We start from the raw sequence: 72,089 nt of genomic DNA, 5'->3' as shown, positions 1-72,089 counted from the left end.
TGTTCATTGAAAGGCAAGATCGCATCCTCCGATATATCCATTTGCTTGAAAGTCTTCCAATATAATATGTTGGCCGAACTTCCTTGATCTATTAAAACTTTACTCACTTTGTACCTGGCAATCATTGTTGTTATCACCATCGGGTCATCTTGCTCCAAGTCTGGTGCGTGAAAATCGTCATCCGAAAAAGTAATGGTGGGCATGGATCTTTTTGAGGTGTCTGTTCGGTGGGAGCTGTGTAAGTTTCTTAAGTGCCTCTTGCGGGCGGCTGACGTCGATCCACCGCCTGCAAACCCTCCAGAAATAGTGTTGATTACTCCTCGTACCGTTCGGTCCGCACTTCTGCTTCTACTCCGATCAGCTCTAGGGCGACTCCTTTTTCGGGATTCTGATTGAGATGGGAGCCGATCGGATCTGGTTGGCACTCTTCCTCTATGGACGAACTTCTGAAGGTGTCCGGCCTGGACCAAAGATTCCAACTTATTTTTCAAAGTAAGACAATCTTCAGTTGTGTGGCCCCGATTTTGATGATATCGGCAATATTTGGTTTCATCAGCTCCTCTAGGCGTAGGTATTTGTACCACCGCTAGCAGATCGGCCCTCAATGCCTCCTCCAAAACTCTCGCCCTTGGTGCGTTCAAGGGGGTATGGTGAATATACTATTGTACTTGGTTACGCTCTTTGCCTCTGTAGCCTCCTCTCCTGTCATTGCCACCGGACTGTAGTCCGGGTCTCATTCTGGCCGATCGGGGTATTGACTCTCGCTCCTCTCTCCCACGTTGATGGGCTCTTCCTTCTTCTATGCGAATGAAACTGGCCAATTTGTTTTGTAGTTCGTCCATGCTTTGAGGCTCTTCGGCGTGGAGATAGTCACAAAATGGACCAGGTTGCAATGCAGTGGTTAAAGCACTCACCACCAGTCGTTGATCGGCATTCCGTACTTGCCTAGCGGTACGATTGAACCGATCCATAAACATTTTGAGGGACTCGTCACGTCCTTGTCTCATTCTTACTAGGGCCGTGTAAGTCACTCCAGGCGTCTTACTCGCAGCGTACTGTTGGGTAAATAGCTGGCGTAACTCGGCGAAGTTGTCGATGGTTCCGGGTTGTAATGAATGGAACCAATCCAATGCTTCCTCTTTTAGCGAAAGAGAAAAAACTCTACACCATACCAGTTCATTGGACGAATATACTGCCATGGCATCTACGAAAGATCGTAAATGTTTAATAGGGTCAGAGGAGCCTCCATACTTCTCCATTGAGGGCAGTACTTTGTTCTCTGGTATGATTGCCTGCATTACCCTTCGCGTAAAAGGATGCAACCCCTCTGCCTGATCACCATATGGAGGATTTTGATCCTCGTTTCTCTGCCTCTCATCTCGACGATGAGGATCACCTCTCTCATTACCCCGACCTCTTCCTCGTCCTCCGTTTCTACTCCCGACTCTACTTACCGATCTTCCGTTATCTCTACCTCCACCTCGTCCATTGACTTCTGCAGCTTCCTCTCCATGCACAGGATTTTGTTGCTCCTGTCGCCTCTCACCTTGAGTAAGAGGTTGTTCCCCAGTGTCCGAATGATAGGTTTCTACATTGACAGAGCGGTCGGAATGACCTCCTACTCGGTTCGCTTGTTCCGCCCTTATTGTCGCGATTTCTGCCCTCATCTCCTGAATTTGCTGTTGCAAGTTCTGCAAGATCTCCAAAGGTACCTCTCCTGCCATTGTGGTCGTTTATAGGTCAATGAAGGTGAACTCGGCCCCACGGTGGGCGCCAAAATGTTTCGGATGGAAAGCCTGAGACCAAGTCACGACCTTCTGGAAACGACAGCAATGTACGCTCTCTCTCTCTATCTGGTAATGAATGAGGATCTTTGCTTCTCTTACCGACCGGCTACTACCTGCAGATTAGCACTCCGACGCTCAAGTTAGCAGAGTAATAGCTCGAATGTGAATACTTAACAAAAATCCAACCCTTTACCTGACATTTTACCTTCCTATTTATAGGCGTGTGTGCCTGGATATGGGCTGTAACTGCCCATGTGTAGTGGCCCATGATCCCTTGTATTTCGCTTGTTAGTATAACTGCTGGTAACTTCCTCCTAGTTATCAGCGAAACTACCCCTTACAGGTCCTAATATCCTGCCGAGATCCTCGCTTCACGTTTTGCTCCTTAGCATATTACTATTACGCTATCTTAATCATGATGTGTCCCGATTGGTACTTCGGCCTTCCCGATCTCCCCCTTATCTTACCCGAACGATCAACCTTCTTCGACCATAATGTCATCCATCCTTTCAGATTTTGCTTGACATATTTTCCTCCCGATCACATCACCGGTGCAACCGATCATATCACCGGTGTGACCGATGATATGTTAACATATTCCCATCACGTCCATACACAATTAGAATTCAAAAAAAATTAACAGGACAGGTAAAACTATGACTTTAATTAGGATGGATAACTATATATTTATCTTCGTTCCTATTCTTATAAACAGATTTTGGATAATAATTATACTTAAATACTCATAAAACAAGTTTGGATTAGTACTCAGATTCAAATTAAAATATTTCATATATATCATGGGACTTTCCAGTAAATACTTTGAGAAACTTTCACAATTTAAATAAAAATTCGCAGAAAACTCATTTCTTGCAAAATTAGTATAAAAATTAATAATAAAATCTTAAAAAATAAAGAAAATAAAAAATTACAATAATGACAGTTGTTTATCATTTAGTTAAAACTATGCTATACAACATCTTTCAAAATTTAAATAAAACTTATTTTTATCCAATAAACTTGAAAAAAAAAAAAAAACTTAGGGTTGGACAAAAGAAAAAAAAAAGTCTCTATCTCTTCCGAAAAAATCAGCGTCAATATTTGGGCTTAGCTACTAATTACACCTATATTGAGGCTTTAAGCCTTTTTAAATTTTGGATATAAAGCATTGGGGCCGTCAGCCTTATTAGAAAGAAAGGACAACAATAGTATATATATATATATATATTTTCACGTTTTACTAGCTTCTCTCTAATTATTTTTTATGTCTATTCTCAACAGTTTAACAATTTATTTATCAAATGTTTTGTTGTTACACCGTGTATTTAATTATATATTAAAACATTTATTTTAGTTATTAAATTATTGCTTTTAATTTAGGAAGTTTAATATCTACGAAAAAATGTTACAAGTTTATAATTAATTAAAAATATTATTTCTCAATGTATTGCTCCAGAAAATTTAAATTATTTTTCGAATTATATAAACATGAAAATTTATACCTATTTTAGTTCAATAGTGAAGGTGAATCCGGAAAAGGATATTTATAATTTCTTTATACTTATCTAGTAACATAAGTACATGTGTGTAATTATGCCAAAAAGAAAGTCTATAAAAATAGCTTATGATAATTTTGTGAACTATTTTCAACTTGTTTCGAATTGTTTTTCATAAAAACATGAAAATAGTAACTTGAAAACAAAAAATCAATCGTATTTTCTTATGCATTATAGATACAATTTATAGATATTATATTTTTAAATTTAATAAAACATAATCTGAATTTTTGTCCAATGGAATATTAGCTCACTTCAAGTGGATTTAGATATACATCACAAAAATTCTATATATTAACTTGACATTATTTAATGGACTCTCTTTTATATGTGTTATAATTGAAATATTGATTTAGATATTAACTTAATCAATAGTATCAATTTAATCAAATTATTATACTAATATAACGAATATATTGTGATTCAAAAAAGAAATATCAGATGGAGGTGGACAATATACAGCAAATGTCCTTTTATTATTTTTCTTTAGATACTCTGCAATCAAATGCTGCAAGTAGAGTCGTCAAAATGGGTCACAACCCGCGAGTCAACCCGGCTCGTCACGGGTTCGGGTCGGGTTGGGTTTAAAAAATACAATCCACTTATATACGGGTCAGATTTCAACCCGGCTCATTTAGACCCGGCTCATGCGGGTTGAACCCGTGGTGAGCCAGGTTGGCCCACCAACCCACCTACCTAATTTTATTTTTTTAATTTATTATTTTATTCATAAAATCCCAAAAAATAAAATATTTTCTTCACTCAGTATACCAAAAAAGTAACATCTGCTCTCACAAATCACTTTCACGGTACTTGCTCGCATTTGACGGTGCTCTCACCCTCACTTCACTAAAATTCTTCAAGGAGCAGGTAAAACACCCTTCCTTTTTTCTTCTCTTTTCTCCACATTTTTGTTTTCTCACTTCTCTTTCTTTGTTCTTTTTTTTCAAAAATCCTATAATGACAAAAATAGGGGTTTGTGAATTTGTTTTTTGTTCTAGGGGATTTGAAGACATGGAATGATTTTTTCATGTTCTGACATGCTTGTATCAGATTTTGTTCATTTTAATTAAATAATTTGAGTATACATTATTTGAACAAGCTCTTTTTTATATCTTTGAATTTTGGAAATTATGTTACAGATTAAAATATTATTTTTTTGTTGATGTTGTTGAGTACTGGTTCTTTTTTTTTTTTTTACTAATATTTTTTTATTGATTGTTGGAATTGTTCTGATATTAGGAAAATCTTTATTAGTGAATTTGGAGATAACAAGAACAAGGGTCAAGGGTTACAACAAGAACAAAAAATGATGAATACAAGAAACTTATTTGTATGTTTTATGTGTTTGTTTTTGAATGACATTTGGATTATATTGTACTTTTTATTATTATTTTGAATTGTCTTTAACATAATTTTTTGGGAGTGAAAATTGTTTAAATTTAAATTACAGAAAGTTTGTATTTTTTTATTTTAAAAAAAATGTAATTAAGTGGGCTAGTGAGCCAACCCGTTTACCCACCAACCCGTGGTGGGTCGGGCCGGGTTCAAGTTTTTCTGACTCGCTAATAAATGAGTCGGGTTGGGTTGGCTCACTAAGTGACCAACCCGTGGTGGGCCGGGCCAGGTCGAGCCGGGTTACCCGTTTTGACAGCTCTAGCTGCAAGATAAGGCCGTTGGTTAATTATCATTAAGATTTTGTTTATTTGAGTGGATTTTGAAAGAGAGTAATTGAGAGGATTTGAGAGAATTTGAAGATAAGTTTTGTTGTTATTTACTTGAATAGATTTGGAGGTAAGAGGTAGGTAAGTGTAAATTTGGAAGTAAAATTTGTGAGAATTAGTGTAGGAATTAATTTATATGACAGATTAAAAAAATTTACTTCTAAATTCACTCTGACTTACCTCCAAATCTATTCAAATAAACAACAACAAAATTTATCATCAAATCCTCTCAATTACTCTCCCTCAAATTCACTCAAGTGAACAAGACCTAACTAAAAAAGAGATAAAATATGATCAATGCAATGGTTAAAATTTCCTCAAAAGATATTATATGTGTTGTTCTTCAAACTATATAAAAATTAGGAATTAAGAAGGATAAAAGGGGTCAGACATATCAGCTCGCAAGCTGAGCGAAACCGTCAATTCAACTTAAAAAAGTAGGTCGAGAGAGAGTTTTTAACTGGGTCTCTCAAGCTTGATAGTTTAACATGCTAGTTCTATTAGTAAGTTGATTTAGTCCAGCAATTTGGTTTCATATTAACAAAGTTCATCGTCAACATGCTTTCATGTAAAATATAAAATATTTGAGTCAATTTCTATGATTTATTAGACTCTTCATGAAGGAAAAAAGATATCAAACTAGCTTGTCAGTCTGACAACATATCGAATCGAATTGTAAAGTTCAACTTATTTTCAATTAGCAAGTTAACCTGACCTTGTTCTTGTCACTCTTATATAAAATCAATTAGAAGTTAAATCACCAAAACATTTGTTGATGGAGGATCAATTAAAAGCACTTTAAATTAAAAAATTTAACAACATTATTTTAATTTTTCCTTTAAAGAAGCTAAAGTATTTGTCATTTTATTTTAGATTTAAACATGTAATTATTAAAAGAAAAATTACTTTTAGACTTGTATATTAAGATTTATTTAATTTTGGTTTAATTAATTTTTTAGTTTATGATAAATTTTCATATTTTTAGTCCTCTTAAATGTTTATCTTTTATTAAGTACAAAATTTTTAATATTTTTCAACTGAAATTATAAGAGATTTTTGTTATTTTTATTCAAAACATCTTGAAAATGAGACTTGTTATGTTTACTTATCGTTTTCGAATTATTATCTACATCTATAGCAATAGTTATTATCATGATCATTGATAGAGTGACGATGTAAGATTTTCGAAAATTGAGTATTAAATGTAGTAGACTGTTTTAAATAATAATACTTTATCATTTTAATTCAAAAGAATGAAAATTACAAATATAATTTTCTAGCAAGGAGTTTCATTATCTAAAAAGTTATACCTCTCTAAAACTCTTTTCCTTAAGATTCCTCTACCTTCTTTCTAGAAATTCAAATTCCCTACTTATTTATCTGATGATCAAAGAAAGGTTGAGGAATCCTTGAGTCGAGATCTTAAGTTCTAGTCGATCAATTTCAGCTAAAGAGTAAGTTGATTTCTATCCTTTCTTTTAAATTCGGTGGTTTGCATGTAGGTGTTTTCTCGATTAATCTGAGGTCTAAGTCTTCTCTAAGGCTCTTTGTTGATCAATGATATTGAGGATAGGTTCTGATCAAATTGTTGTGGTTTGTAAGAGCAAATAGAAATTTGAAAGTTGTAGGATAGGTTTTATAGTCGATAGTATTTGTCAAGTGTCAAACAGGTAACAAAAGCTAGTATTATTAAATTTTTTACTAATAGAAAATTTTCAAATAATGTTTGTATGATGGTATGATAGTTGATTTGTGAAATTTGGTATGTTTAGTTGCTTGTAAAAGTGGTATGTTGAACGAAAACTTATGAATACTTGTGTGTAGTTGGTTTGTTGATGTGAAAGTTGATTCTTAATGAATTTGAGAACGTTTGATTGGTTATTCTGAGTTGGTGATTTGTTGTAGAACCTTGCTTTGATAAGAAGATAGAAAAATAGTGTGTTTTTTGTCCAAAATGGGAGTTTTAACACGTCAAATTTTAAAAGAATGATCTTGGAAAAAAATTGAATCTTTGGGAACTATTTTTGGGTCAGTAAAGACTTAGTTGGTCTCTTACATTGCAAAAATTTGGTTTCTATAGATCTAAAACTATCGTATGAGTTTTTGGATAGTTGGTTTGGTTTAATGAACTCAATTCATGTTCAAATGAGCACATTGGTATTCAACATGAGTTATAAAAGTGTTTACCAATCAATTTCAGTGTTGAGAATACCAATTTGGTTATTTGAATAAGTCTAGGGTGCATCTAAGTCAAGTTTTAGAGTTGTCATTTAGCATAGCGCTGTAAAACCCAAGAGCTATTAAGTTCTAGGATGATGACCATCACTTTGGACGCTGAGCGGAGGAATTTGGTGTTGAGCGCCACTTTTTCACTACAGCCCTGAACCTCTTTTTCCTTTTAATTCACAGGGCGTTGTCACTCTTCTAGTTTTGTTAATTCATTTGAAGGTTGTCTGATGGCTATATTGTTTGAATTTGGTTGAAAGTGCATATATTTTGATATCTATTAATGCTTTTAGAATGGTATAATTATGCTATGAAAATGAAAGATATGTGTTGTGAGAAGAATCTCAATGAGAGATTCTATATTTGAGTAAGTTGTGGTGAATGCCTGACAATAATATTTCTAAAAGAAGGTATCCTAATATTCTACCAACCAAGATGAATAGGAAGGTGGAGAAAATGGTAGGAGATCTTTACCTTGGACTTTTTGAGTCTTAGGAGTGAAAGATACCATGATTGTACACCTTCATTGACATCTATGTCAAAACATCGTATCCAAATAATTGAGTCTTGAGTCAATTGTTGTATGATTATATGTTTTATAGAATGTTGTAATGTTAATTTAATATTTGATATATATAGTTGTGATATTTTAATTTCTTCACATACTAGCTTACACTGCTTGTTTTGTTTTTTTGTTCTATGTGTGTTTTTGTTTAAATCTTTTAATAATTATCACTATTTGGTGTGAGCAGAGGATACTATATGTAGGATATAGTTTGTCTTTGATGGAGTCGAAAGATATGATTGAGTGATGTGCGCGAGATGTCATGTTTTATATATATATATATATATATATATATATATATATTTTACTTTTGGAAAAGTTGAGTTATGTAAATATTTTGTGTTGATATAATTATTACTTATTTTATACATTATTCTTATCTTTATCAGAACATGTAATGTTTTATTTAATAGATTTATTCTATTAGATAGGTTGTTACATATCATAATAATATTTCATTATATCAATATTTTTTTGATGAAAACAACAAAATACCTGTAACTTTATATTAATTACAAATCATTTATTTTAATTCACGGTGATGAGTGAGCAAATGATATTACTTAGTTAATGAAAAAATTAAAACATTGATATAAAATTTTGAATACTTAATTAATCAAATTTATGATAAAAGTTAATTAGAATTTAAAATTTAGTTAAACAATGATTAATTTGACATGTATGATTTTAATCTTAATTATAGGTATGCAATTTTAAAAGTTTAATATCATTAAATTATTATTTTATAAAGGGTTAAATATGTTTTTGATCCCTTAATTTTCAGTGAAAATTGGAATTAGTCATTCTTCAAAACTTTGTCCTAATTTAGTCCTCCAACTCTAGAAATGTATGAATTTAGTCCTTTTAACCAAAATTTATTAACTTTATTTGATGTTTCAAATGCGTTTCTCAGTTTAAGATTGAAGCAAAAATGTATCAAATAGTGTAAACAATTCCAATGTTATCATGAAACGTGCTTGAAACATCAAATAAATCTAATAAAATTTAGTTAAAAGGACTAAATTCATACATTTCAATAGTTAGGAAATTAAATTAGACTAAAGTTTTGAGGAAAAACTAATTCCAATTTTAACTTAAAATTAAGAGATCAAAAACATATTTAACTCTTTTATAAATACCTGTTGAATGCTTAACTATTGAATCATAGGTTATAAAAGATAGGCTAATGATATTTGGAGAGCATTACAAAAGTTGAATCTGCTACTAAAAATCACAATTAAAATATTATATGCTTATGAAAAAATATAATTAAATATTATAGCAGGAACCATGATGTTATGTTATGTCTGATGCAAAAACAAAAAGAAAAACAAGTTTATGATATATTGATGATGGTAGGCTCAAACTTTATAGTAACCTACTTGACTCATTTAAGACAAAGCTTTGACCTGATTAGACATATTTCCATGGCTGTGCATTGGTGTGTGGGAGATGTAATGTAACAAACTATTTTTCCCAACAAAAAAATGGGTGAAAAAAGGGTTAGTGAGAAGCTGAGGTGTTGAATAATGAGACTGTGACTTAGGGTACAGCACTGCAGAATGTATGATGGAACACAGAAGGTAAAATCACAGTAATCAATTCAGTGAAGGACAGTGATTAATTGGTGGTGAAAGGGTTAATTCTGTGTCCTTCTTCTTCTACCTTTATCGGAAGAAGATACAAAACTTCAATTCAATTTCAAGCTATGAAAAGAGAGTTGAATCCATATTTCTTATTCTTCACATTTTTTGACAAATGTGTTAGCCTTGACCAATTTCTTAAAATGCCATAACTTCCTGCCTGGTGTGTGCTGCCTCGCATCGAAAACATAACCATTAACCATCCTTTTAAAATGCCACTGCTTTGGAAATACCATAAATGGAACAAATTTTCCTCATCCCTTTGCAAATCTATTACCATTAAACCATTCATCAATGACTTCTACTAACACACGTTTGAAAGACCAGTGACCAGTATCTGCAAAACATGCTCCTAAAACATGATCAAATCTTATTGTTTCTTTCTCATAAACAATCCACAGCTCTAACACGTTTTTCTGCACAAATAAATGCCCTAATAAAGAATATTTGGAAAAGGAATGTGTTGAAAATGCAAATGTGAATCCAAGTCCTACATTGGATAAAAATGAGAAAATAGAGCATTATATAAAGATGAAAAACTCATTAATCTATTGTGTTAAGGTTTTGGGTAGAGAGTGGTGTCAATTCTTTATATGATTAGACTCATATCTCATTAGTATTATGTCTTTCCGATTAACCTTATTAGTATTGTGTCTTCCCGATGAACTCCTTGTTGATAGACCCAACAGAAAGCACTATATATTCAAGGATTCAACTTGGCTTCGATTGTAGTATTAAGGAGGAATCCATTTTTTCATAAAAGTGCTTAACTTAAAGATGAAATGACTTAGGTATGCTAGCAGTGACAAATTTTAAACAGTCTGCACCAGTTCTTCGAATTTTGATGTTATGATTATATTCACAAACCTCGAACCATTTTCTGTAACCAATATTTCGAATGGATTAATGTGGTAGAAAAACTAAGAAGTGATGGGGGGGTTTTGTATAATTTTAATAAAAAAAAAGTGAGTTTTAAAATTAATTTAACTTTACAAAATCAATTAAAAAAAGTAAAGTTTATATCAATTTATATATTATAAATTGAGTCGACACGATATTTTCAAAAACTAATTAAAAATAACTTATGTTTTATCTCTTATCTTAAGTATTATAACTGAAATAACTTCTATTAGAACTTATAGTCTATTTTGTTTTGAACTTTTCTGATGCATATGACATTTTTCTAACCATGTTTTAGTCATTCATTACCAAACATGATGTTAGCAATTGATATAAATAGATGAAGAATTAAAAGTATAGTTTGCTATCAAAATTATATGTAAGTGTATGTCAAGCACTCGGATAACATGCCAACTTACTAGACTATCAATTTCATCGTTACATTATCATGTTGTCACATAAGTATAAAGGAAAAAAATAATAATGATTAAGATTACTAAAAAAATTTATTAGAGACTTAAAGAAAAAATTCCAAGAAAAAAGAGACTTTTTTAGTAGAGTTTATAGATGTTTGGATGACTACCTAGAAATTAGTGACAAAAAATTGTATGAAGTTTAAAAGGGAGAATGGTTTAATGAAAGACTGATAAAAATTTGAGAGGTTTTTGATGTAAGAAGAGTGAATTATAAAATCTGAAAGCTTAGTCCTAGTGAATTACTCTAAGAAGAGTGAATTATAAATCTAATATAATAATGGTTAAGATAAAAATAAGTTAGTGATATTATTGTGTGACTAAAATTTATAATGTTTATTTCTCACATCATCAAGTAGAAAAACCATCCATAGACGTCTAAGGGTTATAATTGACACTCGGAAAGAGAGAAAACTGAAAGAAGTATAATTATAATATATGATAGTGTAAAAATGTCTATGTCTCACATGTTTGACTTAGCCTGTTTAAACTTTCCCTTTTGTAAAAATAAGTACCATAGCTAACAAATGCAATTTCGATCTTTTATAACATTTTTAAATTTTTTTTTTCTGATATTTCTTTGACGTAGATTTATATATAAGTTAACCTAAAAGCTTTGTATGATGCTTAAAGTGGAGATGATGTTGATCAATACCATTCTTTTCGTATTCTTCTTTTTATCGTTTCTCTCTTTCTAAATGTCAAACATAAAGTAAAGTTTGTCAATCAGACCCACATCAGATTATCAAGATGCAAATAATTTATGATAAGTATTTAATAACTTTTTCTAAAATATGTTGTTTTCTTTTACATAATAAAAAAAAAAAGGAATTGTTGACTGCTGTCATCACTGTTTAAAAAATGTGGAGAAAAAATTACAGAAAATAAAAAATATTTTCATTAAATAAGACCTGACACGAATGGCACTGCTCAGTACCCATGTAAGCCAGCTTTGCTTTTAAGCTTTGTACGTTTGTTTTTAGTTCGCAGACTGTTAGAATTTTAGAATAGAGTGACTGCTATGCTCTCTCTCTCTTTCTTTCTCCAAAAAATTGACTTGAAAACAAAAGCCTTTTTCTTCCTTCACACAACACAACCACTCCTCTCTTGATCACTTTTCGATTTCTCTATAAAGAAAAACACGTCGATAATTACAAAACACAAAAACCCTACAAGGCACGTGAAGAACAAAACAAGGCATGTGGATGAGAATGAATGTATTCCGAGGTGGTTTTTGAAATCGAAAGAAAGGAACCAAATGTTTGAGGACAATGGAAAACGATATTGTTTTAAAATTGGGAAGGGGAAAGTAAAAAACCTAAACAATGTGTCGTGCCAAATGCCAATAAATAAGTACCTCAACAATGACACAGTTTGGTCATATTTAATTCAAAAAAGAAAAAAAAAAATTCTATTAATTAAATAAATAAATAAATAAAAGTGGACAGGCTGGGTTGTAGATGCAGGGATTTGACATTTACGTGTTGTTTCTTTCCCACTTTCGCTTTCTTTCGCTGTGTGAATCTGAATCTGATACACAACACAATATTCAAGGCTGTAAAAAGCGTTGAAATCTGGAGCCAGTATCGTCCTCTCCGTTTGTCACTCTGATGTGTACCTTACCACACTAATTTTCTATATTTCTATATATTTTAAATTAAATTTCTTTCACCAGCAGCAGCACTTCTTACGGGCACTCTCTCCCGTTATGGATAAAACGTCCCAATGCTTTCAATTCCATTGCTTTCAAACAAAACAACCCTTCCACCAAAATCTCATATTAAGTACAATAACATTTTATTCTTCGCATGTTTTCATGGTATTGAAGATGAAGTTGTAATTTATTATTACTGAAACGAAATTTACATTGACTAAATAAAAATTAAGAATCTTTTTTTCTGACAATGTTTATACTACCAATAAGTGCATGCACGATGGTTTTGGTTTCTTGTTTGTTGTCTTGTTGGATGGTGGGGGTGGGTGAGGTGTGGGGGGTACTACTATGCATTTTCCTACCTTACTTTGTATAAAGTAGATGCAATACCTCATTCATTTCACTAACTAATTTCGAATTAGGGTTACCATTGGATTCCGCCACCCTTCTCTTGTTCTTATATATATAACCTCAATATTCCAAATTTATTACTTTTTTTCTTTTGTCCATATTATTACTAGCAAACATATACCTCCACGTAATTTTAATTTTCAATTTTCATAACTCTGCTTTAATATCATTAGTCTTTTCCTCTTATCGTGTTATTTTTCAATGTTTGTATAGCTTAATCAGCAACAGTTAGTTAGGTTTAACTAAAGCCTTTTTTATTGGGAAATCATTCACATATGATCTGCATTGACTTTGGTTAGAGCTTGCCGGTCCCATAAATTAAATGACATTTTCCATTATGATTAAGATGTATTTGTCTACCAAGCACAACACGTGGTGTAATTGCAAATTAAATAAAAAAAAATCTAATTACCGAAACCTAATCAAAGGATAATTATGCATGGGGAGATGTACAGAAAAAGAGTGGAAAAATTACAGAAAAACCATAGTTGGAAGGTTTTTGAGAGTGACGAGAAAATGCATGTTGAAAGAGGTGAATGTTGGAAATTTGAAGCACGGAATAAGGAAAGTAAAGGAAAAGAAAACAGAAAGAAAACAGAAAGTAGAGCAGTGACATGTAAAATAGCCGACCAAGCTACAAAGAAGTGATGAAGCACAACTTTATGAATCACTTCACTTAGAAAACGACATTGTTTTGTGTTGACTTTGCATGTGAATCATCAAACCACGGACCTAACTCCCTCCCTTATATGAATTCTTTATTTATTTATTAAACCAAATTCATCTCATTTCTCTTATTGCTTTACCAAAATTATTTCAACCATCACACCACTTTGCTTAACTCAGTTTTTTTTTATTAGTATTACGACTGACAACTAATAAACGTTTCTGATTTTCAAAAATAATTTAAATAGAAACGTCTTGAAATAATTTTTGTATTTCTTTTTTCGAATTTTACTCAATTAAAAAAATTCATGTCATACATGAAGTAAGGAAACTTGCAAAAGTAACTATCTATAAATTACTTGATGTCAAAAGTAAATAGAAGAGATATCATTTTTACTTTGAGATATTCTTATTGTTAATAAAATAATAAATGAGTAAAATAAAGATATTTGTTATTCAAAAACATTTAAGTTGTTGTTTATATTAAAACATAAAAAAATGGAAAAAGTAATGTAAAACTACCTTTACTAAATTTATATGTTCGAGTATTACTAATAAAGGTTTATAAACTAATTATAAACAATTGATATGATACCATGTATACAATTTATGTACTCTATCATACAAGTCATAAGAAGAATATGTCAAACATTCGTTTGAAATATTTTTGGTTGAAGAGTATAGTTTATTATTTGATAAGTTCTAATTCGCATAACGTTTAACATTGATATCGTTAAGAAATTTATATTTGAATAATAAATTTGTTATAACTTTTTCTCAAAGATACTCTTCCATCTCAAAGTTCAATTGTTACTTTTAAAAAAAAATGCACTAGTAGTTACTCTTCCATCTCAAAGTTCAATTGTTTGAGTTTCAACATATACTTGTATAGTTGTTAACAAGTTTAATGAATTAAAGTATCAACATAATTATTTTAATTTATACATAATCTTAAAGATTTAAAAAATTAAAATATGTAAATTATAAAAATACTATCGTGCCAAATATTTTATTTCACACTTTTTTCCCTTATATTTTTATTTATCCTTTTTGAAGCACAAAATAATTGTATTTTTTGGAAAAACAAATAAACAAATCTCAACCACTTCAGTCCTACTGATATAGTTGTTATAATTACAATAAAGAATAATAGTATTCTTAATTTAGTTTTTATTTTTTTATTATATTAACTATTAAAAAATTCTATACCTTGCAATTGATTATATATTGATTATATAATTGTATTTTTATTATTTCTAACACCTTTTTAATTATAATAATAAAATTTATTAATATTTTTATTAATTTACTAATATTTTATATTAATTATAAAACTGCACATTCCTCAATATCTAAAAACAAGTAAGATTACAAATAATAACAATAACAAAAAATTAATTTAAAATATAAAAGAAATACATAAATTTATTAAAAACTGAAATCTTAAATAAGTCTAGAAGTGAAAAAAAAAAAAAAAAAGAACAAACCTTAAAATTAAGTTGGTTGTTTGAAAAATGTCATGTGATGATATGAAGTTATGTATATTTATTTATATATTTATAATTGATTAAACAATTAATTAATTAATTTAGGTTAAAAGTAAGGAAAACGGAAAAGTCGGCGAGGAATTGGGAAGGGGTAAAAGGGAAATGCAACGAAGTGGACCCCTTCTGTCGTCGGTAACCCTCGAATTCCTCGCCTCTCTCTGCTTCAAACTTACACGCCCTACGAGGACGACCCTACCCCTTTTTTATTTTATTTATCAGCTCTTTTATTTTTTATTTACTTTTTAAAATTAAAAATAATTATAATAAATAGGGTTTCCTATTATCGGGCATCTCTTAACCCAACCACCCTCTGACTCACTTGTTAGTTGCTACTCTTCTTTTAACCTTTTTCCTCTTCACTTCATTATTTCACCCATCATTTACATTCATAAATGTTACTCTTATGTATAACACCACTAAAAATAAGTATTTTCAGTAAAACACTCACAAAATAAGTATTTTCAATAAAGTAAACAATTATAATTATAATTTTTCATTTCAATTAAAAAATGACAATGGTCTTTAGAATATTTTATTGTGTTTTATGTATTTTTAAATAAAGTAGAACTGTGTTTGTATATAAGTAGACTATCAAATTTATGTAATTCTGAAGGGTGATTGACCTAAATAGTGAATCCACATTCTTGTATTGGTCTTTTTACTATAATTATAATCATAGTACTGATTTCAGTTATTTGTTTGTCGAAAATTAAATTTCTAAATGAGAAAAAATGATATTAAAAACTTCAATTTCACTAATCAAGTCTTTCTTTTGTTTACAGATTTGATCTTTTTAACTATACTGAATAATGTTGCATGTTTTATATATACATAGCCGAAGTTACAGATTTATTAAAATATACATTAAGGAAATTTAAAAGTATTTGAATATAAGAATCAGGTATAAATCTCTCTTTTAAAGAATTTTTTTTATGCTACATGTATAATTAATTATCCATCTTTTCTTTTTTATTTAAATTCAAATTTTCAAATTTTCTTTGTTTAGGCTCTCATTGATTAAAAATTACTTTAAATATATTTCAAAAGTAATTTTGATAAAAACCACAGTACTTTAACAATACATTAATATAAAAAAATTACACCATTAATAATAATAATAATTTAATGTTTTCCGTGTGGTTGTGTGTGACAAAAACAATTGACAAAGTCAAAAGAAAAGAGTTTTAATTTATGGGTGACTTTAACGTTGAAAAAAAAAACATCTTGCTACATTTATGAAATACATTTAACGGTTGATTGACCTAATAAAGAGAATTTATAACCCCTCTATCACTTTATACAAATCTCTCACTGGATGTTCATTCGCTGACTGAATTGGCACCTTGGTTTTCTCAAAATCCTACGGTCCACAATCAATGTCTGTGTCTGTGATTAGTATTTTAGTTTATATCTGAAAACATTGAATTGAATGCAAAGCTAGGATGTGAGGGTGCACGTAGATCCTCCTCTCTGGATGACACCATCATCCACATCACGCTCAATTTCACAAAATCAGATGGTCGGTCTCGGTTTTGTGCAAGGTCAGTGTAGTACTATAGGTACAGTCAATGGGTGTAGCAGGACATAACATAACATAGCACATCACGTGGCATATCCAACGGTGGATATAGATGACTTCACACAATAAAAATTGGAATTAATATTAGAAAGTAGTAATTTTGGAAATTAAGAAGGGTGCATGGGGTCGTGGTCATTTCTGGAAGTGAGAAGGCAGCTGGTAGGGTATACCTGCACCAATTCTTTGTCTTTTTTGACGTTGCCTTTCTTCTCCTCCTTTATTTTTACTCTTGTTATAACCCCTTCTCTTCCTTCTCATATCATTCTCATTCACCCATTCATCATCACAACCACACACTGTCTTCTTTCTCTTTCTCTCTCTCTCTCTCTCTCTCTCTCTTATACCCCCCTTGAAGATAGCCGAAACTCATGGGGGACACAGTGAGAAGAGAGTGAACCATGAAAACAAAAGCTTTTCTCTTTCTCTCTCTTTCTCTCCCTCTTAGCTGTTCAAGAAGAAGGGCCATTTTTGGGAAGCTTTGTCTTTTGAGGGGAATGTTGTCTGGCTCGAGGACCCTTCATCTTCATCTTGTGTATCTGCATCCCTCTCTTTGTAGAGTGCTATGCTTGTGCTCAAGGAATGTATAGTGTTGTCGGACCAGGCTTCATTCCCCCCAATTATATGCTTCCAATTTGATTTTCCGCCCAAAATCGACTGAGAGCTACAAATATGTGGATTTCCTTTCCTTCACAAACTGCTGTTTCTCAAATGGTATTATTTCGTGGAGATCGAGCCGTGGCGATATAGTCACATATAACATGTGTTTGTAGCATCTGCGTTGATGAAATGCTTTATAGGTTTGCTTGGTTTCTCCTCTATGTTTTTTTGGAACTGTGGATTAGTGTAAAAGTTTTGTTTTTTTCTTAAATATAGGTAGATCTTAGTCGTGGGGTTGGGTTCTTGGATGAATTAAAGATGGTGGTAGTTTGCAGATTGGTGTAATGATGAAGCATTTTGACCTGGTTTTCACTTGGCAAAAGGTTTTCATCATTACCTCCTTTTCGTTTCTTTCTTTTTCTCTGATCAAGTTATGATGGTGTTTTTGTTGTCAGGGCGTAACTACCTTTTTTTTCTTTCATCTTCATCATTAGCTAGATCTTCTCCCAATTATGTTTTCCAGTATCCGATCTGTCTGTCTCTGCCATGTTTTCTCAGATCTGGCCAACTTTGAAACTCAGTTAGACATTCTCCTCTTTTTCAAGTCCCTCCTCCCACCCTTCTTTTTCCATTTTTTTTCTTTCTCTCTCTACCTGATTCCTCTCTCACCCTCTCTTTAGGGTTTCATGGCCTATGTTCTGTCTCCAATCTCCATCACTTAGCTGGCCCTGGAGTCTTTGATGAAGAAGCAAATAGGTGACCCCTTTTACCAGTATTATTATGATTATTAGTCATTTCACCATTGTAAAACCGTGTGGTCAAATCGAGGCCTAATTTGGTTAAATGTGCCATGTGTTACTGGCATGCATATGATTCAAGAGCCTTGTAGACTCCGCCCACTCTCTTTATTGGAGTCTTCTGCTTCTGTCTATTAAACATTTATCAATCATGTGATTTTTTTTTTCATCTATGTTCGATACTAAGCTACAGATCCTTGAATCTTTTTCTTGTTATTGTGGGTAGCATTTACCTTCCTTCTATGGATTCTGTAATGTCACACGCTCAGATCTACACACTTTTCTCTGTTTGCTTTGTAATTAAAAATGAGTAGATCTGAGCACCACCAGTACAGAATAGAAGAAGCTTTTTGAAGTATGGCTGTATTTTCTTGTCTGTGCTGCTGAACCTTGTGAGTTTTTCAATGGGCAACTTTAAATTTTCCGTCTTTTTAATATATCTCATTTGATAGCTGAAACCCTAATTTCCTGCACAATCAAAGAAACAAACAATGTGCAAGATTGCTCCTTTTGTATCGGTCTAGTTTTGATGTTGGCAGAGAAGAAGCAAAGACAAAACGAACCTCCCATCATTAATAGTTACAGTTCTTCGTGGAAAAGGTAATTAATTTGTTTATTAAGGATAATGAATCTTGATCATGAGTATGATAAGCATTACAATTGTGCATTTTAGCCCTCCCTCTAATCACAGAAGCAGAAAAAGAAAGTGAATGCTTTGTTAGGAAGCAAAGATATATTATACAGGTCAGTGTTTGAGCAACTGTACATTGTCCCAGAAGGCATCATTGCAGTGTTACCGAGTAAGCTTTTGTTTTGTTATTATATGCTTAATAATTTGCAAAGATGGGAATCAATGATTATTTAATTACTAATAAAGGAATTTTATCGGGTCTCTTTTGTTTAACATTTTTTTTCCTGCCTTGTTTTCTTCATGTGCTCAGGGATTTGGAAGACACTACAGCATCATATTATATAAGCTTGATTCAGAATAGAAGACAAAAAGAGTCTGCACATAGCGAGGGGCATTGGGGAACACGAATGACATAATCACAGTGCTCAAAGCTCATACAGCACTACTTTTCTTTGTCACCATTGTTGTTCATATATTCATACTTGCACGCAAATGTGAACACTTTATTATTTTCAACGCAACTCATGTATCCAACCAAAGTCTCTTGCTAGAATTAATATCATTTGAATTTTCATTTTTGATTTGAAATTATGACCTCGTGAATTGTCATAAAATACAAAACACCATACTATGCTTGGAATATATTGTCCTTTTTTTTTTCAAAAATTCATTCGGGTAAAAGGCGTTCTTTTTGACTATGCATGATCTCACTCTGTACCTTTGTTTGTTTTTTGTGTGTACACACAGAATTGTGAAGCATAAAAAGTTGTGAGAAATTGAGCTTGATCTTAATGTTTAATGTTTTGGTGATTGTGATTAAAGGGATTGATTGCAATTCCACTTTATGTATATGTGAATGGTGTCTGATAAAGAATTGCTTTTGGGAAATTGGAACTTTTTGACCTTTTGGAAAGTAGCATAAAGTTGAAGCCCTGGGGGGTTTGCTTTGTGTTTTCCCATGCATGATATGGTTGAGAGGGAGAAAGAGAAAACTGGTTGCTGGGTCATGCTTGTTGAATTCCCATACAGCTAGCTTTTATGGTCACAGATAACTTTTCCACGAATAATTGGAGAGCGAATAAAATTATGTAAGCCCAAGAACTTTTTGGTGTGTTTGTACTATTTGGATAGGAAGTTGAGGACCTCGTAGTCTTTCCATGCATATATATATATATATATATATACACATAGATTAATTAGGTGTACTATCTAATGAAGGGATTGCCCCACAGGTGTAGGGTATAGCAGAATTAGACCCCTTTGACACACTCTAGTGGGATCCAGAGGCGACTTTCGATGTCCCTTTTTCTTCCCATTGGAGCCATTCATCCCTCTAACTTGGAAACAAACATGTGCCATTGCTACCTCCCTCAATGTGCTAACAACCATTTTTTAACTCCTTAGTGCTGCTGGTGTACTAATCAATCAATGCAAAATCGCTACAGAAATCTTATAGGATCACCATGATATGATACCATTGACATATATAACTTTGTCTTTTATAGTCAGACTCTTGTATTTCATTTGTCATCAATTCCTTAAATACTTCCGAATACCTCGAGAAATTAGTTATTAACTCTTTAGTTGATGATATTCTAGACAGAGAAAAAACAACCTCGATAGATTCAAATGCAGAAAGAAAACAAACGAGTCTTCTTTTCAACAATACTACCATGGTGTCCTGGACTTGCTAAGGGACCCAAAGTTAGCAGGCAATCCCTCATCAGAGATGCGGAATCACCTCTTTGCAGACAAACAACACTTATCGTTGTTTATTTATTTATTTATTTTGCAGAAGAATTCAAAATGTGGCATATATGTTAGGTTTTTTTGAGGTGAGACAGTGAATGTTTGAGTATTACAAGAGTTATATATATATAGTTCGATACTGTTTAGATAATTTAGAAAGTGGATGACACGTTAGTACTACGTGGATGAAGTCGTCGGTCTTTTTTGATTCAATTTAAATTCTGCCGATTTATGTTTTTCTCATTTCCTAAGCATGTGACCACACAGACCAAATCGTGTATGCTCTTATATTGGATTTTTTTTTTTACAATAAATTAAATGTAACATTCACTTTTCTTTTTTTTTCTCAATTTTTTCCTGGTTTTGATATGTTATTAATGCAATGTTGTTTATCTATTTTTTTGTAAAATGAATCCTAAATCTGATTTTTTTTTCCTACTGCCTAACTTTTTCTGTCATAAATACTTAATCTTGCTTTTAATTGTAATTATCACTTCTGTAAATTTTTCACACACGGGATTGAATTAAAAAATATAAATTAAATCAGTATTATTATTTTTTGTAGGTAAGAAGTACTTGTGAGTCGAAAAGTATAATATCCGCACTCAACTTGTTTAGAAGTGGATATTGAAATATCTGTCACCCGCTATCTGCGGATAATAACGATTTTATCCGTAGATAACAATGTTCGCAGATTTTTTTATTATTCTTTTTGGTAGTTATTTCCATTCAAAAGATTTTTACTTTTATTTAATTATTATTTTCAAATTTTTGAGACAATGCTAGCTATTTTTTTTTGTTATTTATATTTCTTGTAAATATTTTAATAAATAAAAAAATGGTTACATTTTCTATTTCTTTAAAAAGAACTTTAAGCCATAATTAAAAAGAGAAATACGAGTGCATTTTCACTTAAATTAAGTAAATTAAATGACTAAATTGAACTTATAAACAAATTTTTGCTATATCAAGTAGATTTAAATAATTTTTCTTTTTATAATATAATAGGTTACACAAACAAGTCATGTGAACCAACTAGCTAGCCTATTAAAAAATGTACAAGATAGACATATTATTATAAATCATTAACCTATTTAGGCTTATCCCACATAATTTGCAAGTCGTATAAGTTAATAATGGGACAAGAGGGACTAGTTTGAATAACTCTTAACAAAAAACTCTCTTTTATTCTTAAGAAAGTCAGAACTCCTTTAGTTTATTATTATGTTTTATTGTTCCTTCTATTCGTGTCTAAATCTCCAAGTCAACTCTCTTACCTGCATTTAGTATTTATTAATTATCCTAATTTTTAATATTTTAGTCAATAATTTACTTTTATGCTTCCTTGTTTAGGAAGTTTTTAGCATTGACACATTTAATTCATGTAGAGGTTCCATAGTATATTTGTCCGGTCAACTATTAGTCAAACAGTCAACCTATTAGACTGATGGTCTAAACACTATAGAGATCAATTAGTCGAGTTGAAGCATATTAACATAAAAAACCATCCTACTTAAATATTAAATCATGATTAACCATGTTTGGGATGCAATTAGACCAACTTTAATCAAAACTCCATCAGTGGTTTGAAGTAAGGAGGTGGGTTACACACTAAGTACATATTGCCCTTACAATCTGACCTTGGCACTGGAGACCCTTTGGTAGGTATTCCCCGACTGGTGTTTGACAAATATAAGAATAGCTTTTTAATCCCATGGTGACTATAAGGAACATGACAAACAATGTAGTTGTGAAAAAAGCGGACAACCAACCTAATCCGATAAAGATGATGAGAAACTTACAAAGATAAATGGAATAAATTCAAAAAAAGTGTGACAAAGAGTTGAGGACCCTTTATGACAAAAGTGTGGCTATGTGCCTGAAGCAAAGTGTTAGGAATATTGTGCCTCTTGCACTAACTCAACTTGTGCGACCAAGCTGCACCAAGAACCTTGTCGAATGGTCCATGAGCGCAACTAAGGAGATAGCAAGGATTATCTGTGTATCGCAACTATGAATACAGTTAGGATGTTTTTGTTCACACCAAGAATAATGGAGATGCTCTTTCCGAACAGGTGGACAATGCATGTTTTTTATAAGTACGATGGTTCTACCGATCTCGATGAATATCTTAGAATGTTCATGAATCAAATGGAACTATACACCTCGAGTGATCTTGTCGGGTGTAAAGCCTTCTCCATCTCGTTAAAGGGAGAGACTTTGGAATGGTTCTCCTTGTTGCCGCCAAACTCCATAGATAATTTTACCACATTAGTTCTAAGTTTAGGGTACAGTTTGCGGCCATCCAACCGCATCATCTCAAGTCCATTGCTTGGTGAATTTTATGTAGGAAAATGACGAGTCAATCTGAGTGTTCGTGTAAAGGCTTGAAAAGGCAGTAAGATAAATTCGTAATATTAACCATGAAATTGCTATGCATCATATGATTAACCTTTCGATCAAGACTATTTGTAGAGTATCTTTACATGAAGCCTAGAGAAAATGTGGATGAGCTGAGGTAGAGAACCACCCAATTCATGCAAGTGAAATAAATGTGCAATTTTAGAAAGCAAATCCGAATATAAGTCTCATCAAATGACAAAGGCTAATAAAAATATTACACGATAAAGGGAATAATATCTGATCCAAGAAATCGGCCAAAAGACCATAATTTCATTAAGATACTTTTTGTAACAATTTTGCGCTCAATAAATTTTAATATATTTACTTAGCTTATTTCAATTTTAGTGTCAATTATTATTTAATGAATAGAACAAAGATGTAAAACATTAAGATAAGATTATTGTTGCAATATTTAAATGTAGGTTTTTTAAAAGATTTTTCCTATACAAGCTAGCATGAACGCTTATGACCAATAATTGTATGGAAGAAACCAACAAAAGTATTATAACTTTTATACGGGATCAGTCAACAAAATTTACCTCCTACGAATCCAATACGACATGTCAAAATAAGCAAATTAACCTGCATTATCATCTCTATAAACTATAATTGTCGAATTAAAAATTAATTAGAAATCAATCCATTAAGTAGTATTTCAGTATATATATATATATATATATATATATATATATATTGCATATATTAAACATTTACTTTTTATATAATTAAAATTCATGATATTTGGAATTGAATAAAAAATATTGTAGATAGTGGGTTGATGATATTTTTATTGATAATATATTAATCCTCATGGGCTCTTCTATAAATCAGAACCTTATTGGTACTATTATATCTTCTATAATTTCACTTTTATGAATTATTTGAAAAATGCAAGACTCTCCATGGTTTGATAATATGATCATTTCCATAGGTTACATTTTTTTCTTGTATTTAAATTGAGATTCATTTATTTAGTCGTTTTTTATATTCTTGATAATTTTAATTTAGAATATTATTTTGGGGGCCTATTTCTTAGAGGGTTTTCAACTAACATTTGGTGTTGAATGTGCTTTACTTCAGAAATATTAGATATTATTTTTGCCTTGGAAAAGCTGAATGTCTCTATCGAAGGAATTTATAAATAGAGTACGAATCTGAAGTGGCTTTTCTTGTTTGTTTGCGATAAAAAGAAAATATATATTATATGTATGTTTCGGAGACAATGTAAAGAAGTTTTTTAATTACCATTAAATCATTAAATGTTAATTTCATAATGGAGATCGTGTTTGAATTACCAATGTAAAAAAAATTATGTCAACACAATATTTAGTATAATAAATAAATTAGTTGTTAGAAGAAAATCGTGGATTAGTCTGGTGTAGGCAAACCTAATTATAATTCTGAAAATTATTATAAATAGAAAGTTTAAAACCAAGTAAAAACATATTAAATATTTTACTTTAATGGGTGTTGCAAGTCTTTTAGCTACAACAATAAAATTAAAAGACAACACATATCATGCCTATAAAACTGTATTATGTAACCTTTACCTTGTTTTATTCTTTTTGTATCTTTAATAAACAATTTATTTACTAGATGCCAAACTTAACCCTTACCAATTTAAAAAAAATAAATAATTTTTTTCTACTGATATGGTGTAGAATATAATTTTATATTTTAGGACAATATAATGTTATATTGTTTAGAGCCGTCAAAATGGGTCATAATCTGTGAGCCAATCCGGCTCACCACGGGTTCAGACCGGGTTGGGTTTGAAAAAATTGAATTTTTTTTTATGCGAGTCAATTTTCAACTCGGCTCATTTAAACCTGGCTCATGCGGGTTGAACCCGTGGTGGACCGGGTTGGTCCGCCAACCCACCTACCTATTTTTTTTTAATTTATTATTTTATTTATGAAACTTATGGCATATAAGAAACTTATTTGTATGTTTTTTGTTTTTGTTTAAATTTGAATATAGAAAGTTTGTAATTTTTTTTATTTAAAAAAATTGTAATTAAATGGGCTAGTGAGCCAATCCGTTTACCCACCAACCCGTGGTGGATCGAGCTGGGTTGGGTTGGCTCACTAAGTGACCAACCCGTAGAGAACCGGGTCGGGTCGAATTGGATTACGCGTTTTGAGAGTTCTAATTGTTCATAAACCATTAAATTTAATCAAGTTAAAAAAAAAATCAACACATACATTCCATTGAATGAAACGTTACTTTTATTCACAGATAAGTAAAAAGGGAATAATGACCTAGAATTACAATGAAATTTAATCATCTGAAAACAATAATTGAATAAACAAAAATCCTCAAAGGTTTGTCGTTATAGTTAATTTATATTTATTTCTTATTAATTTGAACTTTTTTATTCTAAATGTAATCAACTCTCACTTCAATCTCTAATTTTCATTTTTCTTTGAATTTCAATGTTCAAACAATAAATCAATCTTTATAACGACTTTCTAACATGCCGATGTTATTATCAGAGAAAAAAAAATTAGCCTTAAACCCATTGTTAATCGTTACAATTTGGTGGATGTAAAAATTTCATCCTACTTTAATTGCATATTTAATTATTAATATTTTGAAATAAATTAATTCTTATTAATTATTAATATTTACTCAATTGCAAATATATAACGATTTAATGATAATATTGTAATATAAAATATTAATAATAAGATTTATAAAAACACTTTAACATATATTATTCTGATAAACATCTTGATATTAATAATATCTCTTGATCTTAAGATAATGGAAGTCTACAAAACACAACAACATTTATAAAGTTATTGAAAATGCTTAGGTTCATTTTTAATAGGTTTAATATTCAACTTTATCTCTAGTTTGATTGACAAATCTAAATTTAGTCTCACTTTAAAAAAGTGTTTGAAATTAGTCCTTACTTTTAATTTTTTGAGTCAAAATAATTCCTTCAGTTAAATTATGACAAACAACGTTAAATTTTTTTTCTCTCTCTTCTCATTTTCTGTGCATTATAGGTTTTTGTCAGCATTTGCAGTATTTAATGATTATTGTACTTTTCCCAATAAAATTTATTATCCTTAGTAATGAAGTTAGAAAAATTTAGTTATAAATAAAGATTATGCCCACTTGTTACGTCTATTACCAAATGGAATACTTTACCTTTCTTTATAAGTGATTCTCTATAAAAAAGTACTTTTATTTAATTATTATTTTTACAGTACATTTTTTTAAATTTTGAAAAATTGATTAAAAATAAATCTAAATATATATTTTTAATTCATGTAAAATAAGTGAGTTTATAATTTTTTTTAAAAGGTATTTATTTTTTAATTACTCTAAAATTAAAAATAAAAAATTTAATTTTTTAATGATTTTTTTGTTTTTGTTTAAATTTTATGATGTATATAACTAAATAAAAAATAAAATCTAAACAAAAAAAAAATCATTAAAAAATTAATTTTTTTATTTTTAATTTTAGAGTAATTAAGAAATAAATACCTTTTAAAAAAATTATAAACTCACCTATTTTAAGGAATTAAAAATATATGTTTAGATTTATTTTTAATCAACATTTTAAAATTTAAAAAAAATGTGTAAAAGTAATAACTAAATAAAGTACTTTTTTTTAAAGAGAATCACACTTATATAAAGAAAAGAAACGTAAAGGTATTCCATTTGATAGTAGACGTATGAGCATAATCTTTATTTATAACTATATTTTTCTGACTTCATTACTCAATGAAGGATATTAAATTTTATTGGGAAAAGTATAATAATCATTAAATACTGCAAATGCTGACAAAAACCTGCAAAATCACAGAAAATGAGAAGAGAGCAAAAAAAAATTTAGCGTCCTTTGTTATTATTTAACGGAAGGGACTATTTTTACTCAAAAATTTAAAAGTAAGGACCAATTTAAAACACTTTTCTAAAAAGGGACTAAATTGAGATTTGCCAACCAAACTAGGGACAAAGTTGAGTATTAAACCTTTTTAATAAAATTTAAAGTATATACATGTTTTGGTTCGATTTTAAAAATAATCAAAGTCTATATCTTTGTCAAAAAAATTAATTAAAAAATAACTAAAATTTAAACATTTATATATATTTTTTAATTTTACACTCGGGTTAACAATTTTGTCACTAAAGAAGTTGTTTTCTTTCCTTTTTCACTCCTCTCTTTTTCTTCTTTCTTTTTTTTTAGCACCTTCTACTCGGGTTAACTTATTGTCGAAAGTCACTGCCACTACTCAACATCGAGTGAATGGTGAGTGAGTTTTCTTTCTTTTCCATTTGATTTGTTTTTGCATTTTTTTTGAGTTTTGGCTTTCTCCTTCCCCTTCCACTCCTCCCTCCTTTCTTATTTCTTTTTTAGCAACTCTATCCAACGCTGTCAAACCAAAGTCATGATTGTTGCTTAACGTCGAACGAAAAGTGAGTGGATTTTTTTTCTTCCCCATTCGATATGTTTTCTTGTGGTTTTCATTGAGTTTATTTTTTTTTTGAGACTCCACAACAGCAAAGGTGACCCATGTGGTCCTTAACTTAGATTTCTAATTGCCCTAATTTTTTTCAAATTGGGATTATTGGTTGTCCTGGTATTTATAGATTGAGATTTTTGCAAATATAGATTTTTGTGGCGTAATCTAGGTTCCTAATGTAGAGATGAAGATGATGGATCTTGTGTCCTTTTTTCTTATGGAGATAGGAATATAATGGAGAAAATAAAGATTGACGAAGATGGGACAACAAAATAGTGAATGGAAGATGAGACTCAAAACAATGAAAAAAAATAGAAATTAAGAATAAAAACTTAATATAAAAGTTTAGGCTTCGATTCACAATTGAAGTAAAAAAACACATAACACATCTCTTTTTACTATGTCTAAATATGCTTCGGTTGTTAAATCATAATACATGTTTAAAATTTCTTAACAAAGAAAAATTACTTAACTGATGTCAAATCTATTTTTTATACTAATAACAATAGACTAAAATTACTTAGCAAAGAAAAAATTATAAAAAATCAAATTATATAGTTAAAATTTTGTAAGAACTAAAATCATGCGAAAATAAGATAGAACACCTTAAATTTAAGTCTTGCAAGTTCAGTTACCAAAGTAGTAAAGACTTTGTATATCAAATATACTAATTATTTGTATTGGATTTAAAAAGTTAGGAATAAAGCAAGTAATTTTATAATTAATAATAATATTAATCAACACATTTCGTTATAAAACAAGCCATTATCTATGAATGTTCTCCAACGTGCATGCTATTTATTTACTTCCAAATTTATATTGCGTGTGACTTTAACTTTTCAAGTTTTTGCCAAGTAATAAACTTTATCTATTTTTCTTAAAATTGAGCAATTTAAATCTTTCATTCAGATGTAATCTTCAGATCATTACAATGGTGATATGATAAAATATCTTAATCATACTTTTAGTTATTTAAATTAGATTGTGAGTGATTCCAATTTTTCAAAATTTTATTGTGTTTAATTGAATTTGTCTACTTTTTTAACTAAACAAATTTAGTTATCTCCTACAGATATTCAAATATTAGAGGCTTTGATAAATTTCATACATCAAATAATTTTAAAATTTGAAAAATAAGAGGTTAGGAAACTTAACAAAAATGTAAGGATTTATAAAAATGCGAAAATAATGTCTCAAAAAAGTTTTTTCTTTAATTTTAGCGAAAAATTGATTTTCTTTTATCAATATGTTTTAGTAAGATAAGTTTCAATAGAAAAGTTATGTTGGAATTCTTAATAAGATGGAGTAAAATAAAATAAACCCCAAATGTACTTCAAATAAAAAATGAATTTTTATGTATTATTAATTTAAAAGATCTGTCAATTAATTCATATATATGCTTTTAAATAACTACAATAAATGACAACAAACTTGTTAAAACCAGAAGCAGTGTCAAACATTATTCATACTATTGAAGATAGTAAAAAATAAAATCACATGACCGAAATAAAATTTTTTACACAAATTAAAAAAATAAAAATGTACAAAAAATTATATGAAAGCTTCTACCATTTAATTCATAAAAAATTTTGAATTTAATTGATGCAACTTTTTTTTCTTTTCTACAAGTTTTTGTGGGAAAATTTTCCAACTAAACTGTGACTTAAATTGTTTATGATAGATAGTGTATAAGCCCATGAACCCATATAAAAAGCACCCTGGGCTTTTTATAGAATAATTTGTTTATCTCAGATCCAATGCCATTGGGCCCCGAAATAAAGAATTGCTGTAAAGACAAAAAGAGGTCAAATTGTTCTTTTTCATTGTTATTCTGGGAATATTTTGCCTTTCTGAACTTCAAAGAGGTTGAGTCCATGAACCCAAAATTGTATAATTCATACTTTTATTCCGTTTAAAGATTCATCCTTTTATTAGTTAGGATTATTAGTTGTTAATTGCTTGATATGGAAATTTAATTTTTGCTTTAATCTTTATTTCGTAAATTTATTAAATGATGGACTAGGAAATATGTGTAATTTCTAATGACATGTAACTTTTATTGTCAATACCAAATTTTCTTATCTTGATTTTCATTTTATTTATTCCTCTACTTATTTTTATTCCTTCTTTTTATTTTTATTTTATTTTATCTTATCTTTCTTTTTATTTTTCGTTTCATAATTTTCATTTTTTGGGTTTCGTTTTATTTTTATTATTAGTTTTGTGCTAATATAATTAAGTTAGTTTTTCTTTAAAAAAAAATAAAAAAAAATAAAAAAAAAAGGAGCTTGAAGCGTGGTGGCGATGTGTGCATAACGACAAAGAGATAAGGTGGTCTGAGGAAACATGGCAGCAGAGACGTTTTTGGAATTTGACAGAGCAGAGAAAACGGTTACTGAGAAGTGGAGCAGGAAGCTGAGGCGAGAACCAAAAAAAGGGTCGAGAGAGCTTTGGCCAGGGGGAACGATAACAAAAGAGGGTGGCATTTTCAGCATTATTTTTTACGAAGAGAACACTAAGCAAAAAAAAAATTGCTCGCTGCATCAAGAATCAAGGAGCTGTGAGAGCAATATTTGGAACTGCGTCGGAGGAGAAGGAGACTCATCGGATACGCAAGGATGCGTTGGCAATCGAGTCTTCAAGAGGTAAGTAATGCCTCCTCGCACTCCATGTTTTTGTCCTTGAACATATTACTGTTGCATTGGTGTTATGACTGTTATAGAGAATTTTACCTACCATGTTGTGTATGATCATGTGACTTGAATCCTTCCCGTTCTCCATTCACTATCCCACACTGTCCCATGCTCTGTTTCCTCGCCTGTGTCCAATGGAGTTGACAACCAAGCAAAGAAAAACTAACCCAACCTCCTTGAGTCGTTTACGACGCCACCACCACCATCCCATATTCACTCTTTGATTTTCTTTTGCTGTTGGATGGCTTCCACATTTTCGCCATTTTTGTCACCCCTTGCTCCTAGCTTCCCTGCAACCCAGAAGAAAATATCCCATACCCTGTCCTTCTTCACCAAGCAAGAAAGAGAGAGCTAACTCCAATCAGTTTAGTTCACAATGATAAATACATCTCAATAGACATAGCATAAGCAGAGACTTGAGATACAGAACCCAGTTATCAAACTCTAACCAAAAGGCTAGAAATGGACAAAAGCAGAGTGTAGTTTATATGGCCCGATCACCCTCAACCTGCAAGGCGCTAAGTCACAGAGATAGGCACCAATCACCAAGAACCAAAACTAATTTCCAGCCCCAATCACCATTCTATTCTCCTCCAACCCAAACCTTACACTCCCAAGCTTCACCAATTCCTCCGTTCCCCACCTCTGTTCCTCACACAGGTCCAAATACACACACGCACCATACCATAACAGAAACCCAAGGTCGCCAAACACATGCACAGGAGCACAAGCACAAAATCTGGAACTTTAAACCACTGTTAAGCAACCCTGTCTCGTTGAGTAACCAAGTCGAAGTTGAGAGCTGAGGTAACGTGAAATGGCGAACGAAGAAGTGGAGGGTCGGAGAGGAAACCAATCCTCAAGGCTGCTACTGGTGGTCGACGGCGGCGGCAACGCCCATCTACTCTGACGGTAGCGGTTTCGAATTTAAAGAAGAAGGAGGGTTCGTGCTCGACGCTTTCGGTGAGGGTTGGCGTCGCCGGCGATGATGCGAGACGAACCTCGACGGTGGTGGCGCCGTGGATGTCGGAGGAGGCGCCAGCGCATTTGAGAAGAAACCCCAACCCTAGATCGAACAGAGAGAGAGGGGGAGGGAGAGAACGTCGTGGCCCGACGCTGCGGTTCTGGCAGCGTTTGCTGTCACCGGAAACTCCGTTGACGGAGTAGAGGGGACGGCGCGGTGGCTGGCCGGTTGGGGGTGGTGTGATTCGCGGCTGCCGGTGGAAGTAGAAACCCTAGGTTTGCTGGCAGAGTGGAGAGATGAGAGACTTTAGGTTTCTGAGTAGAAGCTAGAGTGTTGCAAATGAGAGCCTCCTAGAGAGTTTGGGGGGTGAGAAAACCCTAGGAAAATTCTGAAGAGGGGGATTGGGCTGGGGTCCATTTTAACTTTTCTATTTTATCATTTTTTTTTCTTTAGTTTTTTATGTTATTCCTTCTACACCCCCGTTTTACTATTTCGCACCGTACCAGTAGTCAATTGGGCCCATACGGGTCAAACAAAAAACATCTCTACCTTGCAGCCCCTATTCTACTTTCCTTCACCCCTTATCCTCCATCTTCACCTCTCTTTCCAATATGGGCTCAAGCCCAATTTATTATTAAAAATAAAATTTGTTTAGATATCCTATGGTTTTTATTTTAGTGGTTATTATTACTACTTTATTTTATTTACCTATTTTAAAGTATTTTTATAATACATAACAATAAAATAATTAAATATCAAAAATATTTTAAAGGTTTAAGTGTGTGTGCGATCATTCGCATCAGTCTCGTACTAAGACCTTTTTTCCTTTTATAAAATATCAAAAATATTTTAAAGGTTTAAGCATGTGTGCGATCATCCGCATTAGCCTCGCGCTAAGATCTTTTTCCCTTTTATAAAAATATCAAAAGCATTTAAAAAGTTTAGGTACGTGTGTGCTCACTCGCATCGTCCTCGTGCTGAGACTTTTCTTTCTTTTTTTTACATAAAAATGCCCAAAATACAAAACATTCACATTTTCAAACAACAAACAACTTTTCAGCTAGAACTACGTGACCCTGATTTCTCATTTTTAATGAGAATACGTAGGAGCAAGGTCAATCCTTGTCGGGCCCAAAAAACTAAAAAATATTTTTGTTTATTTAGAATTTTATTTTTGGGGATAGTTAAACATTTTGCAAACCACATCTTTATTTCCGTATTTAATTAAAGGTACTGCCTTCGGGCAGGCGTTGTAGGGTGCTAATACCTTCCCTACACGTAACTGACTCCCGAACCTAAAATCTGGTTTTCGTAGACCAAGTTTTATCATTTTATGGTTTTTCCCTAGTTTTCCAGAATAAACTATGGTGGAGATTCCAAAACTATTTTTCCAAAAGTTTCTTTTGGATCGTTGTCCCGTCGCGATTTTCGGTTGCGACAGATGGCGACTTCACTAGGGACTCGAGAGTTGGGCCATTTAATTAGATGCGCGAATTCGATGTGGTTTTGCTTTATGTTTTTCTTCCCCTTTTCTTTATCTATGTTCGAAATAATTGCAATAATTGTTGTATGTTGAACCCTAGGGTAGAAAACATGTTTATATCTGCCTGAGATTTTTCTGGTTGTTTTGCAGGTGAGGGTTTGGATGTGCATGGCGTTCTCCCTTCACACACACACTTTATGCATGTCATGAGTTGGGCCCTATACCCGGGTCTGAGTGTAGCCTGGAAAGAGAGGGGTTGTGTAGCGATGTCATTTGGGATATTCTTCTTGTTTGGCTATCGTGAGAACCCCAGCTAGAGTCTATTCTCTTCATTTGTCTCTCTACATCTAGTTGATTACTCGACTGTTGTGGAGATGCTGTGGAGAGGGCCATAACTCTAGTGACCATTGACCTTTAGGTTTAGGGAACTGTCCTTGTGAGATTGCATATACTTGACCCTGAATCCGAAGCAATGAACCTTTATTAGGGCACGAAGGGAGAAGTGTATATCCCTGTAATCCTCACGCTGTTTGTTCTCTTTGAAAATAATGACATTACATTTTCATACCATGTATGTATTTTGTTAGTCATGTTATATTATCATGCATCATGTTCATATATCGTTTAGTAACATGCTGGTTTTAAGGGAAATCACAGGTATTCATTTGATTGCACACGGGATGGACGTTGATACAAGATCTAGTGCCACACAGCATACTAACTCTGCCGTTTTAAGGAAGAAACCTAGCCTAAGGACCTTTGGTGGAAATTTGACTGGGCTGATAAACTTGGGTAAAAGACTCAAAACCATAAAAAGGGAGACTTTCAAGAAGAAATATGGAAATCTATTGAGCTTAATGGAAATGGAAGTACAGTTGCCCGCCATCACAGCTCTTGCCCAATATTATGACTCTCCACTAAGATGCTTCACTTTTCGAGATTTCCGCGCCGACCATAGAAGAGTTTGAACATATCTTGGGTTTACCATTAGAGGGTACCACGCCATATCAGCATTTGGAGCACCACGTTTCTATACCTACCATTGCCACCATCATGAAGTTACATCCCAAAGAGCTTGAAGATAGGATGGTGACGAGGCATCAAATGCGTGGGTTGACACAAGAATATCTAGAACAATATTAGCAACATCTGGCTGATAAGGAGGATTGGGAAACTTTCATGGACATGCTAGCTTTTACTGTGTACGACATTGTGTTATTCCCCAAAATTGAAGACTTCGTGGACCCTATTGCAATAGACGTCTTTGTGGCAAGAAAGATGAGGTCAGAGAATCCTATGACAGCGGTCCTTGCTGATGTTTATGGGACTATGAGTTTCTGCCACAAGAGGAAGGGAAAAAAAATTCTTTGTTGTCTGCCTGCGTTGTATGCATGGATGACTGCACGCATATTTGAAGGGACAATTGACGTTAGAAGTCCATCTGAAAACTTGTCCCACCAAGGGCTCGAGGGCAAAGGAGGTAATGAGTGGGCCCAATTCTTTGCTGGTTTAAGTGAAGGGAATATAAAGTGGTGTCTTCCCTAGCTTGGAATTAAACCGTCTATACAGCATTGTGGCAACTTTCCCAATGTGCCTCTCATAGGTTCCAGATACTGCATCAATTATAACCCTCTTTTAGTTCAAAGACAATTTGGTCATCCTATGAAAGGGGCACCTTCACCGGACTTTCTTTCCAATGTTTCACAGTTTGTTCTTGTTCTGCAATGTGGTCCTCCATTCGTCTTACTAAGGCCTGATGCTTTTCTTTGAACTTCATTGACCTTCATCGTTCTTCTTGCTCCTCAATATAACTCTCTATTTGTTGCATCATGGCTCGATGATCCTTTTCTGCCTCCGCTAGCTTCCAGCGTTCACGGTTCATATCGGCCTCAAACGAAGTAGCCATTTCTTTCATCTGGTGTCCCACCTTTTCTACCTGAACTTGTGCTTCTCTTAATCTTTTCAGAGCCTCCCGCTTATCTCTCTTGGCTTCTTCGTAGAGATGCTTCCATTGCTTTCCTTCTTCCAACGCCGCATTTTTCTTTTTCACCCTCATTGCTAGCTCTTTATTTGTGGTTGCGAGATCTTGCTTCAATCAGAACGTATAATCTCTTTCAACCCTTTGACTTCTAAGAACTTCTTCATAGGCGCGAGTTTTTTCCTCCTTATCATTCCTTACATCAACAAAATCATTACGCGCACTCTGCAGCTCTTTTTCCAATCTAACATTTCTTTCCCTCAACCTTTCCATCTCTGCCTTTAATTGTTTCATCTATTCACTCTCTTGGTTTTGAGAAGGTCCTTCATTAGCAGGTTGGTCGCTGATGGGTCTGAAAGGGAGTTTAACTTCTTTTACCCTTTCTAGGATCCATGTAAGATAAGTAACTTTGTTGTCCACCACTCCCAACCTTTGATCCTTTTCTGCCCTCACAACACTCTCCCAAGCGCTTCTAACCTTTCTCAACATTTCAATGAAATGCCCATCTTCATAGTAAATGAATAGGGCGACAAGATAGTCCGGTGAAGATGCCCAGTTCATAGGATGACCAAATTGTCTTTGAACTAAAAGAGGGTTATAATTGATGCAGTATCGGGAACCTATGAGAGGCACATTGGGAAACCTGCCACAATGCTGTATAGACGGTTTAATTCCAAGCTAGGGAAGACGCCACTTTATATTCCCTTCGCTCAAACCAGCAAAGAATTGGGCCCACTCATTACCTCCTTTGCCCTCGAGCCCTTGGTGGGACAAGTTTTCAGATGGACTTCTAACGTTAACTGTCCCTTTAAATACGAGTGCAGTCATCCATGCATGCAACGCAGGCAGGCAACAAAGAATTTTCTTTCCCTTCCTCTCGTGACAGAAACTCATAGTCCCATAAACATCAGAAAGGACCGCTGTCACAGGATTTTCTGACCTCATCTTTCTTGCCACAAAGACGTCTATTGCAATAGGGTCCACAAAGTCTTCAATTTTGGGGAATAACACAATGCCGTACACAGTAAGAGCTAGCACATCCATGAAAGTTTCCCAGTCCTCCTTATCAGCCAGATGTTGCAAATATTGTTCTAGATATTCTTCTGTCAACCCACGCATTTGATGCCTCGTCACCATCCTATCTTCAAGCTCTTTGGGATGTAACTTCATGATGGTGGCAATGGTAGGTATAGAAGCGTGGTGCTCCAAATGCTGATATGGCATGGTACCCTCTAATGGTAAACCCAAGATATGTTCAAACTCTTCTATGGTCGGCGTCAACTGGAAATCTCGAAAAGTGAAACATCTTAGTGGAGAGTCATAATATTGGGCAAGAGTTGTGATGGCGGGCAACTGTACTTCCATTTCCATTAAGCTCAATAGATTTCCATATTTCTTCTTGAAAGTCTCCCTTTTTATGGTTGAGTCTTTTACCCAAGTTTATCAGCCCAGTCAAATTTCCACCAAAGGTCCTTAGGCTAGGTTTCATCCTTAAAACGACAGAGTTAATATGCTGTGTGGCACCGGATCTTGTATCAACGTCCATCCCGTGTGCAATCAAATGAATACCTGTGATTTCCCTTAAAACCAGCATGTTACTAAATGAGATATGAACATGATGCATGATAATATAACATGACTAACAAAATACATGCATGGTATGAAAATGTAATGTCATTATTTTCAAAGAGAACAAACAGCGTGAGGATTACAGGGATACACACTTCTCCCTTCGTGCCCTAATAAAGGTTCATTGCTTCGGATTCAGGGTCAAGTATATGCAATCTCACAAGGATAGTTCCCTAAACATAAAGGTCAATGATCACTAGAGCTATGACACTCTCCACAGCATCTCCACAACAGTCGAGTAATCAACTAGATGTAGAGAGACAAATGAAGAGACAGACTCTAGCTAGGGTTCTCACTATAGCCAAACAGGGAAGAAAAAGGGAAGAAAAACATAAAGCAAAACCACATTGAATTCGCGCATCTAATTAAATAGTCTGACTCTCGAGTCCCCAGCGGAGTCGCCATGTGTCGCAACCGGAATCGCGAAGGGACGATGATAAAAAAAAAAAAGAAATGAGCTTTGGAGTCGTCATCTGTCGCAACCGGAATCGCGACGGGACGACGATCCAAAAAAAAAGAAATGAGTTTTGAAATGAGCTTTGGAATCGCCACCATAGTTTATTCTGGAAAACTATGGAAAAAACCATAAAAGATAAGGCAAGGTCTATAAAACCAACTTCTGGTTTCGGAAGTCGGTTACATGTGGGGAAGGTGTTAGCAGCCCATAACGCCTGCCCTAAGGCAGTACCTTTAATTAAATACGCGAATTTGATGTGATTTGCAAAATGTTTAATTTCCCCTAAAAAAATAAAACTCTAAAGAAAACGAAATATTTTTTTTGTGTTTTTTGTTGTTTCTTTTCTGGGTGCAGATTGAAGAGTCTATGAAGTTGTGATGTTGAGGGATTTTATTGGGTTGGCTCTGTTCTCGCAGAAAGATGACCATAGGGGTATGAGTGAAGATTGATGAGGATAATGGGCTAGTATGCGAAGCGTATTTTTTGGTTTAGTCTCTTCTGTTTTCTTTCTTTAAAAATGCAGGACCTATGAGTATGGTGTAACAAGAATAGCGAAAATGGAGATGCTTAATAGTAGAACGATTTTGATGGCGAAGAGAAATCAAGGAGTGGATATGGGATGGTGGTGATGTTGGGTAAGGGTGGTCATTGAGAATGAAGAGTGAGGGGGGTCATACACGGGCAGATCAATAACCGTAAGTAAATATAACACACAGTTCATAATACAACAAATCATAATACAGCCAACATTACATGTGATAGTATGAGCGAGGGAGCGGGTTGCTTACCTCTCGCGGCCCTTATATGCTATTGCTTGTATCTCCAGTGGCAGTTGCGACAGACAGAGTGAAGTTGATGCCGGCATTAGAATCTCCAGAAAACCTCATCCACTAGCCCTCGATGAAGCAAAGTTTCTCTCATCCCTCTGAAACCGAGTCTTCCTTTTTCTTTTTTTCAATGATCTCCAATCCCCTCCGGTTTTAGTCTTTTTTCTTTGCTTTTCATCAGCCTCCCCTAGCAACGTTTTTTCTGTCCCTTTTTGAACGGAATGTCCTAACCAAATTCCCCATCCTTTTTCTCTGCAGAAAACAAATTTTGGCCTGCCAAAGACCCCAAACCGCGCTCTATCCTGGCCTCTCCAGACTACCTTGTCTCCTTGTCGTTATGCACACGGCCTTTTTCAAACCAAATTGTTTCTTTTTTTTTTTTAATAAAAGACAAAACATTTCATGCCTTTTCTTTTCTTTCCTTTTTTTTTCGCTTTCTTTCTTTTTTTTCTTTTCTTTTTTTATCTTTTTCTTTTTTTCTTTTTTTTCTTTTTTTTTCGTTTTCTTTTTTTTTCTTTTCTTTTTTCCTTTTTTAATTAAATCCAATAATAAAAAAAAACTAAATCAAATACTAAATAGTAAAACAAAAATTAAAAATAATAAAACAAATAAAATTAAATTAAAATAAGACAAAAATAAAAACTAATTCTATTATAGTCATCTGGACGAAATTGAGTGTTGACATTTATTATTATGTTAACAGAGTTAAGTTTGTGCACATGTGAGAGGTTAATGTGTTTAATGTTTAAGACGTGGCATGGTGAGAGTTGAATACATAAAATTTAGCAACTTTTTAAATTTTATTAATATGGATTTTTAAGATGGAATTTATGATTCAGAAGAAGAGGAAGAAGAAGCTACATGTGGCAAAGAAGATGAAAGTAAATTTGTCATTAAATGGGTAGAGGAAAACCAAAAGAAGCTCATGGATCTAGGAAATTTAGAGCTGGATATAAATTTAGAGATGAAAGTAAATCTGCCATTAAATGCCATTAAATCTGTCATTCAAAATCTTATTGCCAGCCTATTGCTACAACCAGGCATAATCCATTTGATTTTCCTGATGAATCCTTTGTTGCCATGGGATTACCACTCATTCCTGCATCTACTCCTTCTATTCTACAACCTAGACGAAACCCTTTTGATATTCCTTATGACTCAAATGAAGAGAAACCTGATCTTAAGGGGGACAATTTTCAACAAGAGTTTACAGTGTTTCGTCAAAAAGATAAAAAAGATTCCCTTTTTCGGAGGCATGAAAGTTTCAGCGTAAGACCTTCAAAAAGATTCCTTTTTTCATGAACAATTTAGTGTAGGGGAAACGTCTCACGAAACAACCGGGGGATGGCCTAGTGCACTAGACGGACCATAGGCATGGGGTTCCTCCCACGACGTCATCACCTCTCAATGGACCCCTCCGTCGCCGACGTGGCCGTCGAGAGGCTTTCGGGCTACGACACTGTGACGAACATCATCAACGGAGGCCTGGAGTGCGATAAAGGACAGGATAGCAGGATGGAGGACCACTCGGGTTCTTCAAAAGATACTGTGATCTGCTTGGAGTTAGTTATGGCAACAACCTTGACTGCTACTCCCAGACCCCATTCAGAAATTCACTACTTAATCTCCATTCCTTCGTCTGATCTACAACCACCTCTCAGATTTTTAATCCCAAATTGAATTTCATTGAACCCTAAGTCCCTTTTCAGAAATCCCTAATATTATATTATTACATTCTACCAAATTCCACGCATAAAGGCATAAACCATGTCACGTTTCAACTCTCACCATGCTAACTTAAAGAAATTAACACGTCTTTCTCTCACCTGTGCAAAAACTTAACCATGTTAACTACATTTAAGGATAAGAGCTCAATTGATTCAAATTAGCATTTATAAGGACTCAATTGAAGATTAAGGAGATCAAAATGAAAAAAGTCTAGATAAATGGGGACAACTAAAGGGTTTAAACCTAAAAATAAATCACAAATCAGGTCATTCTTTTAAAACTCAACATACACTATTTTCTTTTATCTTCTTAGCTTATGTCATTATATTTTATTATTTTAATTTTATCCATTAATGGTGGCGTGATAACATAAGGAATACGCATATTATCTCAATCTTAATTAATTTTAAAAATATTCTTATGTCTATTTAGGCACAACTCCTAATTATGTATGACAAAAAAATTCGCAGCTATGGATATCTGCGGATAAAATCGGCGACGGATAATTGATATCCATGGATATTTATTATCTGCACTCTGCAGGTAGCGGATATTTTAATACCCAATTATAAATGGTCGGGTATTACACTATCTGTACCCACGAATATTTGTTTCTCACAAAAAAAAAGAAAAAAAAAATTATTTATATTTTATTAAGTTAAATTTAATTAAAATTAACATTAATTTATATTTTATAAGATTAAATTTAATTAAAGTTGAATTTTAATTTTAATTTAATTTAGTATGTTATATTATATATATATATATATATATATATATATATTATAATTATATTTAAATTTTATGTTAATAATTTATTAAAATATATATTTTTTAAATATTTGCAGGTATATGAAGAAATTCTCAAGTATTCGTGAGTTTTAAAATACTCGCGGATATTTTTTAAGAGAATATCTGTAAAGTAGTGGGTGAATTTTTTTTAGATCGAATTGCAAGAAAGCACTATCCTTATTCGACCTTACCCGTTGTCATCCTACTCCTAATGTTATAATTTAAGATAATTTCAAAAATATAATTTTCAGCTTACAAAATCTATAATATTAAATTAATTTAACTACCACCAACATTTTTAATTAGTATGAAATTAACTATAAATTAATTTTTTTCTAAATTAATTATTTACTTAATTTTTTGCGTTCAAATGATACCTTATCCCCAGCAATATAATAAATTAAATATTATTTATAAACTTATCTATATTAACTTTGGAAACGATTTATGTAATATAGTTCTTTTATCATTTTGGTTTACGAAATTAATGGCCATATTTTTTATTTTTAAATATAGAATTGGTTTAAAGATGTATTTAGTCTTTCAAATTTAGGTACTATTTCTCTATTTACTCAATTAAGTGTTTTATTTATTTAATCTTTTGGAGTTGTGAAATGTCATTTTTAATATATTGGGTTTGACTAATTACAAAGATTAATTATACGACAAATTGTCACGTTTGACACATGAATCTAATTGAGTGACTTAATTTTTTTTTTTAATGTTTGAATGTAATTTTATTTATTCAAATTAGGTGCATAATTTATTTCTGTCCACTCATTAAAGTTTTTTTTTTTTTTTTATTTCTTAAACCTTTTATTTTATGGAGTGTTATTTGTATTTCAGTCTCTAAAAGGTAGTTTATTCTGTCAATAATTTATTCAACATTTGCTACATAAATTTATTTAGGTGTCAATGTTATCTTAAACTATTTATTAAATTTTTATATCTACGATATTATTAAGACAGCATTTTAGTTATCTTAAACAAATGAGTTTGTTCTAAAAATGAAAAAAGATGACTAATAATCGTTTATTATTGTAAACTTTGTTCTTTGGTTCATCTCCTACTAAATCTCTCTTTTATTTATGATTTTTACTAAAAAGTGATAATCCATTCGATTTAGACTAAAATAATTTCACTTGGGTTATTATTAATTAGTATTACTATTTTTTCTCTCCAATAGCATAACGATGATAATAAACACAAAATTATCGAAACAATGTTTGACTCTAATTAAGGAATTTCGATTAATAGTGTCATGAAAAATATATTCAGTGGTTTATTTAATGCTAAAATAATAAAGTCAAATTAGAATGTGAGAAACATGGTATAGTATTGGAAGATTAATGAATTTGGATTTATAATTTGAATATTATGAGTATCCTTTTTATGACATGGTCATTGTTTATTTTGTTATGTCAATTTTGGCTGGTTTTATAATGGGAAATGACGTTAAAGAACATTAATACACAATATTCAAGCCAACCCTAATTTTCAAACATTAAAAGATACGAAATATCTATATCTATTTTATATGGATGCCCATGTGAAAATTTTCACGATACAATTATTCCAAGTTCAAACTTTCTACCCATCTAATATTGCTAACATAGGTAACTACCCCATACAATAATATATCTGACAACTAGTCAGAAAAAAGTCAAAAAAAGTACTCAAGGTTAGTATACCATTTATGCTTACTGGATAACTTAATTGACTTGTATATTATTAAATTGGATATTTATTCTTATGATAATTTTTGTTGGCTTACTTAATAATTTAGGTTTTTTATTCTTTTTATTCTTATATTAAGTTTTGATATTTGTTAAATAATAATTTAAAAGACATAATTTATATTTTGTAATGTCTTCCAACGTCAAAGATTAAAGGGCATTCAAAGCTACAACTTGTAAGAAGTGATAAAGAATCAACTATTAATGTAAATTATGTAAAAATGTTAGCCATAACTTTGCTACTTGCCCTTCTATGGAGAATACTGCGGGGAATGAATGTTTTAAGTCTATTATTCACCTATGCTATTAAACATAACTCCTTAAAATTTATAATGTGATATTTTTCAAATTCAACGTTTTAAATTATAATATTTTGAATAATTTAAACATTTTTATTATTTTCTAAAATTGTCATGAAAAAGAGATCCACTGTTATTATACTATCTTACAACTTATTTCACATCATGTGAGGTGTGTTTCACCTCATTTTTGTTAAGTTGTGTATATTTTTATAATTATAACTGTTTGATATGATATTTCTAAATATTATTAGATTAATATAAACATAATAATTAAAATTTTAAATTATTAATATTTATATTTTTAAAGTACACTATATATATATATATATATATATATATATATTAATATAAACATATACCTCATTTTTATATTTTTAAATTGACGGTATTGATATTATATCGTTTAGTACACTATTGTATTGAATTTAATTTGCTTCCATAACAAAAGATAATTAATCTATTTCTCATTGATTTAAGATATAATTACACATATAATTTGTTAAAATTTATTAGAAATCATGTTAATTAAACCCATCTAAAAAATAAGAGGAGAAACCAAAAGAGAGAGTTAAAAATGAAAGACAAAAATTAAAACGAATATTCTTTAATAATTAGCTACTCTCTTATATGATAAATACATACAATGAAGGTAAAAAAAAAAAAGATTCAATAATAATTAAAATATAGCAATAAAACGAACTAAAAAAAGGTTTCATAAAATATTGATTTTAGGTATAATAATGAGATTTAAAAGTAAGGACTTATCGTAGGTTAGGTCCCTCTCTCTCTCTCTCTCCCACTTGTAAAGAAATAAGAGTTGAAAGTCCTACTCATTCATATTTACCATTAAATAACCGACTTAATTAATTTTTCAATGGATTCCTCCACTTCACCTCATCGTTTTCTATCAATGCTGACGTTTTTTGCCGCCATATCAGCCAATAATCCACCATTTTCTGACATTGCTACACTTAAAGTTCATTACTGTTCGTCTGCTTGCAAATAAAACCTTCCTTCAACATTCATAGTTTTCCACGAAAAACTTTTGCAGAAAACCTCTGTTGTCTTGTGATGTGTGAGAGTGGAGAAAGCAACTTGGGAGAAGTTGCAATGAGCAATCTTCCATGCCTCCATCAGCCGCAGAGAAAGAAGGTGGTGATTAAAGATATTCCAAAAGGGTTTTTGCCGATCAAAGTAGGGCAAGGTGAAGAGCAAGAGAAAATCGTGATGCCTGTGATGTACCTCAACCACCCTTTGTTTTCTCAGCTACTCAAAGAGGCAGAAGAAGAGTATGGTTTTGATCAGCCAGGAACCATAATCATCCCTTGCCATCTCAAGGACTTTAGGTACGTTCAAGACCTCATTCACAAGGACATATCCAACCAACACCAACACCAACACCATGTCATTAGATGTTTTACGTCTGAGTAACACTATAGTAATATATTTTTACATTTATTTAATACATATTGTAGAGTAAAATAATAGTAAAAATAAATTATAACAACTTTCTTTTTTTCATGTTATGTTACCAAAATGTAACGTGGAAAGAAAATCGATAATTTGTTTTTTTTTTTTTGTCATCTTAAGGTTTCTTGTATGGATGAACTTCATGAAAATATATGGTTAAAACAATTACTACTTACTAGTTATTTATAATATATTTAAAATCGAAGTCCTAGTATGATGAACAATTTGACTGTATAGTTTATATCAATTTGCTTGTTGTTATTGCTATTCTTTTAAATTGTCTTATGGACCCAGAATGCAGCTGTCTGTATCTTTCTTTTGGCAGAAGTAATTGAAAAAATAACAAAAAAATGCTTCCATTCGTACATGGCGTTAATCATTAAAGCAAATGGCTCCTATTATTAAAGATTAGATGTGAACCATTAACGTTCGCATATTTTAATTTTTGAAAAATAAGTGAAAATGAACCTATAAAGATGTTGATGGAACTCTAAAAATTTGTACAACGGAATTTTAATTACACACCGTTAATTTTCCTTCTAGTTGTACAAATTGTATAGTTGGTGTTTCAGTTGTAAGACCCAAAATCGAACTCAACCTTCACTCCTCGCCAAAATGCTTTCATATGTCTCTTCAAAGGGTTTTCCACCACTTGTACCGATCGGTAGAGACCTGCACGTTAGCATTCCGATGTTCAAATTAGCAAAGTTACCACGATGTTAATATCAAAAGTGATTAGATTCAGATCCCAATACCTGGCTATGATTTATGTATTTATAGGCATAATGAGCATTAACTATCTGTAACCGCTGATCCTCAATCCTACAAGATTCGCCCTCTAGTTGTAACTGCTGCTGACATGTCTGCATAACTCGCCGGATCCTTCGGACTTACCTTGATCTGCCTTCACACTTCTTTTCAGATCACCCGACCAGGTTGCCACCCATGTCAATCGACCCCTACTCTTCACAGATCGACCCACATTATATCTATCACTAGCTCATCTCACTTTCCCCTTGACCCATAGGATCCTTATTCCCCACACAAGCAAACCGACCACCCCCATATTCTACATTGACAACATGTATCAATTATTGTTCATTATAAATTAATTATATTGTTAACATTTGAATATTACTATAGTATTACCTCAATTCAAAACTGGTGTAGGAGAAAATGAATCATATGAGCACCATTTTTCCAAAATTATACTTAATACTAATCTTGTTGAATCATTCAATAGCATCCTTGTATATTTTTAGAATTTTATTGTATTGTTTCTATTTTTCTATCTTTAAAATATATTGATGTACACTCCTTTTAATATCTGTAAATATATTTTAAATAAATTATTATATTAAAATTAATGTATGTTAAAAATTAGAGTTGTCAAAATGGATCACAATTTGCATATCAACCTTGTTCATTACGTGTTTGGATCGGGTCAGGTTTAAAAAAATTGTATTTTCTTTTCGGCTCATTTAAATTTGGCTCATCCGAGTTGAACCCGTAGTGGGGCGGATTGACCCACTAACCCACTTACCTAATTTTATTTTATTAAAATTTAATTTTAATTTTATAAAAAAATATTTATTATTTTTTTTCTTGAAAAATTATTTAATTTTCCTATTTTCAAAACTAATTAAACATCCCATGTTAGTAGCGAAATTTGAGAGTAAAATTTGTTTAGATTTGAATTATAGAAAGTTTGTAATTTTTTTTGTTTAAAAAAAATTGTAACTAAATGAACCAGTGAGTCAACCCATTTACTCATCAACCTGTGGTGGGTCGGATCGGGTTTAGAATTTTCTATCTCACTAATAAATTAACCGAGTTAGATTGACTCACTAAGTAATCAATCCATGGTGAGCCGAACTGAATCGGACTGGGTAACCCGTTTTAGTAACTCTATTGATAATACAACATAAAGACATTATATAAAAAAAAACAAGAAACAATATAAACTCGTATTTTTGTTTTTCTTTTGTTATTCAATGTTGTTAAATTTTATTAAATTACAAATGGTATCAAATTAAAATTTGGCATAAATGTTTATGCTTTGCAAATTCATTATTGACACGGGCTAATAACTATAAATTAGTATGATAATCGTATAGCTCTTTTTATTAAACGAATAACAATTTTTCCATAATTTCATAATTGTTTTTTAAATATTTGCACCAAATATATATGGATACACCTTTTATATATCATGAAAATTAACTAGACCTTAAATAGCTAGGCTTAACTTGGTTTCCAAATGGTAGTTGATATAGACCAAACAAATTAGGTTAAGTTACACTTTTGATGTATCATGATACTTAAATAGGTCATAATATAGACTATTGGTGGACAACTTTGACCTACTCTAACACTATGCATAAGAGTAACATTTTTCTTCCACTTTATCTATTCTTGAGCATTGTTTTTTTCCCATATATAATTTTTAATCAATTGAAATCATCACCATGACATTGACAATCGAATTTATTCAAAATAAGACTGCATGTCTCACTTATTGTTAGTGATATGTTATATCACATTCATATTCTTTTTATCAATTTAAATATATTTAATTTTATTTCATTTTTCACATTTATTAATTACTTTATTTTATTTCGTACGCTAAATAAATATTTTATTTTGAAAAGACACTTCTTCATTTAATGTCAAAATGGTCATAACTGCTTGAATATATTTATGAAGATATTTATGTTGTGTGCCCACTTTATAGTTTATCACAGTTCAATTCTTAATTTTACACGAAAATAAAGTCCACTATGTAATGATGATTTTTAGGACGGATTACAAAATTATTTTAAAAATACATAAGAAAACTAAATGATGTCCCTCTATTTTTTTTTTTCAAAATTTCAAATAGATTTTTTTCTTTTTTACATATCAATTAGATTTTTATTTTTATTAATTTGATGCAAATAAGTTTTTTCTGTCAATTTTATCTATTGGCGTCCGTCCTGGTAACACTAACACGTGTCAAAAAAAAACGTTTGTAATATAAATTTTATAAATTTTAAAATTAAAGAATAAAATTAATATATTGGGAAAATTAAGAAAAGATGCTGAAATTGAAAAAAAAAAGAAAGGGTAAAGATGGAAAAGGAAAAGGTTATTCTTTTGCTGAAACATTGAATTGGGAAAGCAAAATGAAAATTAGGGCAAATTTCTGAAATAGGGCTCGTGATTTAGTGTTGGTGTTTTGGGGAAACAATGGATGCGCGAGTGTTTTAGGAATCGAAAACACACTTTTTTCGAGTGAATGCGCGAGTGTTGGTGGGTGAATTACCAGTGCATGTGTGTTTGGAAAAGGTTGAAGCACGAGGTGTGAGACCGTCTGTAGTTGGAAGCGCAACGCTGAAGCACGTGTTGAGTGGAGGTTAATCTGAACGAAAGTTAGCTTTTGTGGTTTATTGTCTTACATTTTATAGTTGGGAAAGTATAATATTCAATTGTGGCCCCCCATGGTTTGGTTGGCATTCTCGATTGTGTTTTGGTGGTCCCGTATGTATGTTTACAGTTATTTGAGTCTTTGTGAGTGACTTTTGTTATTGTTTTAATATATTCTTTTTTGTCGTGATATTGTTTTGTGCGTGTAGATTTATTTATACAGTGTTGTGCGTAATGAGCGACTTTTTTTACTGTGTTTTCCACCATGGGGGGAAGTTCATTGCTGATGGGACTTTGAAGTATGAAGGGGAGACGAAAGAAGCTTTTCAATAACAAAGGAAGAAAGAAGCTTTTCAATAATTGTTGTCTTTTCTCCATCGTAAAACACATTTTTCTTTCACTTAGGCATTTTGTCAAACACCTTGTGTACTGCTCACCTCCTTCCAGTAAGCCAAGTAAACGGTTAGGGGGAAGCACAAAAAACCACTTACCCACATAAAAGCTTAATTAAATACATCATCACAATAATACCACTTAATCATCACAGGTACAAAATATCATTTCATTAATTCAAGATAGTGAAATACATTGTTATTCCCGTTTTCATCACAAACTAACTTTAACATCACCTACTGTATCCTATGAAAACGAAAATGCATAATACATTATGGATTTTTCATCCATATTGAAATTACAACAAATCGCCCCTATGAACAGCTTCATCAGTTTTTCCACAACCTTAATAGAATTTTTCAAATCAATCACCATATTCGCTACACCACCCATTTCTTCTGCCTTTGACAAACAGTCATGACTTTCTTCCCCCTTCAGATTTGAATAGTTCTTTTCATTACCATCGTGACAACACCATTTGAAGAAATTGCAACCACCGTTTTCATGCCCGTTCTGAAAAAAAAAAATTCAAACCCAATGAATACGACTTTGAGGTAACACAAACAACAACAAGATCAACGTTCTATTACCTTTTGTACTTGGGGCACCCCCAAAATTGTTTTCCTCTGTTCTTAACAGTTCAAGTTGTTCTGACCACTGTTTTCTCAACACACAGACACAGGGGTGACACACCATGAAGAAAGACATTGCGGTCTCTATTCTGTCAGCCATTGCAAGTTGAAGAACAAGTTGAATGTGAATTCTTCATTTCATTCTCCATTGCGCATCCACTCGAACAACAACATCTAAATGAGAAACGAGCCCTATTTTAGAAATTTGCCCCAATTTTGATTTTGCTTTCCCAATTCAATGTTTCAGCAAAAGAATAACCTTTTCCTTTTCCATCTTTACCCTTTCTTTTTTTAATTTCAACATCTTTTCTTAATTCCCCCAATATATTAATTTAATTCTTTAATTTTAAAATTTAAAAAATCTATATCACACACATTTTTTTTGACACGTGTCAGTGTCACCAGGCCACGTCACACACTGACTGACGCTGTAAGATGAAATTGACGGAAAGGACTTATTTGCATAAAATTAACAAAAATAAAAACCTAATTGAGACGCTAAAAAAGAAAGGGATCTATTTGAAATTTTAGATAAAAATAGGGACCTATTGAGACATTAAACCAAAACTAAACATAAAAAGTCTATACTTTTATGCCTTAGGAACCGAGGCAGTATGCCTACCTCCCTCGGTTGGGACCTGGACCGAGGTAGTAGGTGTTTTTTTTTTATTTCTTTTTTCTTCTTTTGTCAGCCTTTATGTCTCGGTTGTGGACTAAACCGATGTTATAGGGGGGTTTTCTGCCTTGGTTATGGTCACAATCAAGGCATATTCCCCTGTTTTTTTTAAAACATGTCTATTTCTTTAACATTCCCAACTGCAAAAACAAACTTGCATATAATTTTACAGCCAGAACAACCAAGAACAATCAAGAAGCATATATTTTGAATAAAAATTATATTAGAACATAAATATACATTCAATGTAATTATAAATCAAATTCTTAGAAGCATAAATCAATCCAATGTAATCATAAATCATATTTGAAGCATAAATAAATCTAATGTACAAAGTTAAACAACTTAGAGCTTACTATATCCTAATATCTACTGCATATTATTATATGATTGAATTACATATTTAGCCAGTGTTTTCCTCGAGTTTAAGTGACTTCTCTGAAATTGGAGTAGTCATATTGCATCTCTGCATAAAACACAATGATTTCAATTACTGTATATGAAATCTAAACTATAGAGAAAATAAAATTCAAACCTAAATATTACCGTTTGTCATCCACTGGTGTAATGTGCATGAATAGTGGTTATCATCCAATACATGACGAAGTAACCACACTCGTATGACCCGGTTTGTCTATTACACTAGAATATATCATCATAATTGTAAAATGTTAAGTAACATCATTGGAATGGTATAATGTAACAAAGTATGGACTAAAATACCAAACCTTAAGGTTCACCCATCCAAGCTTTTTAGCTGTAGCAGTAGATCTCCCAAACAACATCATATGCAACATCAGTCTAATCATTAAATGATAATGAAATTGCTAGTCCTATAACCAATATATCAATGTCGCAACAATAATTATAAAACACATATTCATATTAATCACCAAATAATAATAAAATTCATAATCCTATCACCAATATATCAATCTCACAATAGTAATTGTCAAATACATATTCATCTTAATCACCAAATAACAAGAAAATCGATAGTTCAATCACCAAAATATCAATATCACAATAGTTATCAAACACATATTATCAAACATAGAAAAAAACCTGTCCAATGAACTAACCGGCAACGAAGTGGAGAGCAATGCACGAAAGACATGGAGGCTATAAAAAAAATTATATACAAGATATTAAGGTCAAAACTATAAACAATAATGGTTGATTAAACCACCAAAAGAAGTAAATATCACTATAGGTATAACCACTAAATTATCTAAGCATTCAGGACATCTCTACCCAACGCCTACTCTATGGTCATCTCATCACCCTCTACTCACATTCACCGGATGATCATAGCAAAGACACCAAAGAACAAGAGAATACCAATAAAACACAAAGAAAGGGTAAGCTAGTAATACAAAACAGTCTATAAGACAATTAAATATTTCACACATGGAGCATACTTTGCATAAAACAATACACGCATCTCAAACATGTCAAGACCTAGACTAGATTATTTGAATTTAGTATGAATGTCGAGCTATGATGGATTATGCTCTTGTGTGGTGGCTCTACTCCTTTGCAAAGTCATTGTCAATGGGTTTCATCCTAGCACACTCACAAGGTTAGTTTGTACCGCGTCTTAGGCCATACTGGAAGCACTAAACTAAGACATTTTGTTACTCTCACCACATGTATCAATCTTCTCTAAATGAGAATGGATGATCATTAGAGTTTCAGGATAACCCCAAGACCGAGCTCCCTACATTCATACTAACAATACTTGAAATCACCAATGAGAAGTTCCTCCTTGAAACTCTTTTCACCACTTTTCATTCACATATATAAAACCTCATATAGAAATGCAAGAAAACACATGAATTCACTGAATATCCATCACATAACCATAAATAATCCATCAAGAAATCACAAAAAAAAAAAAAGCCTAAAACTACCTAGATCAAGACTTGAGAGCTAGCACTCAGGCCCCAAGAACTAGTGCTGAACATCGTATCTGTTATTTTATGGCACTCAATGTCTAAAAGGAGGTGCTTAATGCTGGAGCCACTGGAACCTGACGCTCAACACCCAAAAAGGGGCGCCCAGGCGCCATGCCAAAACTTTATACACTTCTAACTTAACCTTGGACACTTCCTACACACGTTTAATTGATCCTAGGACCTTCTACGTACTGTGAAACATTGTAAAATACATTTCTAACTTATATTAGCCATCCCAAACCAAATTAACTACTTTAAACCACACATACTCAATTTTATACCTTCCACATCAAATTTCTACAAACTAACAACTTGAATAAGTCTTAATAGACTCAATAACCCACCCCAACACCTTAAATTCATTACAGCTTCTGCACTTTAGATTTTCTTTACTTAGAACCTCTAAAGCTGACCAAAACATGATAGAAGGTAACAAAATGACCAAATATCAATTCCACCTCAAATCTTCCTTAACTCAACACTTAAACAAGTCCTAAATGACTTAAGAAATGACCTTAAACTTTTGACTTTCTCATCTCACCATTGTCTCAAAATCTCAACTATCAAAATCCTAAAAATGGATTTAAAACACTTCTAAAACCACCACATTGTCTCATACTCCTATCCTTATCAGATTTTTATCAACTCAATGTGTCAACAAGTCTCAAATGACATATGAATAGACATGAAACATCATATTCCTCAATCCAAACACTACCGAACAAACTTGCCTATTAAAACCTCCATTTTTAACTACAAAACCCATAGTTTTGATAACTCATTACTCCATAAACTTTGCATCCAATTTCAAACATCAAAACAATTGTATAACCTACATTTCATGACAGCAATAACATTTGATTCACCTCAGAAATCGATACTCCAATAACCAAACATACCTAATTTAGATGAACTAACACTAGTACAATTATTGAAAATGTCACTCAAACAGATCAATATACATACAAGCACCAAACTTACATAACAAACATAAATTAAAGCTAGACATCTAGCTTCTCTTACCTTACACCGAAGTTATAAAGCTCTAAGAACACACGCCCTATGCTTCTCGCATAGGGAACTCTAGAAACACCTATGAATCACTAAGTTGTGATAGAAAAGAGTTCGTAGGACCACAGATTGATAAAGAATCAAGAAAGAAACACAAATGATACATGCGAAAGGGGTTTCCTAAGCATGATCATAAACTATGATTAAAGGAAAAAGGGATAGAAATTTACTTGCTCTAAACCAAATTTTGATCGGTAGATAATGGAAATTACTTAGTCGTGATCTCCTAAAAACTTTATGACCATCAAACAAATGATCGAGAAGTCAGATATCTTAGAGAGAAGTGAGAGAAAACTAAGAGGAAGAGTTTTAGAATGATGGTTTGTGCTTTAAGTAATAAGACAAGTTTAAGAAATTCTATTTATATTATTAAATCATTTTAACTTTAAAACACTTGGTCTCATTATTTTAAAATACTTATCAACTCTAATACTCTATTTTTTAATTTCTTTACAGCGTGTATATAAATAACATTTAAATTATTTGACGATAATATTTTCTTATAACATTTTGCTTACTAGATGTTATTTATATCTTAAACTTGAGTTAAATATTTTAAATATAATATAATATTAATAGTAAATATATGAAAAAGTGATAATTATAACAAAAAAAAGTAATTATAAGAATTCACGAGTAAAGAAAAAAGTAGCAAGTGTTTATAACTATTTAAACACTAAATATATAGATATCCAACATAATATTTTTATCAAATATATTATAAAAATTTATAAGAAAATGCCAATAATACATGTCTTTTTTTCCTTTTTATATTTATCATTAGTTAAATAGATTACTATATCAAATACTTCTAATTTAATTAAATAACATCAAGTTTTAAGATTTTAATTTATAACTAGCTTTCATCTTTCAACAAGGTCTTCAACTTTTTGTTCATATTTATCAAAATTGCTTCTTGCTATTTATGAAATGTTTAAATAGACAATTCTAACAATATATCATTTTTAATATATCTTTGTTGGTGATTAATATTTATTAAAATTATAAAATTTAAACTATTATCGCTTTCGTTTCATAAATTTACAATAATAAAAATATTACAAAATTGTTACCCGTTTGTATATAATACATTGATTTCAAATAAAATTGAATAAATATAATTTTTTCATTAAATCTAAACTAAAATTATTTTTAATAACGTATTTGTTACTCCCAAGATATAAATAAAAAATTACAAATATTATTAGGCGAAACTCACCCTACTCATTGGAAGGTATGCCTGTTTTTTCGGTTACTTCAACTTTTCCTACTTTGGATCCCTCTTTCTTCCTTTCTCTCCCAATCATTTTTCTTATGTCTTCCTTCCAATTATAGTGCATAATTAATAATTTGAATAGGCCATCAAATCAAAATCAAAATGGAAAAGAAAATGATAACTTTTACTATGTAAAGATCTATAACAGTAAATGATACAATTCATAAATTCTATTAATAATTACGTGTGTGATTTCTATTTTTTAATAAAGTTATGCACTGAATATAAGTTTTTCCTTTGGAAAAAATAATTTATATAATGCTATTTTTCTCTTTTTTTCCTTCCTCTCTAATTCAAAAAAAAAAAAACAACAAGAACATTTATGATAATTATTATTTGAGCAGTAGTACAATAATACGTATAAACGTCAGTTACATTCATATGACACCAATACAACAGATGAAGATAAAATTGGAAAAAGTTGAATTTAATAAACGTTCTTCTTTTGCTTTTTGTTATCAAATCTATTTAAGTTTTCTTTGAAGCTTTTCTTTTTTTACTTTTTGTTATCAAATTTATTTAGGTTTTCTTTGTCAAGCATTCTTTTCCATCTATGTCCTTATTTCTGCTTCTTGATATTTCAATTGATGCTTCAACGAATGCTTTCATCTTTGGTGCCGCGCGTCTCATATGAATGTCAAAAACTTTCGCCGTATCAAATATTCTTTTCGTTATTATTTCTCTGCCCCTGGGAATGGAATTGAGAACAGTGTTGTAGCCCATGGTTGAAAATGAAAACGGAACTCAAGATTTGGGCCACAAGGCATAAGATTGCTAAAGAAAATGACTTTTTTGTCAGTGGCCTAAGATCTTTTCTTATTTATAACTAGGTCCCCCAAATAAAAAATAAAAGAAAAACTGGTATAATTTTCGCCTACGGTTTCTACCTAGCTACACAGTCCAATGCTATGTCTTTTTGCGTTATTCATTTGGGTCACAAGCTCAACTCTACTTTCACTTTCGTGTACATGTCGTAGTTTCGTTCAAGCTAAATTAAATTTATTCATTGTCATACTTTATGTTCTTTTGCTTTGATAACAATATAAAATTTTAATAAATTTTGACATTATATTGAAAATTAGATTAAAATTAACTTATAAACTGAAGAATATCATATTCATATAATATTAATCATCCTTATATATCTTAATTATGTGATTAAATGAAATTTTTTTGATAGATTGTATTAAAATAGTTACGGTTAATATCTTCCAAAAAAAAGGAGAGTGAATTAATTTTTCAATAATTTGAATTTTTAAATCTTTAAAACTTGTTTCAAAATATTTTTATTTAATTAACATGTGTGGTAATGTTTAGTTTTTGAAATCTTTATAATTATCAAGATATTAAAATATAATAAAAGAAAAAGTAAGAAACATTCAGTTTTATACTAATTCGATTTTTTAAGAATTTATACCTAATTTTTAGCAATCCGAGTTAGAATTTCACTAAAATATCAGGAGTTGAGATTATAAAATTTGTTTATGTAAAACCTACACACTCGATATACAAGAACATGAAATATATTTTAAGATTTTCAACTGAGATATTGCTCCACACAATACTCTAATGTATCACTTATAGTAAAGGAAATATAGAATAACAAATAAAAATATGAAATAATGCAAATATATGATGTGAAAATATTACATCACAATCTTAGGCGAAGCAAGAAAATATTAGAATCAATCCAATCCTCTTTAAATATTGATGAAAACTTAAAAAATCGATGTAAGCCTTTTTTATCTTCTTATACATGCTTGTTTCACTCTTCTCTTCCAATTTTTGTTTTAGGTTGAAGACAGGACAATCAAGTTTGATGTGCCCAGTTTTACCAAATTCAGAATATGTTGAGATAACAAATTATTCTTGCTTCTTGGAGGGTCTCCTGTTTCTTGCATAAATATTGTCAAATTTATTCTTATATTTTAGAAATTTTGAAAATTGCTTTACCATAAGATTTAATGTTTCATTATCTAAAAGTTTTCATCATCTGGATCATTTGTAGATTCAACCTTTTTTGTAGCAGATTTTATAGTAGCCTTTGCAACCGTCTTCAAGGCTATGATATGTCGTTTTTTTCTCCTTCCTCTTTCTCTTTGATTCTTTTCCCTTGTAATTCATGTTCTCTTAATTTCCCAAAGATAATGACCATATTCAGGGTTGTTAAATCTTTTTATTCAGATTTTATTGTAACATTGGACTTCCATGTTCTGTTTAGGCTCATTAGGATCTTGATGTTGTGTTCTTCTTTATCAAATGTCTTACCTAGTGCTAATAGGTGATTTACTATATGAGTTCTAAACATTACAAATGTTTTCTCTAGCCTTCATCCTAAATATTTCATAATCGATTAATAACATGAATGAATTGTTTTCTCTTTTAAAAAAATATATTCTCATTCCAGAAACATGAACTTTCATACTTTAGAGTTCATATTGTGAGATAGAGGCTTTCTTGAGCTCTTAAACAAAGCATTATTGGATTTTCTAAAATTCATCAAGAAGCTATCAAGATGAATTTGATTCTAGATATTCTTGCTTAGATTAATGAAATAGGCCCAATAACAAAGAGGCCCAAAAGCCTTTTCTTTAGAAAACCGAAAAGTAAAACACGTGGACAGAGAAAGTTTTCCAGAAACAACCAAAACGCGTCTNATGCAAATGATGGTAGAGAGAGGCTCTGAAGGGCGACTCCGTGAAGCTAGAGAGAGAAGCCACCGTAGATGAACCGGAAGGCTGCTGTTGCAAGAGACGTAAGAGAGAAAGAGATAAATCGTGATGTGAGAAGCACGAAGAGGTAAGAAACTCCAACTTTCATTATTGAGTAATGATTTTACAGTAGGTGTTTTCTTATATTCTGAATGTACTGAAAACAAAACAACCAACTAAAGGAAGGGAAAAATCTAACCTTTTAAAGGTTAGGCTCAAGGGTACGGGAAAACTAAAAACTACTTATAACAGAAAACAAACTACTCATAACAGAAAACAAACTCTAATAGCCTCCCTTTAAGCTGGATTGTGTATATTTACCAATCCAAGCTTAGGAACAATAAACTGAAAACGAACACGGTGAGGGAATTTAGTAAAAATTTCTGCAAGTTGTTCGTTAGAACGAATAGGCAAAAGGTGAAGGAGATTCGCTTGAATCTTCTCACGAAAGACGTGACAATCGAGTTCAATGTGGTTAGTTCTTTCATGGTAGCTTTGATTGTGAGCAATATGTATGGCAGACTTATTGTCGCAGTAGAGAGCAGCAGTGGTAGTGGTCTCAATATTGAGATCTTGTAAGGAAATCCATTGGATTTCACAAACAGTAGCAGCTAGTGCTCGATACTCTGCTTCGGTGGACGACCTGGAAACATTACTTTGCTTTTTAGTTTTCCATGACACAAGAGAAGATCCAAGAAAAATGCAAAATTCAGTGGTAGATCTTCTCGTATTAGGACAAGTAGCCCAATCTGAGTCACTGAAAGCTTTGATCTGGATATTAGAATCAGTAGCAAAAAAGATGCCTTGTGAAGGACTGGACTTAATATATCTAAGCATATGCTGCAAAGCCCGATAGTGATATTCAGTAGGAGAGTGAACAAACTGACTAAGTAAATTAACAGAGAAACATAGGTCAGGTCTAGTATTAGTAAGGTAAAGAAGCTTCCCTATTAACCTCCGGTAGGGCTTAGGATCTTCCAAGTAATTTTCATTTTTTTATAAAGAGTTGGTGTCACTCAAAAAAGGAGTTGTGCAAGGTTTGGATCATAGCATTCCCGTGTCTTCAAGGATGTCTAAAGCAAATTTTCGTTGGCATAGATGTATTCCTTTCTTTGATCTAGCAACTTCAAGCCCCAGAAAATACTTTAGCTCTCCTAGACTTTTAATCTGAAAGGCATGATGAAGAAGAGCCTTGATATGATCAATCTCTTTGATAGAATTTCCTGCCAAAATAATGTCATCTACATACACAAGGAGGGATGTAAAACTTGTAGGAGTATTCTTAATAAAAAGAAAGTGGTCAGATTTGGATTGAGTATAGTTAACAGAAATTAAAAAAGAAGAAAGTTTATCAAACCATTGTCTGCTGGCTTGTTTGAGCCCATATAGGGATTTGGTTAACCTACAAACCTGACCTTCCTGAATATCCAGCCCTGGTGGTGGTTCCATGTACACTTCTTCATTTAAGTCCCCATGAAGAAAGGCATTATCTATATCAAGTTGATGTAGATGCCAATTCTTGGCAGCAGCAGTTGCCAGAATTATTCTGACAGTAGTAAGCTTAGCAACAGGTGAAAAGGTGTCTAAAAAATCTATACCTTCTTGCTGTGTATATCCTTTGGCCACAAGCCGAGCTTTGTATCTTTTTATGCTGCCATCTGCTTTATATTTTATTTTGTAAACCCACCTGCATCCAATGGAGTTTTTACCTGGAGGTAGTTGAGTTAATGTCCAAGTTCCATTGTCTTGTAAAGCTTGAAGTTCTTTCTGCATATCTATAACCCACTCATACTTTTCCTTGGCTTCCTTATAGGATCTAGGCTCCTTGTCAGCAGAAATGGCTAGAGTATATTTTAAATGTCTTTCAGACAAAGAATCATAACACAAAACATTAGAAATAGGATATGGGGTTTTGTAGTTATTTTTAGCATGCAGAGAAGATTGATTAACTTGATGAATGTAATCATTAAGATATTCAGGAACTCTTTTTGTCCTAGTGGGTCGTCTAGGGTTATTATCAATATTAGTATGACTGTTTCCAGTACCAGTCCCAGTACTTTCTGTGTAATCAGGTTCTTGTTCAGTATTAGCATCCTCTAGATAATCTTGAGTCTCATTATAGTTAGGATCATACCAGAAATTATTTGGAAAAACAATTTCAATATCCCTTTCAGTATAATTTTGCTCATTGTCATGTTGACTTTTATAAGGAAAAACATTCTCATGAAAAACAACATTTCTGCTTAGGAAAATCTCTCTAGTATTAATATCAAGTATAATATATCCTTTTACTCCATTTTTATATCCCAAGAAAACACCTTTCCTAGCTCTAGAATCAAGCTTGTGTCTGTTATGTTCTAGAGTTGAGGCAAAACAAAGACAGCCAAAGGTTTTCAAGTTCAAATAAGTGGGAGGTGTGTTATACATCAAGTCATAAGGTGTCTTACCATTAAGGACAGAAGTAGGTAGCCTATTTATCAAGTAAACAACATGAGAAACAACATAGCACCAATAGGCAGTAGGAATTCCAGATTGAAAAAGAAGACTTCTAGTTTTATTTAGAATGTCTTGATGTTTTCGTTCAACAATAGAGTTTTGTTGGGGTGTCTCAACACAACTTCTTTGATGTTCAATACCATAGGAATTATACATACTAATACAATTAAACTCAGGACCATTATTAGATCTAAGAGTTTTAATAATTTTTTCAAACTGATTTTTGATTTTTAAGACAAAATTCTGCAACAATTCTCTAGTTTGTCCTTTATTGTGCCATCTAAAATTGTTTGTGATGTTTGTCATTATGCTAAGCAACATAAACTGCCCTTTTCTCAAAGCATGACTGTTTCTGCTAATTGTTTAGCATAGGGAAAACGTTTACAGATTTGTTCTATAACTCTATGTCCTAGATGTCCTAATCTATAGTGCCATAGATCATCACTAACATGTTTACAAGAAAGAACAGTCTTGGGAACAAAAAAATGGGTAAAAACAGGAAAAGATTGAAGATAGTAGAGACCCTTGAAAACTTTAGCATGCCCAATCATCTTCAAGGTAGAGCTGTCCTGAATCTGGCAGGTCTTAGAAGAAAAAGTTAGAACACAGTTTAAATCTCTTGTTAGGCTTTGTACAGATATGAGATTAAATGAGAATTCAGGAATGTAGAGAACATTAAAAATGATAAGATTTTCAAAAAATTGAATAGTTTCAGCATACTGGGCTGTAACCACAGAATTATTTGGAAGTTTGACTGTTATAGGTTTAATTTTCTGAAAAGTAATGAAGTATTTCTTTTCATGGGTCACATGATCAGTGGCCCCNGTGTCAATAATCCAGGAGAAAGTACCTGAATCTTCTCCAGGAGTGTTTNTTTGGATTTGACTGATGCTGTGAGTGTNTTGTGTCTGCGGATTCTCTATGATTTNCAGCAGTTTCTGCATTTGTTCAGGGGTAAAAACCTGCATAGAATTTCTCTGGTTTTCTTGATGAGTACTTTGAGTCTGGGTAGGATTTGAGTCTTCTTTGCAAACATTAGCATAGCCCCATTCACTGTGGCCTTCCCTGTCCTGACTGTTTTGATGGTCAATCTTCTTATACCATGGTGGAAAACCGTGTTTAGAATAACACCCGTCGATGGTATGATTCATCTTGTGACAATGGGAACATTGTTTCCCATAATTGGGATTTCTTCCTCTGCCTCTTCCCTAGCCATGTGAATTTATGCCACGGCCTTGACCTCTCCAATTTATCTTGTCAGATGTGTTGGCTAAAATCTTGAAGGTGTCATTTATGCCTCCCCTGTCCTGAAGCTGTCGTTCTTGTTGCATTAGCAGAGAAAAAACCTTGTTGATGTGTGGAAGAGGCTCCATGAGGAGAATTTGAGTGCGAACAGTTTGATAGGTGTCATTGAGACCTTTTAAAAAACAAATAACATGTTCAGCCTCTCTGTATTTGAGGGAGATTTTGGATAGATCACAGGTGCATGGGGTAGGACAGGTGCAAGTGGATAGAGGCCTGAGAGATTCAAGTTCCTCCCAGAGAATTTTCAAATCAGTGTAATAATGACTTATATTTCGTTCTCCCTGCTTTATAGAATGAATATCTTGTAAAAGATCTGAAATTTTGAAATAGTCACCCTTAGAAAAACGGTCTTTGAGTTCTTCCCAAAGTTCTTGGGCAGTGTCAGCATAAAGAACGCTGTCAGCAATTTGGGGTGACAGGGTCTTGATAATCCAAGAAAGAACCATAGTATCACATCTTTCCCATGCTTCAAATAACTTGTCCGTCTTGGCAGGCTTTTTTATGCTACCATCAATGAATTTGACTTTGTTCTTTGACAGAAGAGCACGTTTTAAGTTTCTGCTCCATGATGAGTAATTAGACTCAGTGAGAACCTGGGAAATGAGAGTGATGCCTGGATTTTCTCTAGGATGCAGATAGTAAGGGCTAGAGGGATTAGTGGTGGGATCAGAATTGAGTTCTGTCATGGCAAGAACGTAACAAGAAACCAAGAACACTTAAGAACGTAACAAGATACCAAGAACACTTAAGAACGTAACAAGAAACCAAGAACACTTCAAGAACGTAACAAGAAACCAAGAACACTCAAGAAACAAGTTGCACTTCTGATACCATAATGAAATAGGCCCAATAACAAAGAGGCCCAAAAGCCTTTTCTTTAGAAAACCGAAAAGTAAAACACGTGGACAGAGAAAGTTTTCCAGAAACAACCAAAACGCGTCTGATGCAAATGATGGTAGAGAGAGGCTCTGAAGGGCGACTCTGTGAATCTAGAGAGAGAAGCCACCGTAGATGAACCGGAAGGCTGCTGTTGCAAGAGACGTAAGAGAGAAAGAGATAGATCGTGATGTGAGAAGCACGAAGAGGTAAGAAACTCCAACTTTCATTATTGAGTAATGATTTTACAGTATGTGTTTTCTTATATTCTGAATGTACTGAAAACAAAACAACCAACTAAAGGAAGGGAAAAATCTAACCTTTTAAAGGTTAGGCTCAAGGGTACGAGAAAACTAAAAACTACTTATAACATAAAACAAACTACTCATAACAGAAAACAAACTCTAATATAGATATAGGATTATTTTGGATCAACTACACTTAAGAAGGTATACTCATTCCATTTACTTTCTTCATATTTATATTCTTTGTGTTGTTATCACTATGCGAGTGATAATCTTATTGTAATTGAGTGACGCATTGCATCTAGAGTGTGTTTCTTGGTAAGTGTATAAATTTCTAGATATCTTAGGGTCTAGAATTATGAATGTGTACTTGTAATTCTATAAACTTTATTGATTATAGTTGAAATCTTCCAAACTCAGATTGTTTAGAAGAAAACTGGACATAGACTCAAATTGAATTGAACTAGTGTAAAATTGCTGTATTTATTTTCTTGTCTTCAATCTTGTTTTTCTTTGATAGTTTAAAAAAATTCAAATAATCAACACCTCAATAATTGATCAAAAAGATTTGAATTTTTGAAAAAATAATTCAACTCCTTGCTCCTTCTCCCTTTGGTTTGTGAATATTAGTTATTACAATTTTAATCAACTGTGTATCAAAAAACTGGAAAATTATTTACATACTCACTATGTTTTCCTTTAAAAATACCAACATATATGTAAATAAATAAGGACAATCCTAACTGCGATGCAAAATTATTATTCATTTTAAATCAATCCATAGATGAAACTTTTCATATTATGTCTATAAATAAAATCACAATACTCTTCCTAATTTAAATATTGAGAATTTTCAATTCCAAAAAGTAATGACAATATTACTCATATGTTTCTTATTTATTCCTAATCATATGCATCATCAATCCTTTAATTTGAAAAACATAAGAAGTAAAAGCAATTGAATCCTGAAATCTATTTACTATTATTTTCTATCCTCCAAATCACTTAATCGAAGTAATAATAGTCACTTTAATCACTTTAAATAAAATATTATAAGACGACTAGTAAACTAAACAAACTAATTTAAAGAAAAAAAATTGTAAATCTTGAAAAAGACTCTTTAACTGTTCTTTTATATATATATATATATATATATATATATATATATATATATATATATATATATATATATATATATATATATATATATATATATATATGATGAAAAATATTCTTATCACAAATATTTACAAATAAAATCTATTAATAAAAAATTAATAATCACATGTAATCGATATTTTAATATTTGTTTATAAATTAATCATATTTAAATATCATTCTATTTGTATTTGTGAATAAAAATTAAGAAAATAATTCAACATTTTCTAAAAACCACATAAAACATAAAATTACTTATATTTTCAATCTTCAAATAAAAAATAGTTATACAACAACTTATTATTTTTTTCTTTTATTATTGTAATATATATTATTTTAATAATTTTGAGTGATTTCATTTATTACTATCATGTAAAATAATAATAGAAGAGAAAAGTAATTCTAATTTGTATTATTTAATGTGATTGAATAAAAAGTTTATATAAATTATGCAGCATAAAGACATAGGAGGGCATCTCGCAGGTTGATGGTATTCCTTAGAAATGAGAAGGCGGAAAGTAAGATGGATATTTGATCGGAAAGAAGAAAGAAAGTACAAAGGTTCCGTAAAGTGGAATGAGTGTAGCTCTGAGCATTCAAACAAACAAAAGAAACAAAGTTGACACATTTGATCGTCACCTGACATGTTCCAGACCTGTTATTGGTTTGTCTCTCCCTATTTTCCCCATCCACCTAGCTGTCACCACCACAGCCCTCACCCCACTCCACGTGTCCTCCCTTCCTCCACTCACCCTCTTCTTCCTTCTTATTACTCACCTACCTACTAACAAAAATCCTACTTTATTATTATTTTTCTTTTATTCTAATCACATAACAAATAACTTCTCTTCTCTACTTAAAATAAGATTAATAATGTAACAATTTTCTTAAGGAACAGTTTTGAAATGAAAAGAAATCCACTTGACTACTGATAAATTAATAGTTTTTAAAATTTTTTAATTTAAAATATCAATATATATTATTCCATTATCAATGTGATTGAAATGAAATATTTTTTCTTTTCTAAATGCTTTATTGATGAACGGAAATGTCAAAAAATTGGAAATATAATTCTTTTATTAGAACCACATACAAACATTTTATAAAATAAATATAAAACATATATCTTAATGAAAATATTTTTTAAATTTATTAAAAAGTCTGACAAATGACATTTGTAGGAATATAATTTCGTTAGGCTGGTTATTAAAAGACACTATGCCTCTATTTTTCAATAAATTAAGTGAATAGTTTTAAAATACAATTAAAAGTGTAGATAAGTTAAAATGTGTGATTACATTAACAGAGTAAATGTTTCCAAAAAAAATAAATTATTGAATATAAAATAGAACATAAGTTATAAAAGCATGGGCTATAATTAAAAGTATATTTATGTGCCTGAACATGGTCAACAGAATTAATTGAACTCACAAAACAATGCATCAGTTTTTCAGTTTTTTTTAAGTTGGTCAATATACATTTATTTTTATATGAGAGTTATCAATTATGAAAGATATTTCTTATGCATTGTTCTTAAATTTACCCATCTGCTAATGTTATATTATAATACCACTATACAAGCTTTTTGTAATTATGCCAGGTATGTTGAGAATAAAAAAAAAACATAAAATTATTTTCTTTCAGTAGATTGAACTAATAATTAAAATAAAATAAAAATCAGTTGATATTTTTCTCTTTAAAATTATAGCCTAATTTTGAAGTACTAAAAGAAGAAAAATAAGATTATTAAAAATATTTTATCAATATAAGTTTTCAACTTAACAAAATTATTTCACCTCATTATAAATAAGTATATAACTTTATAAATGGCAAAAACTATTATTATATCCCTTTCTACTCTGCTTATAGAATAACTTGTACTCTGTAATATTAATTATTAATTCAAAAGAAATTGTTAAATATTCGTTCATATTATTTGTAAATAATTCTCCCATTCCTAATTTTTGTTGATATATTTTTTTAAACTTAAATTTGAAATTTTTGAAAAAATATAGAATAAATAGAAGGTTTTGGTAAATAAAAATTATGCATGACAGTTAGTTTACTTTTATTAAGTTTGTTACTTTGAGTTTCTAACCTAAATCATTAAAAAAACAAATAAAACTATTCCAAAATATATTTGAGTACGTGAAATATATTATTTGAGGTTGCCTTTTGCGTTACGTGGACCACGTATAATAAGTTTTGTTTTTTCTTTTCAACAATGTATATTCATATTAGTATGTGTATATCTGCCAAAATACAAAATAGAAAGTTTAAATTCAAATGTATCTATTTAGTCAACAATATGCATGTTCTGTTTTTTTTATTCATCAAATTTTTATAATTAAGTCATAATAGAAAGTTTTTTTTTTTTTTTTTTTTTTTTTTTTTTTTTTTTTTTTTTTTTTTTTTTTTACTTCTAATCAATTTTAACCATTATAGATATAAATTTTAAAATAGTTATTTTGAAACTGAACTTTATCATATATAGTAATTAATAATTAAATAATAATGAAAAAATATTCACACTAACAGTATACCTTTGTTAAATTCATAAATATTTTAAAAATACATTTTAAATTTTTAAAATAAATCGAATCTTCTACACTTTTTTGTCAATTTCACAATAATAGGAAAAAAGTCAAATCCAAAAGATAATACTCTTTATGTTGTGTTGTCACAATTTTTTTAAGGCAACCTTTCGTGTATTTGTGTGTTAGATACAATTCTTAAAAGGCTGCTTCGTCGAACTCAAAAAAAAAAATAGTTACTAAAAGTTATCGTTATATTAATTTAATATCCAATCATTCTCCATAATATGTATGATAAAAATTTTAAGAATTATGATAAATTATTTCAATGAAGCAAATATTTCATAAATTTAATGTAAAAAATCACATTTTAGTTCCCTTAAAATATAGTTACTTTATCTCTCAAATTATATTATACTTATTTATTTATTTTTATCTCACTTTGACTAAATTCTTCATATTTACTTATGATAAAAAAAAATATCAAAACAACCATGTTTATTTTTATAATAAAAATTAAAACAAACTTTGACCAGTTTGAAACTAAATAACAACACTTAACAAAAAAAAGTAGCCACATTTAATGATCTATTTTCCACTTAAATATTTCTTTTAAAAATTAAAAATATATTAATTGCACATTTAATGGTCTATTGCCAAATTTACAAGATCTTGATTTATTATAGATATGATGTTATCATCACACAAGTGTCCTTGATGAGAGGGAGGCAACAAATTAGATTCCAACCAACCTTTCCTATTTTCTCTAAAAACCTCTTAGAGTGACACGATCTATCCAAAATGACGTGATCATCATCACCTGCCACGATCAAACGGTGCAGATCGAGTCACACTGTAGTCTTCAACTTAGACCCTCGTATTCAGGGAAAAAATACTCTTTATCTCTCTCTCTACACTTTGTCCTATATATCATCAGTTTCAAGAGTTTGGCATATCATAGCATGAGTAGTTCTCACCATCAACCATGTCCAACGATCCAAGGTCTCTGAGTTACTCTTTTCTAACTCACTTCAACATGGCGATGGCAGACCCAGAACCTTGGTCGTTCCTCACCCTCGTTTTCCTGTGACTTTTTTCTTTACATCCTCAAACTCACAAACTTTGGGGTGTGTTTTTTTTCTGTGTCGGTTTCCTTGTCTTTGTGGCTTTCTGGGTTGCAGAAAATGGGCATGGGGGAGAAGAGTCCAAGGAGTTTCCAATTGCACCATCGTGATGGGAAGAAGCAAGAGTTCAGAGGGGTGCCAAAAGGGTGCATGGCAATTAAGGTTGGTCAAGGAGAAGAGCAACAACGGTTCGTGGTTCCTGTCATGTACATCAACCATCCTCTCTTCATGCAGCTTCTCAAGGAGGCCGAGGAAGAATACGGGTTCGACCAGAAAGGAACCATAACCATCCCTTGCCATGTTGAGGAATTCAGAAACGTTCGGGGTCTGATTGATAGGGACAAGTCCCTTCACCACAACCACCATGTTGGTTGCTTTGGCTTCTGAATCCTGCTCCAAACCAAGGTTTTGAGAAATGGGTTTTGTCCACAGTTTTCTAAATATTCAGAATTCTGAAGAGACTGCTGTGACTTTAATTTAAAACCTTGGTGAAACCATGGAGAAAGAATCGATCTTGGACTACAAATCGGCACTCCTTTAGTTTTTCAATGATTATCTCATGTAAATTTTCTAGCTTTTAGATTTTTTTTGGTAGTGTTTGGTATGTGGAAGAAAGCTCCTTAGGTAGGTGATGGTGAAGACAACAGAATGTTGCTTCTTCCAATTTTACTTACTTTTTTTCTATATTGTTAGGAATCGTTATGAAAAAAGGAGATGCTTTTCTTTTCTTTTCTATTCTTTTTCTTGTGAAGAATTTTTCACGCGCTGGAATAATTGGTACACCACTCTTTCTGGAAAGAGAAGAAATCGAAAAAGAAGGAATTGACGGTAAGTAGGGCCGAAATTTTGTTTCTTTTCCTCTCTTTTGAGTCACTGAATTCCTCTCACTGTAACACATGGGGTTCCTTTCTTGATTAATCTCTGATTACAAAAAAAAAATAGTCTTTCTGTCACTGTAGATGATGGGGCTTGTGAATTGGGGTTACATTCTTGGTTAAGCTCAGATTATCTAAATTATGAAAATTTGTGGTAAGGCCAAGGCCAAGGCCAATCTCTTTATCCTCAATGATTGTCTAATCAATTGGAAATTTTGCACAGTAATTCATTCCAATTAAGTGCTTTTTCTTGTGAGAGATGTAATTTATGTTACATAGCAAAAAGGGAAAATGAGGTTTGCATGAAGAAAAAATAGAGCGAAAGGTGGGTGTGTGGACCATTTCTGTGTCTGAAATCTGAAAAAAACTGAGTCACTGATATCACTCTAGGAAGGAGTGAGAGGTGGCACAGTGTTGAGATTTTCCTTCCTTATTTGTTTTTTCCTTTTGACGATGGAAAATTGCATATTTGGTGATTGTTTGGATCATTGCATTGAAATGGGTAGGTGAAGGAGAAGGACAAACTACCGTGCAGAGAGATAAAAAGGTGTCAGTAGGTGGGTGCATGACTTCCACGTTCGCAAAGGTTGTAGTGTTATTTTATATGCATCATCAAAGGACAGACATTTATTTCGGTTAAGTCTAACCTTTGTAGATTGTACTCCTTAAAGGTTTAAAAGGTAAACAAAAAATCCAAACAGGGAACAGATTTTAGGGTTGGAGTTTATTTTATCTGAAGCTATGGTCCAGGAATATCAAGGTTTTCTCACTATCATCTTTGGCTGTTACCTTCTGAAGTAGTCATTGACTCACAACAACACAATCTCAACCCCACTGAATTATTGAGTTTACACGGAAAGCAAAGGGATCATGATTTCTCATTATCTCTCCAAAACAAGATATTAGTGCTTGATTCAGAAGTATTAATTATTTGAACAATTTTATTTAATAATTTCTCTTGCCACACTTTTGAAAAGAACCACACATTGGGACACAAAATCATACATGAGCTGCATTAATTGAATTTCAATGAGTTTTTGTTTGTGTTGAATTGAAACTAATGAAAATTCTACTCAGGAATTCACATGGTCAAAAGAAAAGGATGTTAAGGAGAACATTTATATTTAATGTCAGTAATATTTTTTTTTATAAAATAACTATTTTGTCAGGTTATTTTTTGCTATGCTTTGAATGTACTTGCAATAGTATTTTTTTTAATATAGACTTGTATCTGATTTCTTAAGGTACTTTTGTTGCAAAAAGTAAATTTCATTATCATGGTTAATTATAGAAAAAAAAAACTAATAAAGTACAAATAGAAATTGGTGGACTTTTTTGGATAGAATAGTTATAACTTTTATAAAGTTCAACAAAACATGTATGATATAAAATTATACTAAAATTATCATTTCGTACCTATGCATATGTAATTGGAAGATAAACGTAAAAAAGGAAAATAATAAATATAATCAATTATATGAAAAAAATTAAAATAGGTATAAATTAAAATTATACATTATAATTCACTGTTTTTGTGATTTATTCTCTTATTTACTTTTATCATTCATGACCTCATATCAACAGAATTCTGCACTCTTTGAGGCTTATAGATAAAGGATATATTGTGTTTTTGACTTTTTGTGATTGTTACTTTCTTTTAGAAGATAATATATAATGAATAGAAATAAATAGAGATAAAAAAAAAAACCAAATTTAAAAGTTCTAGGTGTGTACACTCATGGTGTTGCATTTTTCATCCCTTTTGAAAGTACAATAAAACAATCTCTGTTTTCAAACTGTGTCTGGTTCATGCTTTCGTTAATAATAATAAAAAAAAAATGCAAAGAAGAGATAATATTACATTCTTAAATAATGAATCATGATGTTGGGTTGACATATACCATGGTGTTGCTGAATGTTCACGGAATCTAAAGCAATATGGGCACTCAGATACAAGGAAGTTACTTCAAAATCTCCACTTCTTAATTATTTTATTTTATTTTTCTCCCAAAGCAAAATATCATGAGAAACAATTGGTTACATTTTCTTAACATTATAAAATCATAAATTCATGAATTTCTTGAGAAAGTAAAAAGAAGGAAACTTGTTTGAAAAAGTTTTTGCAGGTTCTCTTGGTCAGAGATGAGACAAAAAAATGCTAGTGATTATGGTAGGAAAATATTAATTAATATAATAATGTAAGTTAGAACTTATATCTTTTTTTTTTTTTATCAGAAGTCTTCTCCAGTACAAAACCACTTAATTAAAAAGTAGAAAAGTCTCAAATATCACAAAACATTTTCAAGAAATTTAGACCAGTAGGATGTATTGTTGTATTTATTTATTTTATATATCTAGTTAATTCTAGTATTGTATTAATTAAACTTCATATACCACAAAGAATGATTCAATACTGCACTCTGAATTTCAGTTAGACCAAATTAAAACATATTTTTTTCATGTTTTTGAATAATATATAATACTAGCTCTCAAACAATTTTTTTTAAAATATCTAGTTGTTTATTTTTTTTACTTACATCATCATTTAAAAGGGTATGTCAGACAAAGTGTAGAAAAAAAAACTATAAGATTAAAAATGTAAGCCATATTATTTATTTTATTTGCAACTAGTCAACTAGTTGACATTCACATAAATAATTACATGTATACTATTAAACTAAAGGTTGCAGCTTTAGATATGCATAAAAAATCTCATTGTTTCTCTGTCATAAGTTTATTCTCTTAATCAAATAAGAATAAAAACACAATCTCAAACAACAAAAGTGTCAAATTTAGAGATTTCAGATTGTTGGATGTCCTTTGTTCCTCGGATGGATCAATATTTCCAAAAGTTGAATCTGAATAATTAAAAAATGATGGTTTAACAGCAATGGTTAATATTCCAAAAGGTAACATCCTTACACTTTCCTTTCACTTGAGTGAAAAGAAAAATGGTGGAAATTAAGGTGTGCATGTTCCTCCACTGAATTTTTCTTTTGTTCTTCTTTGGATTAGTTAGCACAATATTTGTAAGTGGAGTGCACAATATTGAGCACGAATTGGAACCACGAGACACCAACATTGAATTATTTTGTCACAAAACATGTTAGTGGAAACATGTAGTGTAAATAAACTATTATAAGAATTTTCCTTTGACTGCAATGAGACATTATGCCATTTTTCCTCTTTAGAAAACCCTTTATCATCATTAAATGTAACTTTTGCTTTTGGCTATGAATTTTTTTTTTCCTTTTTTGTATGCATCGAAGAGGGCAACTTTTATGATCTTGACTTCTTAGGAATTTAATTTAGCGGTGGATCTTGTCTTGTCTATCTATCTAGGACTGTGTTCCAAAGGTGAGTCGCTGTGGCACCTAGAAATTTTAAAGATTTATCTGCTGTTTGTTGTGGACAGGACGGTACTGTTAGTAAAGCATGAATATTTTTTTTTAAGAAAACAGATTTTTTTATGTCTTTTTAAAGAAAATAAATGATAAATACAAAAGTTAAGCTAAAAAAATAATACTTTTATTAATTCTTGTCATGTTTAACACATTGAACATTAGTGTATTAACCTTAGATAATAAAATTATTAACCTTAGATAATAAAATTAATAAGTCCGATATCAAGTATAGATAAACTTACATTAACCTTTTATGTGTTAAATGCTAAATAAATTTCATAATAAAACAAAAGTACTTCTTTTAAATTTAAAAAAGGTTTGATTAAAATTAATAAAAAATTATTAATATATTTAATATATATGTACAAATTTACACTATTGTTTCATTGTGTAGAAATTTACACTATTATTTAATTATAAAATTTTAATAATATAATGTTAAATATAAGTACTATAAAAATTGATAAATTAATATATATAACAATTTATAATGAGTGCAAATAAATGTTTTCTTCTGTACTTAATTTACTACTTTTCTTTATCAAGTTTTTTCTAAATCATAAGTTATAACATTTGAGATTTTGTATTAATTTAAACTTTATTTTCATTTGAACTAATTTATTTTTTATTATTTTCTACTAAATAATTAAGATATATTTTAAGATTAAATTGATAATTTAAAGAGAAGAATAGACATATTTCATGTATAAGTTGGTATATATATATATATATATATATATATATTAAATTGATTGTGTAATTGTGAGAAAACTTAATTTAATTAGCTAAATAATTAACTTAAATGTCATTGATTTCAATTTTAGTTTTCTCACAATTACACAATCAATTTAATATATATATATATATATATATATATATTAAATTGATTGTGTAATTGTGAGAAAACTAAAATTGAAGTCAATGACATTAAGTTAATCATTTAGTTAAATTAAATAAGTCAGTAATCAGTTTAATATCATTGAATCATAATTATATCAATCATAATTAGAAATTCATAAAAATCTTATATATAAGATTAAATATATGATTGTTGAAACTTTTATCACGCATTTATTATAGGATAATGATATTTAGACAACATTTTTTTTACAATATTTGAACATTGATTACGTGTCAATCTGTGATTGGTCAAAAATTACTCCATAATCAATAATAATAATCATAAACACTATTGAGGAGCAATTTTTGACCAATCACAGATTGACACGTAATCAATGTTCAAATATTGTTAAAAAAATGTTGTCTAAATATCATTATCCTTTATTATAACATTATCTGTTAAATCTTAAATATCGAACTTGTCATACCTCATTTAATACCCTTCTTTAGTGGGGTACACTTGTTATTTAATTCTCTGCCTTCGGTAGACGTGTGGCTGCAAAGGGAATGTGGTTTTCCAGATAGTGGAAGCTATGTGGCAGAAAGAGAGTGGACCGAACGTCCATTTTGGCGGTCATATTTAAAGTGGGATTTTAAACTTGGCACCAGTTTCTGCATTTCAACATATCTTCTTCCTTGAGTTCATTTTCCAGAATCCACCATTTTCTCTTCCTTCTCTCTAGACCTTCCAATTTCTCTCTAGAATTCTAACCTCTTCTCCTCCTTCGATCATACTTCTCCTTTCAGATTAATTACTCCCGACGTCAAGACCTTCAATTTGCATCGATCATAATTCCATTGTTAAAGTCATTTCTCTGAACATGTTATCTTGTAATTAGACTCTGGACTTTGGAAAACCTTAGAAGTAGTTGCTGCCCAAGAATTAGAAGCCTAGCTGGAATTAGAGGTAAGGGGAGCTTATGATATTTAATTATGATTTCTTCGTATGATTGGAGGTATGATTTAATGCACGTATGTTTGATGATTTTAATGGTATGATAACATGTTGTATGTTGTTGTATGAATTGTTAGATATTGGTTAGGAACTTAGAGTAGATGTAGTAAACTTGGAGAACTCTGGAATCTGTGATCGAAGGTCGTTAGGATCGTTCGGTCCTCCCCTTTAAACAGTTTGGTCATGACTGAAGTTAGTTGATGACCGGTCGGTCTTGTGATGCTTATGTTGTTTGCTATCTATTTTGCCTAATCTGGTTCTTTAATAAGTCAAGGGAGCCTTTTTCTCTCTCGGTTTTAGTATATATATATATATATATATTATGGTCAAGAACGTTCGGTCATAAACCAAGCGTTCGGTCATACAAGTGTTCGGTCTTAGACTGACACCTAAGTGATGAAGCGTTCGGTTTCACATTTGTATTATTCATCCATAAAATGTTCGGTCATGTGAAGCACTCGGTCATAGATCTAGTGCTCGGTCTTATGAAATGCTTAGTCATAAACTAATATTGCTATGATTTAAAAGTACTCGGTCTTACACCAAGTACTCGATTTTGAAGTGCTCGGTCATAGACTAGCCTTCGGTTATTTTAGTGCTTGGTCTTACACCAGCACCTGATCCTTAAAGTACTCGGTTTATAATAT

The 72,089-nt window shown here is 31.4% G+C and overlaps 5 protein-coding genes and 1 long non-coding RNA gene across 7 annotated transcripts in view; 4 read left to right on the top strand and 2 right to left on the bottom strand.

Moving 5' to 3' along the window:
* The window catches only part of LOC106780321, a 4,089-nt gene extending 2,365 nt beyond the window's left edge, over positions 1 to 1,724 (bottom strand). The window contains exons 1-2 of the mRNA XM_014668597.1: positions 669 to 1,724; positions 1 to 461 (exon numbers count right to left, since the gene is read on the bottom strand). The exon at positions 1 to 461 is cut by the window's left edge and continues 2,365 nt beyond it. Coding sequence (XP_014524083.1) covers positions 1 to 461; positions 669 to 1,724 — 1,517 coding nt within the window. The remainder of the gene's footprint in view (positions 462 to 668) is intronic.
* Positions 1,725 to 16,929: 15,205 nt separating this feature from the next.
* Positions 16,930 to 19,344, top strand: LOC106780313. The gene is made up of 2 exons (XR_001377251.2): positions 16,930 to 18,925; positions 19,067 to 19,344. It is a non-coding gene; the product is annotated as an uncharacterized LOC106780313 (long non-coding RNA).
* Positions 19,345 to 29,588: 10,244 nt separating this feature from the next.
* On the top strand, positions 29,589 to 40,143 carry LOC111240911. 2 transcript variants are annotated; one of them, XM_022776973.1, is made up of 2 exons: positions 29,589 to 30,034; positions 39,997 to 40,143. In XM_022776973.1, the coding sequence occupies exons 1-2, from the start codon at positions 29,736 to 29,738 to the stop codon at positions 40,031 to 40,033; spliced, it is 336 nt and encodes a 111-aa protein (XP_022632694.1). In that variant the 5' UTR covers positions 29,589 to 29,735; the 3' UTR covers positions 40,034 to 40,143. The 2 variants fall into 2 exon arrangements, with proteins under 2 accessions (XP_022632694.1, XP_022632695.1); XM_022776974.1 differs by lacking the exon at positions 39,997 to 40,143 and adding an exon at positions 32,680 to 32,703.
* LOC111240912 (acidic endochitinase-like) lies at positions 38,517 to 39,280 on the top strand. The gene has a single exon (XM_022776975.1). The coding sequence runs from the start codon at positions 38,795 to 38,797 to the stop codon at positions 39,098 to 39,100; it is 306 nt and encodes a 101-aa protein (XP_022632696.1). The 5' UTR covers positions 38,517 to 38,794; the 3' UTR covers positions 39,101 to 39,280.
* A 15,724-nt stretch (positions 40,144 to 55,867) lies between the features above and the next one.
* Positions 55,868 to 59,217, bottom strand: LOC106780319. The gene is made up of 3 exons (XM_014668595.1): positions 58,787 to 59,217; positions 56,981 to 58,040; positions 55,868 to 56,410 (listed from the first exon to the last, which is right to left on the bottom strand). Exons 1-3 carry the CDS (start codon positions 59,215 to 59,217, stop codon positions 55,868 to 55,870), a joined length of 2,034 nt encoding a protein of 677 aa, XP_014524081.1.
* A 5,902-nt stretch (positions 59,218 to 65,119) lies between these two features.
* LOC106780333 (auxin-responsive protein SAUR32) lies at positions 65,120 to 66,043 on the top strand. The gene has a single exon (XM_014668608.2). It carries the CDS (start codon positions 65,369 to 65,371, stop codon positions 65,693 to 65,695), a length of 327 nt encoding a protein of 108 aa, XP_014524094.1. The 5' UTR covers positions 65,120 to 65,368; the 3' UTR covers positions 65,696 to 66,043.
* Positions 66,044 to 72,089: the final 6,046 nt, after the last annotated feature.

The sequence above is a fragment of the Vigna radiata genome, unplaced genomic scaffold (genome assembly GCF_000741045.1).
Source record: "Vigna radiata var. radiata cultivar VC1973A unplaced genomic scaffold, Vradiata_ver6 scaffold_179, whole genome shotgun sequence".
In the NCBI taxonomy this organism is placed as follows: domain Eukaryota; kingdom Viridiplantae; phylum Streptophyta; class Magnoliopsida; order Fabales; family Fabaceae; genus Vigna; species Vigna radiata.
This window is presented reverse-complemented; position numbering and strand designations above follow the sequence as displayed.

What these genes read in the sequence shown, in the direction of transcription:
- LOC111240911 (XM_022776973.1), top strand. Translation starts at nt 29,736, where the DNA reads ATGGCAGCAGAGACGTTTTTGGAATTTGACAGAGCAGAGAAAACGGTT. An exon ending in GGCAATCGAGTCTTCAAGAG is followed by an intron (nt 30,035 to 39,996) that starts GTAAGTAATGCC and finishes AAATATTTGCAG; the next exon opens with GTATATGAAGAAATTCTCAA.
- LOC111240912 (XM_022776975.1), top strand. Translation starts at nt 38,795, where the DNA reads ATGGGGTTCCTCCCACGACGTCATCACCTCTCAATGGACCCCTCCGTC.
- LOC106780333 (XM_014668608.2), top strand. Translation starts at nt 65,369, where the DNA reads ATGGGCATGGGGGAGAAGAGTCCAAGGAGTTTCCAATTGCACCATCGT.